General features: G+C 47.9%; 2 protein-coding genes and 1 pseudogene across 2 annotated transcripts; 2 read left to right on the plus strand and 1 right to left on the minus strand.

Annotated features, from left to right (window-relative positions):
* Positions 1 to 10,852: 10,852 nt before the first annotated feature.
* On the plus strand, positions 10,853 to 46,214 carry CKAP2L (cytoskeleton associated protein 2 like). The gene is made up of 9 exons (XM_075563125.1): positions 10,853 to 10,961; positions 13,684 to 13,750; positions 15,492 to 15,543; positions 26,298 to 27,538; positions 30,820 to 31,027; positions 34,395 to 34,550; positions 39,207 to 39,270; positions 41,117 to 41,276; positions 44,219 to 46,214. Exons 1-9 carry the CDS (start codon positions 10,922 to 10,924, stop codon positions 44,442 to 44,444), a joined length of 2,214 nt encoding a protein of 737 aa, XP_075419240.1. The 5' UTR covers positions 10,853 to 10,921; the 3' UTR covers positions 44,445 to 46,214.
* A 5,386-nt stretch (positions 46,215 to 51,600) lies between these two features.
* On the minus strand, positions 51,601 to 62,377 carry NT5DC4 (5'-nucleotidase domain containing 4). Its single transcript, XM_075562665.1, has 17 exons — positions 62,353 to 62,377; positions 61,546 to 61,668; positions 61,344 to 61,461; positions 61,157 to 61,252; positions 60,910 to 61,001; positions 60,782 to 60,839; positions 60,403 to 60,496; positions 59,619 to 59,672; positions 59,348 to 59,431; positions 59,026 to 59,058; positions 58,105 to 58,212; positions 57,771 to 57,837; positions 57,486 to 57,656; positions 56,667 to 56,718; positions 56,217 to 56,277; positions 53,098 to 53,175; positions 51,601 to 51,654 (listed from the first exon to the last, which is right to left on the minus strand). The coding sequence occupies exons 1-17, from the start codon at positions 62,375 to 62,377 to the stop codon at positions 51,601 to 51,603; spliced, it is 1,368 nt and encodes a 455-aa protein (XP_075418780.1).
* Positions 62,378 to 70,834: 8,457 nt separating this feature from the next.
* On the plus strand, positions 70,835 to 71,083 carry LOC142460962 (guanine nucleotide-binding protein G(I)/G(S)/G(O) subunit gamma-8 pseudogene; annotated as a pseudogene).
* Positions 71,084 to 71,189: the final 106 nt, after the last annotated feature.

Here is a 71,189-nt window from a genome sequence, read left to right on the forward strand (position 1 = left end):
AGTGTTTTAAATTTTATACCATTGGCTGGTTGGTGGTTACAAACTGCTGACCTTACGGCTAGCAGCCAAAGGCCAACCATTACATATTGCTAGCATCATTAGTTTAGCCAATGACCAACATTTATACACAATCGAGAAAAACTGAAGGCATTCTTCTTGCTAACAAGAACCAAATAAGAATGTCCCTTTTCCAAGGGAACAACAAGGGATCTAAAATTGATGGTGAGAAGGGCATAGAATGCCTAGTGGGGTTGGATCAAGTACAACATAACCAACAGGAATTACTGAGAGCCAAATGAAGGTCAAACATGATAGCAGGACAGGAGGAAAGTAAAGGGAAATAGAGGAAAGAACTAGGAGGCAAAAGCCATTTATAGAGGTGTAAATATAGGAATGCATATATGTAAATATGTTACTATATAATGATAGGGATAGAGGTCTATATACATAAATTTGTATGATAAGTATTAGGTAGCAGACAGACATTGGATCTCTACTGAAGTCCTCCTTCAATGCAGGAACACTTTGTTCACAGAACTTGGCATTCTGTTATTCTTACCTTCCCAACACAATCATCAAAGACAAAATGGGCGCATAAGCAAATGTGGTGAAGAAAGCTGATGGTGCCTGCCTATTAAAAGATATTGCATCTGAGATCTTACAGGCTTAAAGTTAAACAAGTGGCCATCTAACAGGGAAGCAACAAAGCCCACATGGAGAAAAAAAAAACACACACCAATCCGTGTAATCATGAGTGTGGATGGGATCAGGTATCAGGCATCAGAAGACCCAAAACAAACATATTAATGCGAACAAGGGGAGTGGGAGTGGAGACCCAAAGCCCATCTGTAGACAATTGGACATCCCCTCACAGAAGGGTCACAAGGAAGGGATGAGCCAGCCAAGGTGCAGTAGAGCACCGACGAACACACAACATCCCCCTAGTTCTCTAATGTTCCTCCACTTCGGTTCTACCTTACAAATATGGCTAGACAGGAGTATGTACATTGGTAAAATAAGAGCTCTCAGCACACGGAATTCAGGACAGATAAATCCCTCAGGAACCGTAATGAGAGTAGTGATACCCATGCTAGGCGAAGTAAGTCAAGCACAAAAGGACAAGTACAACATGAGTCCACTGAGGTAAGCTTCTTAAAAAAAAAATGCAAAAAAGGGGCATAGGGAAAAAACTACTGTATACAAACATTCCTGGGGTGAGGACCAGGTAATATGGCAGGGACCAGATAAAATACAGGGATACACATGGTACACAACTAAAAAGGAGGAGAAGAAAGGGAAAAAAAATTTTTTAAAGAATGGGAGTAGTAGGGGCACCGGGCACTAACCCACCCAAGGGGAGGGTATTGTTTATATCTCCACAGGGAAAGAGGGACCAGACTTCAACCCAGTGCTCCAAAATGTGAATGCAACGTGCCGGCATGCATTAGGGAACCAGTGGAGAGGTCTGGGAGCCGGCCTCAACCCAACTACTAGGTGGACACCTGCCCCTCCCCAAAAAAGAATTTATTTCAAAAGACGGCATTGAATCTGCAACTCCAGGAGAGGGAAATATCTCATTGGAGCACACTGGTGCTGATGAAGGGGGAGTAGGAGAGAGTGGAGCACATCCTGGCCCACCAGGCCTTGAGGACGAGGACAATGACCCCCAATTAGAGCAGCCAGGCCACAGAGAGGAGGGCATGGCCAGCCCCACTATGAAACATGATGCCCCTCACTGACCCATAGCCCTACAGAAGACAACACCGGAGACACAGTGTGGGAATTGCACCCGATCTGATCCCGCCACACCAAGGCAAAACTCTAAGGGGGTTCGACAGAACAGCAAGGGAATGAAGCGGCGAGGTTCTCAGGGAATGCTGAAGGTGGACTTTGGGGCCAGGGCATGGTGACCCAACAGACTAGACTGGAAACACTCCTAAAGGTCAACAAATAATCCTTGAACTAACTACAACCTTTTCTTTCTTCTTGTGTTTTGTTTGTTTTGTGTGGCATTGGTTTGTTATTGTTGTTTTGTTGTATATTGTTGCTTGGTTTTGCTCTGTCTTGTCTTTGTGCATGTCATTATCTCCGCAGGTCTGTCTAAATAAGATAGGCTGGATGAACAATCTGGAGAAGAAAACAATGGGACCAACAGTTCGGGGGACATGGGAAAGGGGAAGGTGGAATGAAAGGAAGTGGTGTTAGCAAACTCAGGGACAAGGAAACAACAAGTGATCCAAACTGGTGGTGAAGAGGATGTGGGAGGCCTGGTAGGACATGATCAAGGGTAATGTAACAAAGAGGAATTGCTGAAACTCTGTTGGGGAAATAGAGGAAAGAACTAGGAGGCAAAAAGGGCATTTTTATTGAGGTCTAGATAAAGACATGTGTATATGCAAATATATTTATATATGATGGTGTGGAAAGAGACCTATGTGCATATATTTATAGGTTTAGTATTAAGGTAGCAGAAGGACATTGGACCTCCACTCAAGTATTCCCTCAATGCAAGAATACTTTCTTCTATTAAATTGGCATTCTATTATGCTCACCTTCCTGACACAACTGCTGAAGACAAAGCGGGTGCATAAGCAAATGTGGTGAAAAAAGCTGATGGTGCCTGGCTATCAAAAGATATAGCATCTGGGGTCTTAAAGGTTTGAAGGTAAACAAGTGGCCATCTAGCTCAGAAGCAACAAAGCCCATGTGGAAGAAGCACACCAGCCTGTGTGATCACAAGGTGCCAAAGGGATCAGTTATCAGGCATCAAAGAAAAAAACATCATATCACTGTGTGCTCACCTCTATGATACAATCACTGAAGACAAATGGGTGCATAAGCAAATGTGGCGAAGAAAGCTGATGGTGCCCAGCTATCAAAAAATAATAGCATCTGGGGTCTTAAAGGCAAACAAGCGGCCATCTAGCTCAGAAGCAACAAAGCCCACATGGAAGAAGCACACCAGCCTGTGTGATCACGAGGTGTTGAAGGGATCAGGTATCAGGCATCATCAGAACAAAAACTCATACCATAGTGAATGAGGGGGGGAGTGCGGAGTGGAGACCCAAAGGCCATTTGTAGGCCACTGGAGATCCCCTTGCAGAGGGGTCTCGGGAGGAGACTAGCCAGACAGGGTGCGATGTAGCAACAATGAAAAATACAACTTCCTCTAATTCCTAAATGCTTCCTTCTCCCCTGGCCCACTATCATTATTCCAATTCTCCCTTGTAAGTCTGGCTAGACCAGAGGATGGACCTTGGTGCAGATAGGAACCAGAAACACAGGGAATCCAGGGCGGATGATCCCTTCAGGACCAGGAGTGTGAGTGGCGATACTGGGAATGTAGAGGGAGGGTGGGTTAGAAAGGGGGACCCGATTACAAGGATCTACATGTGACCTCCTCCCTGGGGGATAGACAACAGAAAAGGGGGTGAATGGAGACGTCGGACAGGGCAAGATATGACAAAATAATAATTTTTAAATTGTCAAGGGTTCATGAGGGAGGGAGGAGAGAGGAGAAAACAATGAGGACCTGATGCCAGGGGCTTAGGTGGAGAGCAAATGTTTTGAGAATGATGAGGGCAATGAATGTACAAATATGCTTTACACAATTGATGTATGTATGGATTGGGATAAGATTTATATGAGCCCCTAATAAAACAATTTAAAGAGAGAGAGAGAGAGAGAAGTCATACCATGAAGTTAGAGGGAATGGGGGAGGAGAATGGGGAAAAGGGGGAACCAATCACAATGGTCAACGTACAACACACACACACACATCAGGGGGAAAATAACAGTAACATGGGTGAATAGAGACAGTCAGCAGTGCAAAATACAAAAATAATAGTAATATATCATTTATCAAGGATTTGGAAGGGTGGAGGGGAGGAAGAGAAAAAAGAGGAGCTGATACCAAGGACTCAAGTAGAAAGAAAATGTTTTGAGAATGATAACGGCAACATATGTACAAGTGTACCTGACACAATTGTTGTGTGAATTGTTATAAAAGCTGTAAGAGCACCCAATAAATTATTTTAAATGCACGTTATTGCCTCTCCTATCCAATACTCTGCTGGAAGTCTTAGCAAAAGCTACAAGGCAAGAAAGGGAAATTAAAGGTATCCAAATTGACAAAGAAAATATAAAGCTTGATTTGCATCTAACATAGAAAATCACAGACATTGCTAACTGAAAGATTCTGCAAATTGTCAGACAACAAATACAGAAACATCAGCTGGCTCCCTCTACGTTAATAAACAGAACTCAGAAAAGGAAACCAGAAACACAATACCATTTACAATAACCGTTAAAAGGTGAAAAAAAATAGGAATCAATGTAAGCAGAGACCGAAAGTGCTTATATAATGGAAACTACAAGACGGATGAGACTTTTTGTTCTATAAAATTTACAGCCTCAGAAACCCACAGAGGCCATTCTACTTTGTCCAACAAGGTTGATAAGAGTCTAAATCAATTTGACAACAGTCAGTTTGGTTTTTGGTTGGCCCCATTTGGAAGTACAATAATGACCATCAGGAGATGCCACTCATTTCATAAACTTGTGCATACTTGAGGGTAAGATGGGTGGTGCGCTGTCCAATTGAGAGGGGTTTATAAGATAAGGAAAACATGAATGGATTGTCCCTGAATGGTCTTCTCATCTCTTAGCACCCCAAAATTCAACATTGGCTTCTATCACAACAAGAAGCATTGCTTTTCAAAGGGACACTATATGTTCATCGTCACCAAGAAATTGAGTTAACTTTTCCCCACACATTTTCTTCTTAATATAGTCCATCTTTTCAGATTATTTGCTAAGCGCACAGATTGAGTAAATGTGGTGAAATGATACAATCATGCCACACACCTTCCTTGATTGTAAACTTTTCAGTATCCTCTTGCTATGTTAGAAAGACTGCCTTTGGTTCCTGTTCAGGTTCCACACGAGTACAGTGAAATGTTATGGAATCCCCATTCTTCTCGATGCTATCCAGAGTTTGTTATGATCCACGCCACTGAATGCCTTTGCACAGTCAGTAAAACTTAGGTAAATATCATCCTGGCATTCTCTGCTTTCAGCCAAGCTCCATGATACCTCTTATGCCATGTCTTCTTTTTGAATCTGTCTTGAAATTCTGGCAGCTGCCTGTTGATGCAACCATTGCTGAATGATCTCAACAAATTTATATTTGCATGTGACATTAATGATATTGTTTAATAGCTTCCTCATTCTGTTGGCCACCTTTCTTTGGAATGCACCAAAATACGGGTCTCTTCCAATCAATTGGCGAGGCAGCTGTCTTCCAAATTTCTTGGCACAGACGAGTGAGTGCGTCCAGCGCTCCATTCGCTTGTTGAAACTTATTGATTGGCATTCTGTCAGTTTCTGGAGCCTTGGTTTTCCCTCATGCCTTCAGTGCAGCTTTGACTAAGTACCATTGCTTCATCATCATATACTGTCTCCTGAAATGGCTGGATGTCCACTCGTTCTTGTTGGTGCTGTGACTCTGCAGTTCTTTGATGCTTCCGGCATCGGTCAATATTTTGCTCATAGAATGCTTCAATACTGCAGCGCTCGAGGCTTGATTGTTTTTCTTGAGTTCTTCCAGCTTGAGATATTCTTTTTAAAATGTTAACAGTGTTATTGACATATAATTCACACATCAAACAGTTCGACCGTTCAAGCGTCTTAAAAATGGTTGTGCGAGAAAGGGGGAATCGATCACAAGGATCAATTTAGAACCCCCTCCCAGGGGGATGAATAATGGAAAAGTGGGTGAGGGGTGACGGAGGACGATGTAAGATATGGAAAAAATAATCCATAACTTATCAAGGGTTTGGTGAGGGAGGATGGGCGGGGGAGGGGGAAGAAATGGGGAGCTGATTATCAGGGGTTCCAGTGAGACGAGAATGCTTTGAAAATGATGATGTCAGCATATGTGCAAATGTGCTTGACACGCTGGATGGATGTATGGATTGTGATAAAAGATGGAAGAGCCCCCAATAAAAGTATTTTTTAAAGAAAGAAAATAATAATAATTCCTAAATTATCAAGGGTTCACAAGAGTGAGAGGGTGGGAGAGGGAGGGAGGGGAAAAAAAGGAGCTGATACCAAGAGCTCAAGTAGAAAGGAAATGGCTTGAAAATGATGACAACCTATGTACAAATGTGCTTGATACAACTGATGGATGGATTGTTATAAGAGCTCCCAATAAAATGATTTATAATAAAAAAGGGTTGTGCGATCATCACGGCAATCAATTTTAGAACATTAGCTTCTTCCTTGTACTCATTATTATTAGCTCCCTAACCCTCTCCCCTGCCAGAACCCCAGGAAATTATTAATTCCGCTATTACCTCTATAGAGTTACCTATCCTTGGTTTCATATAGAGAAAAGCATACAAAAACAATAACAATGACAAAGTCAAACGTAGGAAAACCTGAGTTAAAAAGATAACAGAAAATAATAAAAACTAGAATAAATTTCAAATGGGTTCAAAGGGAAAACAAATGATGAGGTGTTAAGTTTTAACTGATTGACAGCTGCATTTGTCCACTTTCCAATGCACTCTGTCTGGCTCCATTTCTAGAAAATGTCCAGCACGAGCAGATCCGTGGAGACAAAGGCAGATTGCAGTTGGCAGCGGTTAGAGAAGAAGGAAATAAAGTAAATGGTGAAGAAGGATATGGTTTCCTTTGGGGCTGATGAGACAGTTATGGAATCAGATTATGGTGGGGGTGTCACAAGTGTGAATGTCCTTAACATCACTGGAGTCTGTGTTTCCAAACGGCAGCCTGGATGCGTGCTTTACTTACCACAATGACAACTTGATAAATGGCAGGCTATCGTAAATGTGGCTTTAATTTAGCAAGAGCCCTTGCTTCAATGTAACAACGCACCTTCATTCTTTTTCATGAAGCAACCTACATGCACATGAATAGGTGTAGACACATGTGTGCGTTTTCTAAAATTGAATTGTGCACTTTTATTTTTTTTAACAATTTATTGGGGCTCATACAATTCTTTTCACAGTTCATACATATACATACATCAATTGTATAAAGCACATCTGTACAATCTTTGCCCTAATCATTTTTTTCTCTTTTCTTCTTTTACATTTTATTAGGGACTCATACAACTCTTACTACAATCCATACATATACATACATCAATTGTATAAAGCACATCCATACATTCCCTGCCCCAATCACTCTCAAGGCATTTGCTCTCCACTTAAGCCCCTTGCATCAGGTCCTCTTTTTTTTCCCCCCATCCCCCCCTCCCTCATATGCCCTTGGTAATTTATACATCGTTATTTTGTCATATCTTGCCCTATCCGGAGTCTCCCTTCCCCCCTTCTCTGCTGTCCCTCTCCCAAGGAAGAGGTCACATGTGGATCCTTGTGCACTTTTAAGGGATGAAATTGTATATATGAATTATAGCTCAATAAAATGGCTGTATTTAAGAAGAGAGTTCACAAGGAGAACATAGGAGAGAGGTCAGTTTCCAAGAAGAATATGTAAATAGAAAGGAAGAAAACCAGTGTGAGTTCTTTGCAGTGAGCAAGGAAGAAGTGTAGCACTAGGTGGGAGATGGACAAAATGTCTTCTAAAACGGAAATCCAGCCAGCCACTGGAATTCTATGAAGGCTAATGAAATGCCTTTCAATTTTCTGAAGCAATACAAACCCCAAACCCACTGTCAGGAGCTGACTCCAACTCTGACACCCTGTGTAGGGTTTCCTAGGCTCTGAATCTTTACAGGAGCAGATAGCCTCGTGTTTCTTCGAAAAAATAGCTGCTGGGTTTGAACTGCCAATCCCGAAGTTAGCGGTACATTGCTACCAAGCTCCTGCATAAGTATATGCGTGCAGAAATCCCAGCAGAGCCCAACTGGTAAAGTGAACTGGGAAACCACAACCCACACACATCACCTCTCTTTACCCATCAGCATTCTGGTACTCAGGGGGAAATAAGTCACATGGAATACACGGGTCTTATGGATGGGGGCCTCGGGGGAAAAAAAACTATTAACCAAACATCTATCATCCATTACTTCAAATCAAGAAAATCCCTGGGAACAGAAGAAGGAGAATATTTTTAATGAGTAATAGTTTATGGGTGCATTTAATAGTAAGATGCCAAGAAGTCTTAGAGCATTGTCCAGACTTCTGGGCATTTGCTGAACAACAAGTTAAACAAATACGAGTCTATATAAACTAAAATCAAAATCACTGCCATCGAGTCAGTTCTGACACATAGCGACCCTATAGGACAGAGAGTTGCCCCTTTGCCATCCAATTGAGAAGTAACAAAACCCACATGGAAGAAGCACACCAGCCTGTGTGATCATGAGGTGTCAATGGGATCGGAGATCAGGCATCAAAGATCCAGAACAAACAATCCTATCAATGTGAATGAGGGGGAATGCGGAGTGGAGACCTAAAGTCCATCTGTAGACAATTGGACATCTCCTTACAAAAGGGTCACAAGGAAGAGACGAGCCAGTCAGGATGCAGTATAGCGCCAATGAAACAAACAACCTTCCTCTAGTTCTTTAATGCTTCCTCCCCCCATTCCTCACTATCATGACCTCAGTTCTACCTTACAAAACCAGCTAGACCAGAGCATGTACACTGGTACAGATAAGAGCTGGAAACACAGGGAATCCAGGATAGATAAACCCCTCAGGACCAATCACAAGAGTAGTGATACCAGGAGGGTAAGGGAAAGGTGGGGGGGGGGGGGGGAGAAAGGAGGAACCGATCACAATAATCTATATATAACCCCCTCTCAGGGGGACAAACAACAGTAAAGAGCATGAACGGAGGCAGAGGTCAGTGAAAGACATGAAAAAAATAATAATTTATACATTATCAAGGATTCACAAGAGTGAGAGGGTCAGGGAATGAGCTGATACCAAGGGCTCAAGTAAAAAGAAAATGTTTTGAAAATGATGGCAACACAGGTATGAATATGCTTGACACAACGGATGGATGGATAGATTGTGATACGAGCTGCAAGAGCCCCCAATTAAAAAAAGATGTGAGCTCCCCTAGCAAACCTTAAGTGAGGAACTTAACTCACACCATCTCCACCCACGACAGGACTGTGCAGTCCCTGCAAAGCCCAGCCCAGAGGCCAACACAAGTGGCTAGTCAATAATGCTGGGTGAACCAAATAGGAGGGATGGGCAGTGTGTGGGAGTTCAGGATAACTGGGCCTGCCCTCTAACATCCCTTCCGTGGTTAGGAGTGCACCAGGCTGTTGAGGATAAGTCAAACATTTGCATTAAGAATGAGACACCCTGTTCTTGAAAAGCTTGCAAGCTCTTTTGTAACAATGGTCCATTTGCTCTCTACTGGCCTGTAGCACAGGAGTCAGGAATGGCGGTAGAAAATATCAAAACTCACTGTGATCAAGTCCATGTCAACTTATAGTGACCCTTATAGGGCAGGGTGGACCTGACGCCCTTGTGAGTTTCCGAATGTAACTCTTTATGGGAGTAGAAAGCCCTGTCTTCCTTCCAGAGCAGCTAGTGGTTTCCAACTGCTGATCATGGGCTTAGGAGTCTAACACACAAACACTATGCCAGCAAGGCTCCTTAGGAAACACCAGGGCTTCAAAAGGTTCGTGGGAACACTCCGTTACCTTTTTATTCATGTCTCCACAAACTCTTTGAAGTCTCCTCATAGTGCCTCTACTAACAATGATCTCCTTTGCCATGAGACCAGAACTCAATGGTGCCCACTACCACTACTGGAGGTTTTGATCAAAGATTCTACAGAAGATCTGGGATCAAAGGCAAAAGCAATGGGAAACAGAATTGCAACTTTTCATGAAACTATATGTTCTGGAATCACTGGAGGCTAGAGGTACCACTGAAAATATTGCCCTGAAATCTTTTTAAACCCAACAATTGCTTAGCTTATTTAAGCAAAAACTGTATTCCTTGGGCACGGCTCTTTCAAAGGATCGTTTATGGAATCAAATTGACAACTGCTATTCCATAGGTTCCAGGAAGCTTCTAACCCGACCTGCCATTGAGTCGATTCTCACTCACAGTGACCCTACAGGACAAAGTAGAGCCGCCCTGGTGGGTTTAGAAAGTCTCCTCTTTCTCCCCTGAGCAGCTGATGGTTCCGAACTACAAAACTTGAGGTTAGCAGCCCGTCGTGAGCCCTGGGATCCGGGTAGGACAGTGGATTTATGTTAACGGTGTAGAACACTTAGCAAAAGGAGCCTGAGAATGGTTGAATGACTTGGGAGAATATCATGTCACTGAATTGAACGTGCAGAACTCGCTGCACAGGTGTGTGCTTTACTGTGTACATCATATACATATAATACTGTGTACATCATATATAATGTGTGATATATATTACATATATATATATATATATATATAATTTTAAGTACTAAGAACTGTGAGTTTCATCAGATCCCCCTCAATGGAACATTCAGGTTGTATTACGTTGAGGGGGCACCTAACTCATCCGCTTTATCTTATTCTTTCCCAGCTGCTGGGAAGCCGGAGAGCAGATGGAAGCGGAGGTCCTGAAAGTCCCGGGGGAAGGCCCTAGCCAGTTCTGCGGGTTCCCGCCGGCCCTGAAGGGTGCCACAGCCAGTCGGCACACCCCCACCTAGACGTTAGGGTCCCCCTCTCCCGGGGTCTCCGCCTGGGCGCCCTCCGCTCCACTGGACGCTACCTTCCGCTGCACGCTCTTCCAATCAAAGGTCCTCAGGGGCGGGCTTAACGAGCCAACGTCAACGTCAGGGCGTGTTGGCCCTTAGTCCCTCCCCTCCATGCTTCTAATAGGTCGGTTTCAAACCCGCGGGAGCCAATCGGAGCGCACGAACGCGCGGCACGCCGCGTTCGGTCTCCGCGCGACCTTTGAATTGAAACTGTCGCCGAGGGATCATGGTGGGCCCCGCGCCGGGTGCCGCCGCCGCGGCCGTCGGTGAGTGCCACCCGAGCCCTTGTCTCTGGCAGACGTTGAAACGGGTGGGAAAGAGGCTGGTGGGTGCGTCTTACCCGGGGAAGGCTGTCCGTCCGGCAGCTCGTGGTCCTTCCTTCTGGATGTGAGCGGTCTAAGACCCAAGCCCCGCACTCGGGGCCGACTGTCCTGGGCCGCGGCCGGGGACTGCCCTTCTCCGGGCGCTGTCTGGGCTGCGGGCGTCCAGCCCCCGGGAATGGGGCAAACGCCCTGCGGGGAGACGCCTCCCGCACCTTCCCAGGCAGTCCCTCAGCAGCCTTGCAGAGAGATGGTCACTTGGCACCGTGTTTTTAAAGAAATAGAGGCGCGCCAGCTTGCCTGGAGTCACACAGCCAAACGAAGCAAAGCACACCTTCCCTATGATTTGGTTCCAGGCAGCGCGCCAGGGCACCAACCTCCAGCTCTGACAGGTGCCCAGGGGTGGGGCTGGCTGCCTCTTGCAAGCTGAACTCTGCACCTCCCCAGGCTGCTGCAGACTGCACCCACAGCCAAGACTTTGGGTGCCCTGGCCTCTGGGATGTGCCTGAAGCCCTTCTCTGCTCTCAAAATCCGCCTGCTCAGATGCACGCCTGTTCATCATTTCACTAAGAATGGGTACTGGGCGCTATACGTAACAGCCCAGGAAAGCAAGCATTTCTGTTCCTGTTTTATAGGCTCCGTGACAGCAAGACTTCCTAATCTATTAGAAGTCACAGAGCTGAGAATCCCACCTGGGACTGTCAGACTTCCCGGCCCTGTTCTCTACACTGCCTTGCTTGGACCTAAAATGCCACATTTCTTCTTAATGCCTTCTGATGCATGGGGACGCTCTGAGTCAGATGCCAAAATATAGGGCAGGTTGAGATCAAGAGTAGTTTCCCACCCCTGTACTTGTTGTTTTAACCATTATTTCATATAACCTTTTCCAACAACCTCTTCCTTTCACCCAGGCCCCACCTCTGAACTTCCATGATGCTTTCTTTGTCCCTCTCTTAAGGCACCTAGATTTTGCCTCATGATTAGTTATGTCTTATATAAGAGGTCACCATCTAAATGTTTACATGAGCCCTCTGACCTGTACAAGTTTGTCCTTAGTCCCAAAGGAAACTACTTAAAAGTTTGTGGATAAAAATCATTCCTGTTGGAAAAGGAATGCATAAAATAAAACCCAACATCTTAAATAGAGCAGTAGAAGAATTTCTTCATGCAAAGCATAATATGTACTAGCTGAGACCATTAGCTGTTAAGAGTTGGACAAAACCAATTTAACATCTTAGCTTTGCCACATACGAGCTGGGGAGTGCTGGGCAAATGATTTACTCCACCAAGTTTCAGACTGTAAACTAGTCGATGGAATTGTTGGGAGGTTTCGACAAAGTAACACTCATGGGAAGGGCTAAGCAGGGGACCTGGGTGTTGATGTTGCTGATGTTGATATTCACTTGAAGGTGTTACAGGATTAGAGGACTTGGTGGTATCATAGTTCAAAGCCAAAATTATTGAAGAAAAGTATCATGTTTAAAAATAGCAATGACCATCTGCTACCTTAAACTTAACCTATAAATATATGTACATAGGCCTATATCCCTATTGTTATACATTTACATATGTATATGCCTATATTTATACCTCTATCAATGTCTTTTGCCTCCTAGTTCTTTCCTCTATTTCCTTTTACTTTCCTCCTGCCCCACTATCATGTTCGATGGACATTGGGCCTCTACGTAAGTCCTCCTCAACGCAAGAACACTGTGTGCTAATAACCTGGCATTCTGTGGTGCCTTTCCAACACTCTCGCGGAAGATAAAATGGGCGCACAAACTCAGGTGGTGAAGAAAGCTGATGGTGCCCAGCTATTGCAAGATACAGCATCTGGGGTCTTAAAGGCTTGAAGTTAAATAAGCGGCCATCTAGCAGGGAATCAACAAAGTCCACATGAGAGAAACACACCTACCTGTGTGATCACAAGATGTAGTTAGGATCAGGCATCAGAAGACCAAAAAACAAGCAACCATTTTGATGCGAATGAGGGGAGTCTGAGTGGAGACCCAAAGCTCATCTGTAGACAATTGGACATCTTCTCACAGAAGGGTCACAGGGAAGGGATGAGCCAGCCAAAGTTCAGTATAGCATGAAGGAATCATACCACATTCTTCTGGTTCTTTAATGCATCCTCCCATCCTCCCCACCCACATCATGACCCCAATTCTATCTTACAAATCTGGCTAGACTAGAGCATGTACACTAGTACAGATAAGAGCTGGAGACACAGAATCCAGGACCTATAAACCCCTAGGGACCAATAATGAGAAGAGGGGAGAAAGGAGGAACCAATCACAATGATCAACGTAGAAACCCCCCACTCCCACCCCAGGGGATGAACAGTAGAAAGGTGGGTAAAAGAGAGAGGATAGCGTAAAATATGAAAATTTAAATATTTTCTAAATTATGATGGTGAGGGAGGGAGGAGAAAAAAGAGAAGGTGATATCAAGGCCTCAAGTAGAAAGAAAAAGAAAATGTTTTTGAAATGATGATGTCAGTATATGTACAAATGCGGATACATTTTGATGTATGGCTTGTTAGAAGAGCTGTAAGAGCCCCCAATAAAATGATTTATTAAAATATAAAAAGCAGAAAAAGAGTTAAAAAGAGACTATGGAGGAGCTGGGCACAATCTCAGGCTGAAGTGCTGTGTTGTGCTTGCAGAGGAGCGACAGAGAAAGCTGCAGGAGTACCTCGCCGCCAAGGGAAAGCTGAAGAGCCAGAACCCCAAGTAAGTCTACCCAGTCATGCAGGCTTTGTTGCCCTGGTTACTCATCACACCTTTAAGCTTTTCAAAACATCCTTCTTTTGCTTTGCTTTTCGTCAGCTCGGGCTGCAGTGGGCTCCTGTGATAAAAAGGGCCTTTCAGTCCAGTCATGGCAAAAAAGCCCGGGACAGTGCCAATCTAGGGACAAGAGCCTTGGATGTGGTGCTGGGCTCCGAAGGAAGGAGGGATGGGAGATCCTCCCGTGCTTCCTTTTTCACCCTTGCGGGGGGGGGGGGGGGGGAGTTGGACCGAGGAGCTGAATGGCCCCGCTTCCACTGCTTGTCCTCAGTTGCCATCCATCCTCAGTAGCAACCTGTCAGCGTCCTTCAACTGGTGGTGCTCTCCATTCCAGCCCTCAGCACTCCCTCTTAAGGTGGACAAAACGTGACCGCTTGTTTCTCTCGTTAATATTGGCATCTTATCTGTGTTACTTGTCTCCCTTGCTTAGTGCTGAGGTAAGTTTTCTCTCCATTTGAGTTGCAAGAGTTTTATTTGGGAATCATTTTCATAATATGAACGTTCCACCTTTATTTTAGTTTCTTTTTCTCCTGGGATTTTACTCATCTCTGTTGCTCTGATTCAATTGAAACAATTCCTGCTTTAAAATAAAGACTCAGTTAGTGTCTACAGGAGGGGCCCTGGAAGCTCCATGGTTAAGCACTGGGCTGCTAACCCAAAGATGGGTGGTTCAAATCCCCAGCTGCCCCACGCGAAAGAGATGAGGCTCTCTGTTTCCATACAGATGTAATATGTCTTGGGAACCTCGGGGCAGTTGTACTGTTGCTAGGAGCTGGAATTTGAGGGCACACAGCAATAGCCTCTGATGTATCAGTCACTCGTGATGCTGTAGATATGATGATTAACAAGACCAAGAGAGTCCCACCCTTCCAGGGCTTGCATCCTAGATGGGAGAGACAAACATCTGACAGGGTCTTTCCAGAGTCCCCGTCACTCTGGCGGTTGTTTGGGATCCACAGAGGTGGAATCTTTTCATACGTTTCTCTACATGTTTTTTAAGCCCGTTTTTACATTTTTGTCTCACTGACTGGCTTTCATAGGTATCTTTGGGTTGGTAAGGTCCCCTGGTGGCACAGAGGGTGGAGTGTTGTTGGGCTACTAACCGAGAGGTAGACAGTTCAAACCCACCCGTCACTTGGCCGGAGGAAGATGAGGCCCTCTGCTTCCTTAAAGCTTCCCAGCCTCACTCAGAAACCCCAGCGAGCACCTCCTTAAAGGGCACGATGCCCTTGGCTTTTAATTATATCATTTTCCCCCAGAAAGTTTGCTGTTTGAAGATATAGATACCAACGAATTTCTTTTTTAATAAACAGTTAACTATTTTATTAAGCATTGTGCCCGATTCCAGGGTTGATGACTGAATCAATAAAACCATGCAAATATGATTAAAACATTTCACAAATATTTTTAGAATGCTGTATCTATGCTTAGGATATATCTGGAAGGATCTCGCACACACACACCCCAAAAAGGATGGCTATTAGCAGCTGTGGTCTCTGAGGAAGGAACTAACAGGGCCAAGAGAGATGATAAGGAGACGTTTGAGTAAATATAGTTCTGAAATATGTTATCCTATGCAGACATTCTAATAATTTAAAATTATAATTATAATCATTTTAATCACCATACTTCCCAAGCCTTGTTGGGTCTTCTGTTCTAAGGATTAATTTTACTTTTTCTTTTGTAGGCCTTATCTAAAAGCCAACAATATTTGCCCAAAACCTGCACCTTCTATATCCGTGAGTAAAACCGTTTTTACAAAATACCCATTTTGGAAATAATGAAGATGTTAGCCACTTAAAGAATATGTATTGCAAAGAGAGTTCTCATAAATATAAACAATAGTTGTGTTTAATAAAGGAATCCTTTTTGAAAAGTATAACATATGATATACGGTTGCTGTTGGGAGCTACGGAGTCATTCCTGATTCGTGGCGATCTGGTGCTCAACATCCTAGAATAGCATAGTGTGGTTCACTTTAAGAGAATCTGAGGGGGAGGAGGAGAGAGCGGAGCACAGCCTGGCCCACCAGGCCCTGAGGACGATGACCCCAATTAGAGCAGCCGAGCCACAGAGAGGACCACAGGGCCAGCCCCACTATGAGACTTGACGCCCCTCACTGACCCATAGCCCTACAGAGGACAACACCGGAGACACAGTGCGGGAATTGCACCCGATCTGATCTCGCCACACCAAGGCAAAACACTAAAGGGGGTGCAACAGAACAGCAAGGGAATGGAGCGGCGATGTCCTCAAGGAATACTGAAGGTGGACTTTGGGGCCAGGGCATGGTGCCCCAAGAGACTGGACTGGAAAACACTCCTAAAGGCCAACAAACAGTCCTTGAACTAACTACAAGCTTTTCTTTCTTGTTGTGTTTGGTTTTTTTGTGTGTGCCATTGGTTTGTTGTTGTTGTTTTATTGTATATTGTTGCTTGGTTTTGCTCTGTCTTGTTTTTGTGCATGTTATTATTTCCACAGGTCTGTCTAAATAAGATAGTCTGGATGAACAATCTGGAGGAGAAAACAATGGGACCGACAGTTCCATGGGGTCATGGAAGAGGGGGAGGTGGGTGGAAAGGCAGTGGTGTTAACAAACCCAGGGACAAGGAAAAAACAAGTGATCCAAATTGGTGGTGAAGAGGGTGTGGGAGGCCTGGTAGGGCATGATCAAGGGTAATGTAACCAAGAGGAATTGTTGAAACCCTGGTGGGGACTGAGCATGATAGTGGGACAGGAGGAAAGCCAAGAGAAATAGAGGAAAGATCTGGGAGACAAAGGGCATTTTTATAGAGGTCTAGATAAAGACATGTGTATATGCAAATATATTTATATATGAGGGTGTGGAAAGAGATCTATGTGCATATATTATAGGTTTAGTATTAAGGTAGCAGAAGGACATTGGGCCTCCACTCAAGTACTCCCTCAATGCAAGAATACTTTCTTCTATTAAATTGTCATTCTGTGATGCTCACCTTCCCGACACAACTGCTGAAGACAAAGCGGGTGCATAAGCAAAGGTGATGAAGAAAGCTGATGGTGTCCGGCTATCAAAAGATATAGCATCTAGGGTCTTAAAGGTTTGAAGGTAAACAAGTGGCCATCTAGCTCAGAAGCAACAAAGTCCACATGGAAGAAGCACACCAGCCTGTGCAATCACAAGGTGTTGAAGGGATCAGCTATCAGGCATCATCAGAACAAAAAATCTTATCATAGTGAATGAGGTGGGGAGTGCAGAGTGGAGCCCCAAAGCCGATTTGTAGGCCACTGGAGATTCCCCTTGCAGAGGGGTCTCTGGTAGGAGATGAGCCAGACATGGTGTGATGTAGCAATGATGAAAAATACAACTTTCCTCTAGGTCCTAAATGTTTCCTCCTCCCCTCACTATCATGATCCCAATTCTACCTTGCAAGTCTGGCTAGACCAGAGGATGTACACTGGTACAGATAGAAACCAGAAACACGGAATCTTCAGAACCAGTAGTGTGAGTGGCGATACTGGGAACGTGGAGGGAGGGTGGGTTGGAAAGGGGGACCTGATTGCAAGGATCTACATGTGACCTCCGTGCGGGGTGGACACCAGAAGGGTGGGTGAAGGGAGACGTCGGACAGGGCAAGATATGACAAAATAATAATTTATAAATGATCAAGGGTTCATGAAGGAGAGGGGAACCAGGGGGTGGGGGGGAAATGAGCTGATGCCAGGGGCTTAGGTGGAGAGCAAATGTTTTGAGAATGATGAGGGCAATGAATGTGCAAATGTGCTTTACACAATTATGTATGTATGGATTGTGATAAGAGTTGTATGAGCCCCTAATAAAACGATTTTTAAAAAGAAAGAAAGAAATTGGACTACACCTTGCTTCTCTTAATAGCTCACATCTATTGAAGACTCCCTACGTGCTTGACACCTTTTTGACGTGCATTAGCTCAGTGAGGTCTCTGAGTGAGACAGGTATCATTCATACCCCCGTTTTACAGATGAGGGACCTGAGTCAGGGAGGTTCTCAAAGTCGCATAGCTATGAAGTGACACAGCTGAGAGCCTGTGCTGGCAGCCATGCTGCTATTTTGCCGTGGCGTATAGCAATCACTAAAGGAGCACAACTATGTCGGATCTCCCAAACTGCAAGAGCATGCGTCCTGATCGATTCAGCCAGCGCGTGGAGAGAATAGAAACCCAAACCCTTTACCGCTGAGTTGATTCCAATCAGAGCCACACTGTGCAGCATAGTTTTTTTGGCCTACTGCCCCATCTTCAGTTTTTAAAAAAGTACTCAGCAGCCATACAGGAATCAAAACCTTTAGTACTACAGCCCATAATCCAGAATAAAATGTAGGTTTCTACTTTCCAGCCTCCCGATCAGTCCATGGGGAAGAAATGAGGCCTCCCACTCCATTAAAGAGTTACAAACTCCAAAATGCGCCGGGGCAGTTCTGTACTGTCCTATAGGGTCACTGTGGGTCCAGTTGGGTGCAATAGCAGTGAGTTTTGGGGTTGGTTTTGATCTCTTTAGCAACCCCCACTTTGAAAAACACTAGAGTTTCCTAGATTGTAAATCTTTATAGGAGCAGAGAGCCTCATCTCCCAAGGAGCTGCTGGTGGGTTTGAACGTATAGTGCTCCCCAAAATGAGTTATTAATACAAAGTTTAGTATATTTTCATGACTTAGTCATCATTGATACCATCTCAACATGTACAAGGAGGCTTCAAACAGGCTGTGGCAAAACTTCGGGATCTTCTCCTTCCATTGCTCCACGAATGTTTCAAAGCCCCCGTGTCATGGTGGCGGGTAGTATGGCTGGGAGCGCCAGTACCCGGGTGTGTGGCTGGGATGGGTCATGAGAGCGTCGTGAATCACTTTAAAAATTATGTGGTTGAACTGTACTGAAAAAAAGAGAAAAGGGGATGGTGTTAACATTTTCTGTTTTAAACAAGAGCTTGTTATATAGTTTGTTTTATTTATTTTTGATGTATTATCTTGGGTATCAAATTTCATTTTATCGTAAAATGCTTTTACTTTTAATGTGCCTGAAATTGCACCTTTTGCAACTCCCTAACAAACGATGAAAAAGGGTTAGGTGTTAACTTTTTTAAAGTATGGAAGAGTTGAGTTTGAACAAAGTGCTTGAAAACTCCTGATTAGGTAACTTCAACAAGCTCTTGTAGAACTAGTATATCATTGTATGACAGGTTCATGTGTCTTTATCTTTCCGACTAGAGCAGTGGGTCTCAACCTTCCTAATTCCGAGGCCCTTTAATACAGTTCCTCATGTTGTGTTGACCCCCTCCCCCCACCCAACCAAAAAATTATTTTTGTTGCTACTTCTTAACTGTCAATTTGCTACTGTTATGAATTGGGTGACCCCTGTGAAAGGGTCGTTCGACACCCCTCCCCCCCAAAAAAAGGGTCGGGACCCACAGGTTGAGAACCACTGCACTAGAACTTCTTAGGGTCAGATACCGTCATCTCCTGTAATTTGGGGGTTCCCTTTACAGTTTAGCACCGTGCTTATCTGTATATAGTTGGCCTTCAATAAATCTCCCTCAATAACAAAACCCTAGTTACGGCGCTTGTGAATTGTATCACTTCTCTAACTTCATGTGTCCCAGGTGAAGACACCAAATTCAGTTTAATCTCAGTTGTTTCTTCTTGTACATTCCATCTTTGTTTTGGTATCAAATTGATCCATCAATTATGAGGTGCATTAAAAGAGACCAGGGGTCTCGTTCCAACCCTGCCTGTAACTCCTTGCCTAGCCTTGGGCCACTGAGTTTCCCTCGCAAATGACATGGTTGAGGACCTCCAAACTCCCTTGAGCTCCAGTGTTCTGTGCTTGTATGTTGGTTAGACGCTGCTCTGCTCGTCTCCTGGCTCTTGTCTCTGTGGTTCTCTCTCCGTGCGGTGTTTAACCAGTTTTGCCACGTAGGACTTATTATTAAGGTCAGACCTAAAACAACGATTTTTCTTTTTCCGTTTTTTGTAATGAAAGAACAGAACAAAAACGACTCACATCAAGTCTATTTTGACTCATAGCAACCCTAGAGAGCAGGGCAGAACTGCCCCTGATTTTCCCAGACTCTTACTCTAGTGTAGCGGTTCTCAACCTGTGGGTCGTGAACCCTTTGGGGGTCAAATGCCCCTTTCACAGGGGTCGCCCAATTCCTAACAGTAGCAAAATGACAGTTATGAAGTAGCAACAAAAATAATTTTATGGCTGGGGGTCACCACAACATGAGGAACTGTTTGAAAGGGTCACGGCATTAGGAAGGTTGAAAACCACTGCTCTAGGGAATTAAAAAGCCCCATCTTTCTCCCTCAGAGCTGGCTGGTGGTTTCACACTGCTGACCTTGTGGTTAGCAGCCCAAAGCGTAACCACTACACCACCAGGGCTCCTTCAGGAAAGAAAATATTTGCAAATCATGTGTGATAAGAGTCAGCATCCGGAACATATGAGTAACTCTTCAACCCAGTTATTAGAAAGCAACTCACATTAACATGGGCAAAGCATGAGTGGCTGTTTCTCACAAAAAGATAGGCAGATGACCAATAGCCACGTGTAAAGAATGTTCAACATCGTTAGCCATCAGGGACACACAAATCAAAGTCGCAAATGCCACCCCGTATCCACTCATGCCGTTGCCATGGAGTGAATGGCGCACGGTGACTCCCTCCGCGTGTCAGAGCAGAACGGTGCCGTGGGGTTTTCTTGCCTTTGGTCTCCATGGGAGCAGATTGCTGTGCCAGGTCTTTCCTCCGCCGAAGCTGCCCCTGGTTTTCTGAGACTGTAACTCTGGGGGATTAAAGAGCTGACTGAGAGCTGGGTTCCAAACACCAATCTTTGGTTAGTCGTCAAGCACAGACCACCTGTAGCACACAGAGACCTTAGGGCTACTATCAAAAAGACAAGCAAGAACAAGTATTGGCAAGGAGGTGGAGAAACGAGACTCCGTCCGCATACACTGCTGGAGAGAACATGAAAGAGCAGCTGTTTAATTTAAATTTAAAAAAAGCAGTAGTTCTCTTAGTTTCTCAGGATAAACTATGACCCAGTCATTCGACTCGTAGCTCTATACCCAGGAGAATTGGAAAACATGTATTGGCATAAACATTGCACACAGATATTCAGAGCAGTGCTATTCATAATAGCCCCAAAGCGGAAACAGACCAGATGAAATGGCCAGCCCAATAGTGCATATCCATTCACTGAGATCTTAGTCATTTCTTTTAAAAAAGAAACGACGTTCTAATACAGTCTACAACATCGATGGATTCTGAAGATATTATGTCAAGTTAAATTGTACATATTATATGCTTGTATTCAGATGAAACAGGAAGTAAATTGGTGGGTGCCAGGGCCTGGGGAGAGAGGGAAATGGGGAGTTGTGTGGTCACGTGGGTCTTTGGGAGTGATTGAAAAGTTCTGGGGTTAGATGGTGGTGATGGTTGTACAGCCTGGTGACAAGACTAAAATCCATTGAAGTGGACATTCTACAACAGATACGTTTATGGTTTCTTCGGGGTTTATTTAAGTATACAAGAAAGGACAACTAAAGAGTGAGTGAGACACATTTGGAAGAGCCATCCTGCTTCTTCATGAATTAATGATGGAGAGATCAGAAGCAGAGGTGTAGGCTGGGGCTCATAGAAGCAACCAAGATATAACCATGTGGGTATATCTTTCCTCTCTGCATTCTACCATAAGGCCCTCCCCACCCCACTGACAATGCCCCCACACCCACACATACACTATTCCAAAAGAGCTCTTTGTCCTTAATACTCGATGGTTCTGGTTGCTTTACACACTGCAAGTGTGCATAGTGAATCCTAACCATATTATTCAATCAAAAATGGAGATTGGTCACTTCAATGAAAGATCTAGAATAGGCAAATAAAGAGTCCAGTGTTTATTCGTGGTTGCCAGGTAGGAGGGAGAGGGAAAGGGAAAAGTCTTGTTTAAGAGCATTGGTTTTTCTCTATGGTGATAGAAACGTTGGTGATGGTCATGCAATACGGTTAATGTGTTTAGTGTTGGTAAACTGTACACACGAACACTTACATTTTCATATTTTATAAATTATAAACCAAGTAGTCTAATGTTTCCTTAAAACTGCTATTTTCAAAAGTAGTTTGAAACCGTTATCTTCCCAGATGCAGGATTTCCCTTGGTTCTTCAATGATAAATTAAAGTGATGCAGAAAAAGAAAAGCATGTGATGTGAACAGTAACATCTATAAGGAATCTCCTGGAACAATCAATCACATGAGGCCCCAAAGGGCAGCATTTCCCCAAAACCAATCTCAGCAGGAACAGGGAAGAATGCGGAGAGTGCTGTCAGATTGCAGGGGTTGCAACTACTATCCCAAACAAGAAGTGTCTCCTGCTCTGAAACAGATTGTTCTGTAAACTTTCACCCAAACCCCAATGAACTTTCGAAATACATACACATGAAACATCTTGGCTTGGCAGTGGTGCTGTAGAGTTCTTCACAGCAGTAACCTAGTGTAGCCAGCCTCCCACCGCTAGTCATGGGTTCAATAAGCACAATTGTAGGGTTGAGATATATAAAGTCATCAAGAGCATGAGAGATATTACTATAATGCAGTCAGACACATCACATGGTAGCATGCTCACCTCAGCCCTGCTTGATGGTCCACGTGGAGAGGGGAGGAAGGGAAGGAGGACAAGGGCAAAGGGAAATGGGAGGAGAGGGAACGGAGGGTGGGGGGGACCAGAGAGAGGCCTCTATTGCTAACCCAGGCTTTGATACCTTTGGGAGTGTGCAAGCCCACTAATTATAGGTGAAGACATAGGTCACAGGAAGAGGTTGTGCTATAGGTAATACAGTAGTGGAAGGGGGTGACTTGGGAGAAATCCTATCAACAGGAAGAGGAGGGATTGGGGATATATATGTAACAGGGTGGGTGGATCCTAGATTTAGGATGTTGGGCTTAACTTTGACCTATTCTCTAGCTCTCCATAGGAACCATTTTCAGTAGGGTGCAAACCCCACTTACAGGAACCAAATAGATGGCTTCAGGCATCCATTGTAGTTAACAGCAGGGAGCAGGGCCCACTGCAGTCTGGCAACTGATCGCCCTCTGGGAGGATGCCTGTGAGCATCTGACCTCCCCCCACAACCTAGCACTCCCCTATCTTCCCCTGGAGTCAGCCTACTAACCTTGGCCAGCCAGGTTCTTCTCTCTGGAAAGTTCCTTTCACTGAGGATGCTCTGAAAACCTAGGTGTTATTGACTATGTTCATTTAACTTCCTTCCCTGGTTTTCTTGTTATTTAAATCATTTTTGGGGGGCCTTATCACAATCCATACATACATCCATTGTGTCAAGCACATTTGTACTTTTGTTGCCATCATCATTCCAAAAATTTGCTTTCTACTTGAGCCCTTGGTATCGGTTCATTTTTTTCTCCCTCCCTCATGAACCCCTGATAATTAAATAAATTATGATTTTTTTATGTCTTACACTGTTGTCCATCCCCCTCTGATGGGGTTATAGGTAGATCAATGTGATGGGTTCTCCCTATCTCCCCCACCTTCTCCTACCCCTCCTGGTATGGCTGGCTACTCTCAATATTGGTCCTGAGGGGTTTATCTGCCCTGGGTTCCCTGTGTTTCCAGCTCTTATCTGTACCCATGTACACGCTGTGATCTAGCCAGATATGTAAGGTAGAAGAATTAAGGTCATGATAGTCGAAAGGGGGGGCGGGGGGGAAGACATGAAAGAACTAGAGGAAAGTTGTATATTTTATCGGTGCTATACTGCACTCTGACTGGCTTGTCTCCTCCCCTCCACCCTTCTGTAATGGGATGTCCAGTTGCCTACAGATGTGCTTTGGGTCTCCACTCCGCCCTCCCCCTCATTCACAATGATATGATTTTTTTTGTTCTGGGTCTTTGATGATACCTGATACTATTGACACCTCGTGATCTCACAGGCTGGTGTGCTTCTTCCATGTGGGTTTTGTTGCTTCTCAGCTAGATGGCCACTTTATTTTGTTTTCAAGCCTTTAAGACCCCAGACACTATATCTTTTGATAGCCTGGCACCATCAGCTTTCTTCACCACCATTGCTTATGCACCCGCTTTGTCTTCAGCTATTGTGTTGGTGAAGGTGAGCATGATGGAATGCCAGTTTAATAGAACAAAGTGTGTTCTTGAATTGAGGATGAACTTGAGTAGAGGCCCGATGTCCATCTGCTACCTTAATACTAAGCCTATAAATATATGTATATGGATCTATTTCCCTATCACATATAAATATATTTACATATACATGTCTGTATTTAGACCTCTATAAATGTCCTTTGCCTCCTAGTTCTTTCCTCTGTTTCCTTTTATGTTTCTCTTGTCCCACTATCATGTTCAGCCTTCATTTGGATTTCAGTAATTCCTCTTGTTTATGTTGCCCTTGATGAAGCCCTATCAGGCCTCCTACACCCTCCTTGCCATTGATTTTAAGTTCATTTGTTGTTCCCTTGTCCCTGAGTTTGTTAACACCCATTTCCTCTCCCTCACCTCCCTGTCACCCATGTCCCTGCACCAGTGTTTCACCTCTGTGTGGTGGGGTCAGATCAGGCACAATTCCTGTGTCTCCAGTGTTGTACCCCATAGGGTTCTGGGTCAGTGAGGGATGTCGTGTCTCGTAGTAGGGACAGCCCTATGGTCCTCTCTGTGCATTGGCTGCTCTGAGCAGGAATATCGTCCTCAGGGCTTGGTGGGCCGGGATGTGCTCCATTCTCCCTCCCCCTTCATTTGCTCCTGTGTGCTCTGATTAGACATGTCCCTCTCCTTGAACTGTGGCTTTAGTGCTGTCCACATAGTTGGGATTGGGGCCGGCCCCTCAGAGACCTCTCTATTGGTTCCTTGCTTCATGCTGGTATGTTGTATTCACATCTTGGAGCACCGGGTTGAAGTCTGGTCCCTCTTTCCCTGTCCTTGCCTGGTTTTCAAAGCCCTCTGTGACCTAATCCTACCTTGCTTATCCAAAATTTTACCACATGACTTGTTAATGGCCTAGAATCAAACTTAGAAATTGCATCATTCCAAAGTTGAAGCACATGAAGCAGTTATTGTACAATTGGTACCACACTCCGTTTCCAATACTCTCGTTCTTCTGGAGCTCCTTGATGTCAGGTCCCTTTACCCCCCCACCCCCAGGGACCCCCACCCCCCAGGGACCCCCCATCCCCCAGGGACCCCCCACCCCCAGGGACCCCCCACCCCCCAGGGACCCCCCATCCCCCAGGGACCCCCCACCCCCCAGGGACCCCCCACCCCCCAGGCACCCCCCATCCCCCAGGGACCCCCCATCCCCCAGGGACCCCCCACCCCCCAGGGACCCCCATCCCCCAGGGACCCCCCCATCCCCCAGGGACCCCCCACCCCCCAGGGACCCCCCATCCCCCAGGGACCCCCCACCCCCCAGGGACCCCCATCCCCCAGGGACCCCCCATCCCCCAGGGACCCCCCACCCCCCAGGGACCCCCCATCCCCAGGGACCCCCCACCCCCCAGGGACCCCCCATCCCCCAGGGACCCCCCATCCCCCAGGGACCCCCCACCCCCCAGGGACCCTTATCCTACTCGATGTCTTGCTGTCTCTATAGGCTCATCATTCCTGGGTTCTCGCATACCAAAAATAAACCCCCAGTGATTTCCCTCTATCCATAATGGAGGGATGGGAATAAACTGGATATAAAACAGTGCATGAAAGAGATGACTGTAGGAGATCAAAGTGATAATCCTGACATGAACAGTTGAAACCTTGTTAATTGATTACCCCTGTACACATTGGGTCTGATGTGGTTTTCGACATTTCCTGGTACGGGCTTTTCCAACGTGTCCCAGCCCTCACAGTCTTATCTACCACTTACCGGTCTTCATAACAGCGATCTCTGGGGTTGAGGCACAGCGCCCTGGGCACCCTGACTTTTACAAAGGCAGTGGTGATTTTAATGTAGTTTATACATAGGACAGCAGCACAAGACAATGGGAGACATTTGTAGGGCAGGACCCTAGCCTATTTGTTTATCTCTTCAGAGTCCCTAAACGGACACATGCTAGGACATAATGGGCATTCGCCAAAGATTTGTTCAATTGAGGCAAATTCTAACTTGTAAACAAGAATCCTTGTGTAGTCACTGCGTCTCTGAATAATTCTATCGAGCTAAACAATCCTGAAAATATTTCTGACCAGCAGTCAAGTTGTGAAAATCAATTATTTGTTAAATATCTCTCAAAAGTAAGATGATTTGTTAGATATCCACTATAATTTTGTAATGGTCTGTTATTAATGAGCCTTATGTTACTGTCTCAGTATTGAGCTTTCTTAAATAAAATTTCAACTAAAATACCTAAGGGTGTTTGGGGTTTGTTTTTTTTCTAATGTGTTTACATAGGATTTTTATCATTTTTTTTAAGTAAGATAGTATTATGAATTTACTTTTTGTATTTTTTTTCCTTATCGTTACAGACTGTTAGACCCAAAAAGGATGTGACCGACCATGTTGCTTTGCCTATCAAAACTACCAGGCCCATCAGCCTTAGACTGCAGCCTAGACCCACCAATGTTACAGGGGCCCAGAAACCAAACTTGAATCCACCAAAGCCTCTGGGCAAACGAAGGCTAACTGCCGCATGTGTGTCTTCCGGCCTAACCTGTAAGCCTTCCAGCAGTACTCAACAGCACCTGAAAAGTGCATCATCCGCTACAAGGAAAGCAGCCAGAGACTCCGTGGAGTCACTTCTCAGTCAGAAACCGAAAACTGCGAAGCCACGGGTAACAAATCATGGCACAGGTGAACGTATGGACTCCAAGGACAGCGCCCCTACTGAAAACGAGTCTTCCGGTCACTTTCTGAAGGAGCGGGACAAAGAGAACTTGCCCCAACCCTTCTCCGACGCGGACAGGAACCCAGCTCCTCAGTGCTGTTCTCCCAGGAAGCCAAAAACAAATTCTCATGGTCCAGCCCACAGCCGGGCGGCCCCGAAAGAAGCTTTGGGCAAAGGTTTAGTGAATAAGGCCATTCTGAAAGACAGAGGTAATAAACAGTTTGTTGGGAAAACGCAAGTCAGGAGTGGCCCCGTGAAATCACAGCCGGTGTCTCGAGGAGCGACGCTTACAAGACCAGGGGGAAAGCCCCCAAGGACAGTGCCCTGTCACTCGGTGAAGCCCCTTAGCAGGACTCTGGCATCAAAGAAACCAGTGGCCAAGGATCAGGACATACAGGTCAATGGGGCTAAGCATGAAAGGCCAAATGAAACTAAGTTACAGTCTTGCCCTGTTAATGAACAAAAAGCAAGACATACCAAACCCCGGACTGACACCAGTTTGTTTCAGGGGGGAATGAGCAGCAGGCATCTGAGCAGGAAGCCAGAGCAGAAGTTTGTCCAGCCCTGGTTCAGACCCCGGACGCCATGTGTGCTGCCAACTGCCAGAGGCCCCAGCCAGAGGCCTCCTTTGACCACTGGCCGCTCTAATGCCATAATTCCAAGCACTCCTCAAGTAAGAGCAAATGGGAGTCAATGCAACAATAACTTTCAGCAAAAAGCACAGACTGTAAATACCAAGTTGAAAAGGGCTCTTCCCCAGAGCCAAGTTTTGAGCAAGACAGCTCCCAAGATGCAGGCTGATTGCACAGTGAGAATTAAAAGAGGAGTTGCCAACGGGAGCCAAACAAACCCCAATATGAAGAAGGCAACAGAGGATCGAAGGTACTGTGCTCTGATTCTACTTTTTTTTATATTGTAAAATTATTTTGCAACTTAAAATGATGGTTCCTAAGTCATTTGTAGCTGTGGCCCCAAAAAGGAAGGGAAAAAGAAAACGAAGCAAATATGAGAAAAATTAAGATGTGGCAGAGCTTAATTGTTCATACATATATTCTAAGTACTTCTCTGTAGCATTCCGTGTGTTGGAAATCATTTATTAGGGTGAAAAAGAAAGAAAAGTTGGACCGAGCTGGTAAGTACCGTGCAGTGGGTGCGCGGTAGGACAGGGCAGGTTCGGAGGAGCCAGAATAGTGAGTTCACAGAACGAGAAGGTGGGGAGATAGTGGCCATTAGTCCAGAAGGCCAGGAGGTTCAGTCCAGAAACAGGATCTGGAAGGAAAAAGAAAAGGAACAGGAAGCTTGGAGCGGTCTGAGCGGGCCACATTTCGGGAAGTATGCTAAGACAGAGCACAGCAATCCATCGAAAACCAGAGCTCGGCCAGATGACAGAGAGGGGACCTCCGTTTTCTGGAGGTTAATGTTACGTAATATGTGAAACTGAGCCACATGCTTGTGCACCATTTCTGCATCGGGGCCAGACCCAGCCTCCAGGTGGTACACCTCCCGGTGGAAGCGCTGTGCACACCTGGCTGGAAACGAAAAGAAGCAGAAAGAGCTCAATGTGCCGGTGTTGGGAAGGACCTGAACATGAGACTGCTCTGAGGTGAACACAAGATTATGCTCTGGCCAGAGCCCTGGCCAACACGCCCTGCCTCCTGGAGAGAGCGGACATAGCAACAGAGTGGGGATGCCGTGAGAGAGGGGCCTAGGACGGCTTCCGTGAATAGAAGGACCCCAAGAGATACTCTCCAAGCCGGTGACGGTGACATCTAAGCCGAGATCTAAGGTTAAGGGAAAGCTAATGACGAAGCAAGCTGTGTGCAGAGACTGAGCTGGGGAATGAGGAAGTCAGGCAGGGTCTCTGTCCGCAAGTTCACAATCTAGATTAGACAACCGTCGATCATGAGACAGGGTGCTGCATGCTGAGCGTGTCGGAGTGCAAAATCGAGGACATTTATCATACCTTCTTTGCGTGTTCGCTCACCAGCAATGGGCCAGACAATCACAATCTGTAACCTGTTGTCTGGGGTGCCTTGTCAGAGTCTAGAAAAATAAAATTAGGCCAATAAGGTCCTGGTAATAAGTTGGCTTCCCAGAAGGAAAACCCTTCATGTATGACTAGGAGACAGGTGAAAGGAGATAGGAAGAGAACCAGCAACACAGGAAACCAGTGCCTGAGGTCTCAACTGTCCTGTTGTGAAAACAGAGAGGGTGAGCCGGGAGCAGCTGCAGCTGAAATAACCCCTGTGTGAATCGTGCTCTGGAGTCCAGGAGAGAGAAACAAGAGCGTTGATTCAGTCATTCAGAAGTAGCGAGGGGCATTTTAATGTTGAACACGCTCACACACGCACACACACGAGTGATTACCAGGAGAGCTGGAGATGAGGGCAGGGTTGACTACCAAGGACTGCGAAAGAAGCCTGGTGAGTGTGGTAACTGTTTCATATCTTGTCGAGGTTCCTTGACTTCCTGAGTTTGTCAAAAAATCTCACAGCTGCACACTAAAAGCGTGGGTTGTATGACATGTTCCTGAACACGTGCGTGTGCCAGACACCGCTGGGCACTGAGCACCCAGGGAGACGGCACGGCCTCCTGGAGCTTGCAGCTACCGCCGAGGCTGCGCTCTCCCACACATGCCCAACATTCTTTGCTCCGCAGATAAGTTGAAGTTGCATGGTGAGAAGATACAACGCTGACACGTGTCTTTCCTGTTTTCTAAACCACACAGTCTCCTCTTCTGTTTGCACAACTGCCTCTTGGCCTGTGTGCAGGTTCCAGAAGAGCGCCATTAAGTGTTCTTGAATTCCCATTCTTTAGCTGGTCACGATCCGCACAATCGGATGCCTTAATAAGGTCAGCAAAACAGGAGTAAACCCACTTCTGATATTCTCTGCTTTCCACCAAGATCCACCTGACCAATGATAGAAGTAGCATTGGAGCCAAGAACTGAACCCTGAAAATGGCAGGCCCTAGGGCAGGAATGAACTTGGGTCAGGGTCTGAAGAGTAGGGAAAGAGGACACGGAGGGCCGTGGTATGACCATGAGACTGGAGGGGTGAGCAGGCGCCAATTACCCTGGGCCTTTGGGGGAACATTTTGAGTTTTATTCCAAGAATGGCGGGAAGTCCCTGGCAGCGGCACGATCTGGTTGACGTTTGAAAGCTCACTCGCTGCTGTGCAAAGCGCGGACTTGATGAAGGTTGGAGTATTGGCTACGAGGCATGTCAGGCAGATGGCGGCGACTTGGACTAGGATGCTGGCAGTAGAAGGCAAAGCGATACTCCACAGTGATGTGGCAGGGGGTGGGGTGGGGGTGACCGCTCAGACAGCTTTGAGCCTGGAGCCCTACCAACCTAGTGAACCAGGTGCTGTTGACCAAGGTAGGGAAGACTTTGGGACTGGAATGGATCTGAAGGGGAAAGTCGCGTGGTTTTGTATTTTGGCAGTGCCAAATTGGAGATGTGTAGCAGATGGCAAATTAAAGCTGTCAGCTAGACACTGGCCTCTCTCCTGGCTTCAGGTGTATATTGGAAAGTCATCTGTAGTTGGTCACTAAAAGAAGTCAGGAAGCTCCTCCAGCTGCAGCTCCTTGGCTCTACGTGTCTTGGTGCCCCTTCAGCATCAGCCCGTAGGCCTCTGGGAAGCAGGAGTGGAAGCCGTGAGCAGCAGAGATTTAGGGTTCACACTGGGGACCAGTTGCTCATGAGCCCGCACAGGAACGGGGGGGGGGGGTGAATGAGTCCCTTTGAGTGCGGGGAGAAGGCAGGCAGAGATTGCGACTTGGCATTTTTCTCTTTCTTTCGCTAATTAATGCAACAGGCTGGGTTGGTCTGCGTGGGCAACAGATGGCAGGCTAAGGTGGGAGAGAGGAGTTGTGAGTGGAGGATGGAGCCTGCCTTGAGCAGATGTCAGAGATAGCATACAGGTGCGATGAAAAGACTGAGGAGCAGAACCATCTGAAGAAGGAAAAGCTGGCCGCCATGGCCGTGCCTCGGGAAGGGTGGGGCAGCCCAGTACGGTCATGACCCATTTGTAAACTGTAGTTTCTGGCTTTGCCTGTGGCTGAAGGTCTTTAGTCATCCTCCAGCTCTGCATATCCCACAGGTGAGCAGCCTGACGGTGTATCAGCTAATCACCTGCTCCACCCTCTCATTGCCTCACAGGAAACAGCTGGAAGAGTGGCAGAAGTCTAAGGGGAAAATCTATAAACGACCCCCAATGGAACTAAAAGCCAAAAGAAGGGTGATAGAGGAAATGAACATCTCCTTCTGGAAGAGCATGGAAGAGGAAGAGAAAGAGAAGAAAGCCCAGTGTGCGCTGTCGAGTAAAATTAGCAGCGCGCTGACAGAATGCCTGCAGCTCGTCGAAGGGGTGAGTGGGGAGGAGCAGTCCCAGAGCTTTGCCACAGGCCCGGGAGTCTAGGAAGCATTTCTTCAATTCAATGTAGGGGAGTTACCGATTCCAGATGTCAGGTAGAAATGTGGCTATTTTTCCTAGGGAAGCCGAGTAACACTAAAAACAACAGAGTACACTTACACAGTGGCCCTTGTGTGCCAGGCACTGCTGTCCACCCTTGACCTATATCACCTCTTAACTGCCGTATCAACTGCCCCCATTCTGCAAATGAAATGGAGACACCGAGCAGTCTAGTTCCAGGTCCGAAAGGAACTGCCTTCTCAGAGTACCAACGCCCAAGGAGTGGGCATTTAACATCAGGGTAGCTCAGGTCAAAAGCAAGGTCAGGTGTAAATACGGCACATTCTCAGTGCTCTGGGTAACATGGGGTCTTCATTAGATGGTAGCTTCTGCAGGTAAAAGTGGGGATAGGCAAAGGGGATGAGCCTTCAGAGATTCCTTGAAGGAAGCATAATTTTAAATGATGGAATAGACTTCTATACGAAGGCTCTTTCCTGAAGCCAGCCGCATTATGTTGGAGAAGACCGGCAGCCAAGAGGAATGCCTCAGCTTAGGTCAGCTCTAGGCCGTGCCTGTCCCCCACCTCCAGCCCCACCTTTCCCCTAGTCAGCTGAACATGAACGATTTCCCTGTGTGGGATTAAACTTTGGTCTTTTTGTTTTCATTCCTCTTCCTGTTACAGCTTAGTTACTTGAGGGTTTGGGTTTTGCTTGTGTTGTTTTCCTTGTTTGTTTTTTTTCCCCATGCTTACATGTAAGCAGCCTCACTTCTCCCTCAGGTGGGCACTACTGCCGGCCACTCTTCCATGAGAATACATGTTAATCGTGGGTCAGTGGCCCTAGCTGTGTGTGTGTGGTTTCTGAGGCCGTGAATCTTCACAGGAGCATAGAGCTTCATCTTCCTCCTGCACAACCACCCTGGCTTTGCAGTGAGTGCCGCCTCCTCCCCAAACCTGACAGTGCCACAAAGGCTCCCCATAGAGAATATAATGAATTAAATATTCTAGGAGCTGCAGTTCATTTGTCCCTGGTTTTTACATATGTTCTTAGGTTGTGCTTTGTGTTTTCCTGTGACCAGTGTGAAAGCTGGTTTTGTCTATCAGTTGAGTATCTTTTTCATGTACTCTAAAAGTAATTTAGCCACAAGAATGTAGTTCTTTAAAGTCTGGCAGAACGTGCCCATATAATTATATGCATTTTGCTTCTTTGGGAATAGTTTTGTGTTTATCTTTTCAATTTCAGTTTCTTCTGTTTGTTATTTTTTGCTTCGTTTGTTTTCAAGTTTTCTATTCTTACACTACTTTAGAACATTTATTTTCATTAGATTTTGGGGTATATAATTCATATATAATTCAGTAGTTCAATACATCAAGAAGAGTGGTACGGGCATCATCATAATCCATTTGGGAACATTTTCTTCATTCTTGTACTCTTTGTTATTAGTTCCCCTCCTCCCCTGCCAGACCGCCAAGTTACCATCCCTGTACATCAGGGGAAGCCAGCCCCTAACACATCATTACGGGTCTGGTAGGCACAATTGTACAGTGATAATAAGTAAAGATCATAGTAAAGTTATAGAGAGCATGAGAGAAAGGCATTAAGCATTGAAATAAATGGAGTCAGACCCAAATCATGGTAGCATGCTCACCTCAGCCCCGCTTGGTGGTCCACGTGGAGGGAGAGAGAGATTTAATGCTGACCAAGGCTTTTATCTTCTCTGGGGACATGCAAGCCCCCTAATTACAGGTGGGGACCCACGTCACAGGAAGGGGCTGGGCTATAGGTTATAGAGCAATGAGAGGGGGTGGTCTAGGGAAATATATGTAACAGGAAGAGGAGGGATTGGGGGTACACATGTGACAAGATGGGCGGATCCTAGATTCAGGATGGTGGCTTAACCTTGACCTGTTCTTTGGATCTCCATAGGAACCATTCTCAGTAGGGTGTAAACCCCACCTACAGGAACCAGGCTAATGGTCACAAGCTTCAGGCAGAAGTAATCCATTGTCTCCAGCAGCAGCAGGGAGCAGACCCATGCCTGTGATGTGGGCAGACAGCAGTCTGGCAGGGACTGCCTTCAGGGAAGATGTCTGTGAGCATCTGACCCCCCCACACCTATGTTTACCTGTCCTGGATTTCATATACAGAAAACTGTTTTAAAAAAGAATAACAGAGGAAATCAGTAAAATAACACAATAAAAACCTCAATAGGAAAGAAAGAAATATTTCTAACTAGAACAAATTAAATGGATCATAAAGGAGAACACACGGTAGGGTGCTAAACTTTAACCTCCTTCCATCTGCAATAACCCACTTTCCGTGCTGCACACTGCACGCACGTCAGCAGGGCTGATCACAGCCCTACCCATGGTGGGGGCGGGGGGTGGGGGGGGCTCACCAGGGGCTCAGTAGGTCATTTGTTTATCTTTGTTTTTTTTGGTTAGGCTTGCCAAAAATTTCTCTCATGTTTTCAAAGGCTCATCTTTTGATTTGTATTGATTATTTTTTCCTCCTGTATTAAATCTGTACCTATTTTTATATATATTCTTTTTCATGATTTTTTTCATTGAAAGTTTAGGTTATTTGTGTCAGACTTTATTATATATACACACACCTAACTTTTATAAATCTGTTTCTAAATTTTGCTTTGGTCATATATCTCAGATTTGAATAGGTAGTGTTTTTTATCAGTAAAGGTCAATTTGGAAAAAAAACAGGAACCCTACTTGCATACCTGATGTTTCATTGAGAAGAATATCATGTAGGATTTGGTTGCATACTACTTCCTGCAGAAAGCAGAGCCCTGAGGCAGGGATTAGTGTGAAAGTAATTGATTAGAGATTCCCAGGGAAATGGGTAGGGGCATGCTGGGGATACAGAAGCAGCGAGGATGGGAAGGCAAGCAGAGTGACTTTGGCTCATTCCCATGGCAGAGCTCTGAAGACAGGGGCATAGGCCTGTCCCGGAAAGGGAGTCTGGAGCATTAGTATACCCACAGGCAGCGGGGACCGGCTGCCGTACCCAGAATTACTGCTGTGTAGTCAGTCCTAACTCAGCAACCCTGCAACGCAGCCCGGGTCAGTGCAACGATATCGCAGTTTCTCTTTGTGTCTAGATGATTCCTCTAGGCTCTGGGGAGTTGGTTGTTTTTATACAAATAAAACTATAGCGCATATCCCTTTACCTTCAGCTATGATGTGTTTGGTAAGTTCAAAAAAATTTAGCCATCAGACTGATTTCTGCGTGCCTGCCAGGATAAACTTGGGGAGATGTGAGAGTAACAATGCGTGCCAATACTTCCTCTGGGCATTTTCATTTTCCAGGGTGTGTTTTCTGATGAAGTGCTTACCATACTGTCCAGTATTCCTGAGGCTGAAAAGTTTGCCAAATTCTGGATCTGCAAAGCAAAGTTGTTGGCGCAGAAAGGCAACTTTGATGTTATTGGGCTCTACGAAGAGGCCATTCGCCACGGGGCCACAGTGAGTACCTGTCTGGAGTGAGCGACCTGGGGCTCTGGCATGTGGGCGCGCTAGTAGTTTCAATGTGACAGCTCCACAGTGTGCTGTGAGATATCTAGGTACCATTTCATAAAGCGATGTATAGAATATAAAGTGACATGCAGAATATGGAGGTCCTTCAGGACCATTTGAGAAGAGGATACCGGTTTTGTAGAAAGTAGTGTTACATGTAAACCAGTAGATTCCATCGCATTGGTTTGCTGCCGGGCTGCAGGGCTGCGGCAGAGAGAACCAGCAGCCGACCCTTAGCACGGGAGCCTTCACGTGTCCCCATCTGCAACAGGCACAGGGTAAGGATACTCGGCCTTGGAGGGCCCATCCCCAGTTTACTGCTGGGATGAACTTGAGGGAAGGGGGTCTCACACAGCCTCTGGACGCCAGGGAGTTCTGGTGTGAAGACCGTGCTTGGAGGGCTTTTTGAACAGATGCTCAGGAGTTGTGATTTTAGTCTAATAACTCATTGCTGGGCCTTTGTGGGACCAATGATCTGAGTTAGGTGGTTTCTTAGCCACAAAGCCAGCTTAAAATTGGACCCTCTCAAATCAGTTACCACCTCCTTTTGCATTCCAGCTTCCAAAATCTCACTGTTATTTCTTCTCGCCACTCTGTATAGATTGTTGCTTTATTTCATTTGTTTGTTTGTTTTAATCATTTTACTAGAGACTCGTAAATCTCTTATCACAATCCTTCCATCCATCCATCGTGTCAAGCACATTTGTACATTTGTTGCCATCATCATTTTCAAGACATTTTCTTTCTTCTTGAGCCCTTGGTATCAGCTCCTCATTTTTGCTGTTGTTGTTGTTGTGCCTTTATTTAAAACCCCTTTATTTATTATCGTCTCAGTAGAGCTTCAAGAGGGACTAGAATTAATGGGGAGTCAATACACCATCTTTGTCCACCACATAACCCACACCCATGGCCATTGAGTCAGTTCTGACTTTCCAAGACTGTATATTTTCTCCCATGTCACAATCTCTATCCAGAAATCTACAAGAGGGTTCAATATGCTTGATACTTGTTATATGGCCTCTTTCCAAATGCATCCCACCGATACCCATTTTTGCCACATTGTCACCTTTTATCTAACATTTACGACTACAAGTCAGGAAAACTCGTCTCTAAATAAATTGTGTGAAAGTATAACTTTCTTTCATGAGGCTATGATTCGTGGAATGGGCCAAATCATTTTTAAGAGTGAATTATCTTAGGTAGTTTCATCAGAAAATTACTTTTCGATAAAGGATTTTTGAGACCTTGTCTGCCTATTACAAGGTAAGTTGCTGTGCTGCCATTCCAAAGGAAAAAGGAAAGGAGGAGTTGCTCAAACTGAGTAAAAAGTTGGGTGTGGGCGATGAAACTGTGCATGGATCTTTTTCTGCAGCTTAACCAGTTTTTTGGTAAGGAAGTGTGTGACTTCTACACTAAGACTAAACTAAACTAAGCTGCCCCGACCCCAGTGCCGCTTCCCAGTTCACACTAGACTGGAGCGTGTGCACGGGAACTCAAAGGGATGGGAGATCACGACACGCAGGATCCAGGAGTGGGAGGGGTGCTGCTGGAAGGGCAGGGGAGAGGGAGGGAGCCGATCAGGTGGTCGACACATGGCCATGCACCCCTCTACAGGGGGAAGGGCAACAGAGGACACGGGGAGGGGAGACCGCGGTCAGTGAGAGAGATGCAAATAATAACAGTGTACCGTCGATCGGGGCTGTGAGGGTGGGGGGAGGAGGGAGAGAAATAAAAAGAGCTGGTACTGAGAGCTGAGTAGAAAGTGACGTCTAGAAGAGAATGAGGGCAACAGACGTACAAACATGCCTGATTGGACTGATGTGTGGATTGTGATGGGAGTTGTGCGAGCCCCCAGTAAAATGATTTCATAAATAAATAAAAACCTAAAGTGTGTTTTCCATGTGGCTAGCCTTTCTTTCATGGTTGGCCGAGCCTTTCCGTGGGAGCACATCATCAATGGAATCGTGCAGCTCTCCAAGAAAAGAAGAGTTTGATTTGGAAAAGGTTTATCAGCAATAGATTTCCACTAAAGTCGTGTGCCTACATTTAACCAACATTTCTTCTGTTCCTTCGTTTTGCCCGTAAAGTTATAAATCTGAGATGTTTACATAACATTTAAAAAAAAGGAAGCCATTTTTTAGAAAAAGAAGTTCTTTAATGTCTAAAGTCCTTTAGCTCATTTTCTTTTTTATTTTTTTAAACAATTTATTAGGGGCTCATACAACTCTTATCACAGTCCATACTTATACATACATCAATTGTATAAAGCACATCTGTACATTCTTTGCCCTAATCATTTTCTTTTTTTTTTCTCCTCTTTTCTTTTTTTACATTTTATTAGGGGCTCATACAACTCTTACCACAATCCATACATATACATACATCAATTGTATAAAGCACACCCATACATTCCCTGCCCCAATCATTCTCAAAGCATTTGCTCTCTACTTAAGCCCTTTCCATCAGGTCCTCTTTTTTTTCCCCTCCCCCCCCTGCTTCCCCCCTCCCTCATGTGCCCTTGGTAATTTATACCTCGTTATTTTGTCATATCTTGCCCTATCCGGAGTCTCCCTTCCCCCCCTTCTCTGCCGTCCCTCTCCCAGGGAGGAGGTCACATGTGGATCCTTGTAATCAGTTCCCCCTTTCCAACCCACTCACCCTCCACTCTCCCAGCATCGTCCCTCACACCCTTGGTCCTGAAGGTATCATCCACCCTGGATTCCCTGTGCCTCCAGCCCTCATATGTACCAGTGTACCACCTCTGCCCTATCCAGCCCTGCAAGGAGAATTCGGATCATGGTAGTTGGGGGGAGGAAGCATCCAGGATCTGGGGGAAAGCTGTGTTCTTCATCGGTACTACCTCGCACCCTAATTAACCCATCTCCTCTCCTAAACCCCTCTATGAGGGGATCTCCATTGGCCGACACTTGGGCCTTGGGTCTCCACTCTGCACGTCCCCCTTCATTCAATATGGTATATACATATATATACACACACATATATATACATATACACACATATATCTTCTTTCTTTTTTTTTTTTTGCATGATGCCTATACCTGGTCCCTTTGGCACCACGTGATCGCACTGGCCGGTGTGCTTCTTCCATGTGGGCTTTTTTGCTTCTGAGCTAGATGGCCACTTGTTCACCTTCAAGCCTTTAAGACCCCAGACACTATCTCTTTTGATAGCCGGGCACCATCAGCTTTCTTCACCACATTTGCTTATGCACCCAATTGTCTTCAGCGATCCTATCATGGAGGTGTGCAGCCAATGATATGATTTTTTTTGTACTTTGATGCCTGATAACTGATCCCTTCGGGACCACGCAATCACACAGGCTGGTGTGTTCTTCCATGTGGGCTTTGTTGCTTCTGAGCTAGATGGTCGCTTGTTTATCTTCAAGCCTTTAAGACCCCAGTCACTATCTCTTTTGATAGCCGGGCACCATCAGCTTTCTTCACCACATTTACTTGTTCACCCACTTTGGCTCCAGCAGTTGTGTCGGGAGAGTGAGCATCATAGAGTTCCAATTTAATGAAAGAAAGAATTCATGCATTGAGGGAGTGTTTAAGTAGAGGCCCAAGGTCCTTCTGCCACCTTAATACTTAACCTATAAATATAGACACATAGATCTAGTTCCCCATCCTCCTATATATATTTGCATGTACATGTCTTTGTCTAGACCTCCATAAATGCCCTTTGACTCCCAGCTCCTTCCTCCCTCTCCCTTGACTTTCCTCCTGCCCTTCTACCATGCTTCGTCACCACCTGGGTTAGAGTATACCTCTTCTCTAAGCAACCTTACCCTTGATCATTTCCCACCAGGCCTGCCACTCCCCCTTCTCTACCATTCGGGGTCCCATGTTTTTCCCTTGTCCCTGTGTTTGTTAACACCACTTCCTTCCCCCTACTACCCCCCCACCCCAAGTCCCCCCGGAACTGTCGGTCCCGTTGTTTTTCCTCCAGATAGTTCATCCAGCCTGTCCTATTCAGACAAACCTGTGGAGACACTAACATGCACGAAAACAAGACAGAGGAAAACAAAGCAACAGTATACAACCAGACAACAAAACAACAAAAACAAACCACTGACAAAGAACAGAACAAAACAGTTCACAAGAGAAAAGCTTGTAGTTAGTTCAGGGATCGTTTGCTGGCCCTTAGGAGCGTTTTCCAGTCCAGTCTGTTGGGGCACCACGCCCTGACCCCAAAGTCCACTTTCAGCATTCCCTGGGGGCCTTGCCACTCCATTCCCTTGCTGTTCCGCTGCATTCCCCCAGTGCTTTGCCTCGGTGTGGTGGGATCAGGTCAGGTGCAATTCCCACACTGTGTCTCCGGTGCTGTCCCCTGTATCGCCCTTAGTCACTGATTGGTATCATTTCTCATAGTGGGGCCAGCCATGTCATTCTCTCTGTGGACTGGCTGCTCTACTCAGGAACATCATCCTCACGGCCTGGTGGGCCAGGCTGTGTTCCACTCTCTCCTTCTGCCCCTTCATCTGCTCCCGTGTGCTCTGATCAGATATGTCCATCTCCCGGATTAGCTCATTTTCTTAATTAATGTTTTTAATATTGTTTATGTTTGCCTCTTTCATCCCTCCAGCCAATACTAGAGTTGCGGGAAGTTATACTTAATATTCTGCAAGACCCAAAGAGAACCACAGAAGGTACTGCTTTCTTTGTATTTACATTTGTGCCCTCTAGCTGGTGAGGAAAAGTCAGTCAAGGAAAAAGGAAATATTCCTAAGTCCCCCAAATTCCTCTCTCGGTTCTTTGGCCTGGTCTTGCAGCCATGGTCATCAGCTGAGTTACTCTGTCGTTACAAGTCAATGGGATCGCCAGGACTGCGTTTCCCAATGAAAGATCCTTCTTCCAGATTCCAACATTCACAGAATTCTTTCTAAGAATTATCAACTTATTTTGGTGCACGTGTGATTGATTTCAAACTGTAGAAGCTGGTGAAAATCTGTCAGCTCTTCACTTTGGGCATTAGTGGCTTTGTGTAAGCTCCAATAACAGATGTACTAGCCTAGCAGGTGTTCCGTGTAGGCATCTGAGTGGGATCTTAGCACAGTGGGCTGGACTTTAGGATGGATCTTGAAATGTTCTGCTTAATGAGGAGGGATGCCATTGTCCTCAGCCTGTCATTCTCAACATCGTCCTATGATCTGACACTGTCTACGGCAGAACAAAGGAAGTGAACTTTAAAATAAATTATTTGGTCTTTCACCAGAGAAAACAAAGTACCGTATATACTCGTGCATAAGCCGAGTTTTTCCAGCACATTTTTTTTGCAGATTTTTTTTTTTTTTTGGTAAAATGAGGTGCCTCGGCTGATATTCAGGCCAGCTTATACCGAGATGTACGGTAAATGTAGCGCTCAGTGCAGGACATGGGCTGTTGGCTCTAGAGGAGCCTGGCCTACAGCATCCTGAGCATCCTAGAGGGGAAAAGACAAATGCCTTTCTCAAGAGACTGAGTGAGGCTGAATGGAGAAATACCTTGTTTACGTCACATGACGTTTAATCAGAACAAGCTTCAACCTGTGCTGCACATCTCAAGTTAGGTGCCTCGTTAAGAATAGCCATCTGGAGGCTCTTTGCTTAGTTAACTATTCCTGTCACTGGTCAGTGTTGAAGAATTTTCTTTAATATTTCGCCCAACACAGTAAATGGCTTATATTATAATTGCTTAAATTATTTGTTCTATGAATCGAAAGGGGCTAAAACAAGTTGTTTGAAAACAAAAAGATTCTTTTTATTATCTCACAACGTGACAACTCTTTAAGAGTAAATTAAACTTCGGGGTTCAATCGAGTCATTTGGAATACAACTTCATAGCACATTGCTTTTGGGACTAGGGCCATAGAGTTGTTCCTCTCAATGGCAGACTCGCCGGAAATAGTGCTACAATGCAGGTGTTTGATTATAACACCTGGTCGAGACCTTCGAAGGATAAAAACAGAGTCAGAATTCAGCCTTTACAACTCGTGGACCCTTGGCCTCTCTTTGGGTCTCAGCCTCTAGTCACAGTGCCAGCCTGCTTCTGTCTCATTCCTGCCTCTCTTTGTATTCATTGTTCGTTGTATTCATTAAAAATTGTGTCAGTGCGAGACTTTTTTCATCCACTGTCCAAGCTGTTAGCCACGAGGTTGTCCCTGGGAGAAGGGGCCAGGAGATCAAACCAGTGACCCCTGGGAGTCGAAGGTCCGGTGTCCAATTATTGATTCACAGGTAGTGACTAGTCCCTGAGGGAGTTCTCCTAAAGCTCAGAGAGGAGGAGAGAGCGGCGGCGCAGGGGCAGCAAGGCTCCCTCTGCAAGTGCTGGGGCGCTTGGGGAGCTCAGGGCATGGCGACAGCGCTGTGACGAAGAAAAACTAGCTCCGAGTCCCACTTACAGTCAGCCCCTCCTGGTTCTAGTAGACAGAGCCCAGGAGTATCACTAAACATCATGATATGCGGTATGCTTTCCTTGCATAAATATCAAGTTGCTAAGCCAGACTTGCATCCTCAGGCATTGCCTCTGACTCGCTACGAGCCGAAGACCTGATCAAGAAGGTGGAATCTGAAAAGGCTTGTCTTGCTTCAAGAGAGAGAGAGCCGGTTACAACAGCAACCACAGCCGGCGAGGACAAGCACCCTGGCATCAAGTTGCAGATCGCCCCGGTCCCTAAGTAAGCACACGCCATCATGCTTTGTGTTCGCAAGTTCCCCTCCACAGGCGCAGAGTAACAGCAGCATGGGTGCTGTCTGCCATCTCCGAGGGCCAGGCAGTCTAAGCCATCTCTGGAGCTGAGAGGGCGGGGTGGCCCGTGTCCGTGTTAGGCACACACACCATGCCCCCTCCCACCCCACGTGATGAGACTTGACTCTCGGGGAGGAGGGTACAGCCAGCATCCTGTGTGGATCCCCTCTCCCTCCTGGAGACAGCCCTCGCTCCCCACCCTCACTTGCCTGTACGTGCAGGGGCTGAGGACCCCGAAGTCCCAAGCGGGGCTGCCCCGTGGGTCCTGGACATTCACCGTGGGTCCTGGAGGAGAGAGTGGGAATTGGGGGGGTATAAGAGGCACGGAGAATGAGGACAAGACAATATCCTGATCAAGTCCTATTTATTGAGTGGAAAGTTATAGCTTATATAGGCCAGGGAAAGGGAAACAAGCCGCAGATGTTTCCCTGAGAACAATAGTGGGGGAATCAGGATGCAGATGTATATATATAATCATTACACACATGTTTACCCAAGGTTGGAGCAGAGTTCATACCGGGAAGAGTGACCGCAGAACAGAATCGTGCAGACAGATAGAGACTTCCCTATCTATGTCTGGCAAGATAAGTATGTTAAACACAGCTGCAGTGCTGTAGGCTGGCTCAGGCTAATGAATTCCAAGTAATGACCGTGCCTCACGGCTCCAGGCAAGTCCTAATAAATTCCAAGTAATGGCCGGGCCTCATGGCTCCGGACAGGTCCCCCTTTTATATATTATTCAAAGCCAAGAGAGATCCCCTCGGGAACTGCGCCTGTCTTAGGTTGTCAGGCATCAAGGGTTATCCTTACCCATCATTGATCAATGGAATGCCTTCATAAAATAAGAGCAAACCAGTGTCTGTCTTAGGTTGGTATGTCTTGTGCCGCTTTTACCCGTCAATGACTGCCAGTCCTTCAGGCTTTGCAGAGGGGGGTTACTCCACGAACTTGGTTCAACTCACGGCTGTTCAGATGAACTTGTGCAGTACCTCATGCTAGCATGGTTTGAGGACATTGCAGATAACAAGGCAATAAATTTCAAAAATTTTAAAATAATGATAACATTATATTCCTTATATTCATGCAGAAACCCAGTGTTAATTATCTCATTGCTAAACGAGCACAGTTGATACACATAGCAACTCTATCTTTTGCCAAGTTAGACATCCTTGAGAAAATTAAAACACCTGTTTTTCCAGACCTTGCATACTTTCTTGCTCTTGATAGAGTCACAGAAGAAATCAGCAAACACTGACACAAGTCATGAGAATTTTCAGCTGTTTTAAGGTTGTCTTAATGGCCTTTAACATCTTTCTTTCCCCCTTTTTAATTTACTGAAGACATTTTCACTCAAAACGCCAGCAGATGACTGTGTCTGGCTTAGGTCTTCGAGTCCTGAAATCTCCCTTACCCGTCATCAGTCATAGTCCTCCAGGCGACTATGACCTGTCTTAGGTTGAGGCCCCAGGCAAGTCCTAATAAATTCCAAATAATGGCCGGGCCTCATGGCTCCGGACAAGGGGCAGCCTGCTTTGTAGCTGTGAAAGAAGCCACCACCCGCCCCGCTGCCGTGGAGTCACGTCCGACTCCTAGTGACCCAACCAGACAGTAGAAGTGCTCCCCAGGGGTTCCAAGGCTGTAACTCTTTACCACAGTAGACGCCCCATCTTTCCCCCTTTGAAGGGTGGGTGGTTTTAAACTGCCAACGTGTCAGCAGTCCAGCACGTAATCCTCTGTGTCATTGAGAGCCACCCCGCACCCTCGGCTCCTTACACCTTTGTGTGTGATAGCAGGGAGGCCAGCTGAGTACATAGTCAAAGGCTGCTCCGAGTGTCAGAAGCATTTGGTGTTTGCACAAGCTTATGTGGAAGACAGACCCCACACTAATGAATAACCTTAGTATATCAGGATCCTTTTCTAAGATGCCCGTGTAACATCACGGCGCTCTGCTCATGATCTTGAGAGGGACATTCCAACAAGAGCATGGATACATTTGCATTTCCTGGAAAGCGCAGTGAGACCCCCACCCCAATCCTACACTCCTGTCCAGGCCCGGCCCCTCTCCAGTACACTCAGCTCCATTTTCAAATGGATGGAAGCAGGCTCCAGACCAAATAAGAAAGCTCTTCAGCAGATTGCTCGCTAATGTGCTCACCAAAACGCAAACCCGCTGCTGTTTGGAGACAGCGCCAACTCCTAGCGACCCTGTGGCACCGAGTAGAACAGGCTTTCCAAGACCACTCGTCTCTTCCCCCTGGGGAGGAGCTACTGTAGGATTTGAACTGCCAACCTTTTGCTTTGCAACCAAGCTCTTAACCACTGCACCACCAGGGGTCCTCTCAGTTTTGCTTAGATGAATATTACCTAGTTCTGTGACCAAAAAAAAGCCCTAATTCACTGCGTGAAAGGGTTTCTGCACCCTGCCCTCTAGGCTGCTTCTCTGTAGTAAAGAGTGTGAGGATGGAGCCGTATTGGTTCCCGTTGGAATCTGCCGCCTGGTGTCCACCATCTGAAAACTATATTTTCAATAACTTATTGTCAAAGCTAGAAAAAAGAATCTTAGAATTAATTAGTCCAGCCCCATTTGGTGATAGGCCCAGTTTGCTCAAGCCCTGTCAGCTCTTTGGGAAGCTTCTGGAGTAAACAAACCCTAACTGCCAAGTAGTCGGCTTCAAATAAAACCTGCTTTCACAACACGCAGGGAGTCCCTGTACTGCCACCATCACAGTGCTGCGGTGTCAGCCAGTCCCTCTAATGTGCCTGTCCGGTGTGAAAAATAAAATAGAATAAAATAAAATATATCTGATCGAGTTTCCCAAGAAATTATAAGATTCTGAATGAATCTCTCTTGTCTCCCACTCACTCTCTCAGACTAATTGGAATGCCAGACATGCAAGACATGAAGCTCATCACTCCTGTCCGGCGATCAACGAGGATCGAGCGAGCCGTGTCCCGCTACCCAGAAATGCTACAGGATCATGATCTGGTAGTGGCTTCCCTGGACGAACTGTTAGAAGTGGAGGACACAGAGTGTTTTATATTCCGCAGAAACGAGGCTTTGCCTGTCATCCTGGGGTTTGAGATCCTTGATGGATAATTTCTTGCTTCCTTGAGGGGAAGGCCCCTGGTGTGTCCAGTCCTCCCTGCGACAAGAACTGTCCTTGCCTGACATACATGGAGAGACGTGGCTAATGGACACCAGCTATGGACTCTGGGGACTTCACTGTGAGGTTTTGTATCCCGACAGAGAGATCTGGTGTGCTCATTTACGACTGAAGGTGACCACAGTTCTGCAGCAGGCATAAATGTCCGGCTATTGCGTCCTAACTAACTCCCACACGCACCGCGAAATGTGCACTTTATTCATCTACTTTAATCCCAACTTTTGTATCCGAGAGTTGGTGCCAAAATAAGAGTTTCCCCTTTTTTGTCCCTTGGCAAAGAGAGCGTGTTCTCTGACCACGTGGACAGTGGGAGCTTTGATGCTGGCTGGCCATGACTTGCCAAGCTGCATGGGACCTGGCACCCGTGCGGTCAAATCCCTTCACTGTGCAGATGAGTTGATGTGAAGCGGAGCTTGGCTGAGAGATGGCAAATGCCTGGGACGCCTGTGCTTTGACTTGCCCTCTCGGAATCCATGTCCCTGAGGAAGACTTGGCCGTGCTGTGCCAGGTTTCTTCCAATGAAGCAAAACCGCCAGTCAGAGCGCTTCACCCAAACCTAATGGAGAAGGGTCGACAGGTGGCCTGCAAACTTACTTCTGCCGTTGTTATTCAGACAGTCTTCAGATGGGGACAGGGGAGTGAGGGGAGATGCCTTGCTTCTCTTGCTCTGCTCAAGGGGGTTGCTGTCCTGAGAAGGAAATGAAAGCCCCTGAGACCACTATATACCATATATACTCAAGTATAAGCCGACCCAAATATCAGCCGAGGCACCTAATTTTACTGTAAAAATGTGCTAAAAACTAGGTTTATACACGAGTATATGCGGTAGGTTAATAGTTGTTCTTCCCGGTCAACTGTTCTTGGGAGGGTAGAGTCCAAGACATTTTGTAAATACAATGTACAGAAAAACCGTGGTCTGCTTTTTTATTTTAGTTTTCTTATTTAAATATTATTTTTTTAAATGAATTTTTCTTAGTGTTAAAAGTTTCTGCTTATTAATGTGTCTTATAGAAAACAGTGATGATAGCTTATGTGGGGACAAGACGTAGGAGCTTATCTGTGAAAATACCAAGAAGTGATTTCCCAAGAGGCCTGACGGGGAGCACTGATGTCCCAGGAGAAGGTCCCTACCTCCCCCGGGCACGGGGCTTTGTGGAAGTGAGGAAGACACCCTAGCAGAAATCGTAATGCAAACTGAGGTTAACAAAAAGATAATGTCCTCCCTCCAACTATCATGACCCCAATTCTACCTTGCAAACCTGGTTAGGCCAGATGATGCACAGCGGTGCAGTTGGGATCTGGAAACACAGGGAATCTAGGACAGATAACCCCTCAGGACCAGCGGTGAGAGTGGCGATACCGGGAGGAAAGGGAGTGTAGAAAGGGGGAACTGATCTTGGGGATCTACATATAACCTCTCTGGGGGATGGGCAACAGAAAAGTGGGTGAAGGGAGACGCCAGGCAGTGTAAGATAAGATAAAATAATAATTTGTAAATTATTAAGGGTTCATGAGGGAGGCGGGAAGGGGAGGGAAAAGAAAATGAGCTGATTCCAGGAACCCAAGTGGAAGGTGAATTTTGAGAATGATGAGGGCAACGAATGTATAAGTGCTTTACTCAATTGATGTATGTATGGATTGTGATGAGAGTTGTATGAGCCCCGATAAAATGATTTAAAAAGAAAGATAATGTCAATAAACTAACTGAGTAAGACACAGAATGGACCACAACTAAAGTGTCTTCGCTTCACCCAGAGAACGCCATCTATCCTCGAGCCTGTGCCTTCTCTCTAGAGAAGCCTTTGGAGAGGAGGCAAGTTTTAAAGGGAGCTAAGCCAGGCGCTACTGCCATCATCGTGCGGAATGGCCAGGAGCCAGGAGAGCAGAAAGAGAGGGGAAAGAGTTTACATCGATCCGAGTTTATTATGTGCCCACCCTCCACTTAATCTTGTACATGCTAGAGAGGACAGTACCGCACCTGTCTCCTGAAGTGTCCTTTACATCACCACACCTGGCCAGTGGGAGTCTCCTGCCGGAGGGATTATAAGGAGGATGAGTCACGTCGTCTCAGAACCTGTCAGAGTCCATTTCTGGAACGCTTGTTAGGAGAAAAGACTCGAGTAGAGTTGCTGAAAAGCTAGGATGGAAATCTTATAAGCATGGAAGGAAACCTCCCGAGATTGGCACCAGCACGGCAGAAGCAAGCTCCTGAGCCAGAAGCAGTGAAGTCCGGGGCTCTGACATCATTCGATGGCCTGGCTGGACCCCATCTTCCCCTGCATTTGTCCGTTGCAGCATCTTCCCTTGTTTCCCAAGCCACTTGCATTACGATTTCTGTCAGTTGCTATTGAAAAATATCTGACTGGTGTGCGCACACACATACCCACCCACACACAAACTGGAGTAAGATTACAGGAAACTCCAACTCTTCCCGTCTACCGAACAGCCACCCCTGTGACAGCCAAAGGGAAGCTGTAGATTCTGTAAGGGAACTGTGGCCAGGTCACATTTTCACTGCAAGATCTCTGTCCCAGGTGCATGGCTACTGTGTCTCCCCTTTATCTCCTGACCTCTTGGGACGAGGTGCTGAAATGAGGACAGCCGTTCAGCTGCTATCACTAGACCCAAACGAAAATGTGTCCCTATCGCAGCAGCAGTTTGCATCAAACAGTGCAGTTAATCACTGGGTCAGCCTGGGCCCGTCTGTCTTGTGACTCTGCCATGCCTGAGGAGCAGCCTCACCCACATGACCCAGGATGACTCCCAACCAACTCCACATTCCAAAGAGCCACAAGAAGACTCATCTCTCCTTTTAAGGTCACGACCCGGAAGTTAGACACACTACTTCTGCTTGGCATGGAGGCATCAGAGTTTGGCTCAAGTGTTTTCACTCAGATTCAGAGAAGGTTGAAATCTCTGTGGGGCGGCCAAGTGCCCAACCAAAAACGTCACCAGAAATGAAGAATGCCCGTGAGCGTCAGGAGGAAGGGAGGACACCCCTAACAGTGGGTAGGCAGACTAGAGTGTAGCTGTAACATCGAGTTGTTTAAAGTCGCTGGCTGCATCAAACTAGCAGCCGGGCAGAAGAAGTGTCTACCCAATCCCACCCTCCCCAGCCACTGCCCTAAGAGTTTAGGAGAGTGCGATCCAAAGCTTCATTCTCTGCAGTTCCCCTTCTCACAAGGCACTCACTGCATCCATTCCGGCGCCTAGCGGCCCTCTAGAACAGGGCAGAGTGGCCCCTGTGGGCTTCTGGGACTGTAACTCTTGTGTGTTCTTTTTATAATTTTTAGTGTGTGTGTGAGTGTGTGTGTATGTGTGTGTAACAACAGCCATTAACATAACACTTCACATTCCCATGGGTGAGGAAATTCCTGCCTTTTCCCCTGGGCAAGGGGGTTGGGGGGAGCCCGGATAGTACCATATACTGAAATCCACAAACCCCAGAGGCCTGAAGACAGCCCCCAGGTTCAGGGGAGAAGACAAGTGTCCCAGGAGACGGACACACAGGACACAGGAGGACAACAAGCCAGGAAAACAAGGGCTTGCAACACCACTGAGCAGAATACAAAATAGGCTTCCCATCCTCTGGCATCCATCACTACCACCCGAGAGGGTGATCTTTGGTCTATGATCTGGCTTAGTTTTCCAATGACACAAAAAGGGCTTTGAGGGGAGGTGCAATGAGAAAAATTCAAGGATGAATAAAAGTCACACTGGGAAGAAGCCATAGTGAACAAGAAACCCCAAAGAGTCAAAAGTTTTCTACTTCAAGTGTCTCCAGTGGGCCCAACAGAGCATCTGACAAACACTTGAGGGTTTAAACAAGCAGACGCACAACCCACTAGGGTGGTCTGACCACTGCCCCTCCCCATGTGGCCTGCCAGCTGGTCTCTCCCCAGGAGCTTCTGGTGCAAGTGAGCTTAGGGAAGCATCTCAGAAAGAAAGCAGCATTCCCGCTGGGATGGCTCCACCGGCAGACCTACGCATCCAGTGGTGTTACTTTGCTGACAGGATGATGATCAGTTTAGGCTCCGAAGCAACAGAGACAGACCCCAGGACTGTCAACAGTCAAGAGTGCTTCCTTCTAAACCAGCTGGCTTGTAACTGCCTCTCGTCCTGGTCCAGAAGGACCCCACCTCGCTGCAGCTGTGTATTGCCTTACGTTTGAAATGCGAAGGCAAAGGCTGAGGTGCCTGGACGGAGCAACCCAGAGAGGGCAGGCAGGGCATCTGGAAGTACACTAGTCGGGAGTTGGCACACGCTGTGCTCCCATCCTGGGGCCAGTTTGCAACAGGTAGCCCCCTCACTATCCCACTGGGGCAGAGTGACAGAGTGAGGCCATTGGTATAGTCCCCCGCCACCCCCAGACTCTTATTCTACTTGCTGTCCCTATGGGCTCATCAACCCTGGGTTTTATATTACCAAGAAACAAAAAACAACACAACTTTAAGAGGGTGACCCCCCCCCCAATGACATAGCACCTCTGAGATACACCCTAATATGAGCAAACAAAAACACAGAAAATGGTGAAAACCAGATCAGGTCCAGCGTGCATCTGAGGGGGGATCAATGGACAAAGGTTTAACTGTTCACGTCAGATTTATGCCTCTGATCCTCTATTCTCTTCTGTTTAGTAACTGCTTTCCTCCCATCCCTCCATTGTGGAGAGAGGGATGGCTACGTATGTAGTTTCCACAAATCAATCTTGGCCCCCCACTGGCATCCATAAAACTCTGCAAACTTTCCGGTCTTTCGTTTCTCACACTAATCCCTCCTTTGACCTTGGATTATATGATTTACAATCCTTCGGTGACTGATGAAGGTGTGCTTCTTCCATGTGGACTCAGTTGACATCTCACTGAGATGGCTGCCTGTTTGGAGGCAAGGGCTGGGAATCTTTATGGGAGCGAAAAGCCTCATCTTTCTCCTTCAGAGTGGCAGGTGGATTTAAACTGTCTACCTTGCAGTTTACCCACAACACCGCCATGAATTCTCTGAACGTGTGCGGTGTCGCTCTTTTCTCACAGGACAGGGCAGCGCGGGGCTGTGGGTTCCTGAGACGAAGTCTTGGTGGCAGTAGCATCAAGCAGCAGCTGCTAGTTGCAAACAGAAGACAAAGTGAGTGAGCTGGATTGTCAGACACGGTCTTTCAAGGTTGTGCTTGGTCATTTGAAATAGGTAGATCTATTTGTTCGAAGCCAAAAGTAAATAAATAAATTGTCATCTAGTTGGTTCCAGTGCCTGGTGACCCCACGTGTTACAGCATAGACATGTTCCATGGGGGGTGGAGGGTGGTCAGAGATGCTGCTGTCATCTTTATGAAAATACATCCCCATGCCATTCCGGGGCACTGCTGATTGCCTTTGAACCAACCACCACCTTCAAGTTAGCAAGCAAAGGCAAACCCACTCAGGGTCCTATATTCATCTGAAACCTCCCTGTACTACCAGATAACACTAACACACAAAAAGTGACCTGTCAGAGTAGATGAAAATCAGTAACATAAAAAATGTGAGTGCCACAGCAAAGTGTGGTGAAGAAACCAGACGCCCCCACCCCAGGGGGACGAACAACAGAAATGTGGATGAAGGGAGAGAGTGGTTGGTATAAGCTATGAACATAATAAAACTGTATAATTTCTCAAGGGGTCATAGGGTGGGAAGAGGGGAAGGAAAAAAGAGGAACTGATACCAAGGGTTCAAATAGAAAATCAATGTTTAGAAAAGGACAACATGTGTATAAATATGCTTGATAAAATTGATGTATGGAATGTTATGAGCCCCCAATGAAAAATTGTTTTAAAACAATAAAAAAGAAACCAGGTGGTACCTGGCTATCAGAAAGAAGTGTCTGGAGTCTTAAAGGCTTGTCTTCAAACAAGCAGCCATCTCAGTGAGACGTCCACTAAACCCACATGGAAGAAGCACACGAGCCTGTGTAATAAAATCCAAGTCTGAAGGAAGGAACAATATCCGAACTTAGATTATGAACACCCCATTTGCAGAAGGCTGTGGACGACCGTGGAAGTTCAAAATCCATTTGCAGGGCCCTCACATGGATTCAGCCGCCCTCCAGTGGAATCCCAGGGACGTGAACAGCCTTGCTCTCAGACAGAGAGCCTCGTAAAGTCGATGATGGCAGAGGTGGTTCCATTGCAGCGTAGCACTTTATCATTGGATCTGCCTTTTGACCCGTTTTAAAGTTGTTTCCGTTTTTAATATTTTCTGCTTTTCTATTCCATTGAGGTTTTTCTCGGTTTCGTTTTGTCGCTGTCAGGTTTCATTTTTGTTTCTGTTTTGGGTTGGTTTGGTTGTTGCTGCAGTGCATGATTTTCTGCATGTGCAGTCCCGGACAGGTAAGGCTACACTAGACAATGACTGGATCAATAATTCCTTAGGGGCATCGCAGGGGAGGCTGGGGGGAAGAGGGGGGTTAACAACAATGACTTTGAGAGGAAAATGCTCTGAAGTTGATTGTGTTGACTGCCCGAGTCTTCTTGGTATAACTGAGAGATTAAACTGTATGATGGGTGGACTATATGCCCCCAAAACTACTTTTTAAAAAATCAGTGAAATCTATAAGAAGCAACTGCCAAACCATTCACATTTTTACCAGGAATATGATTCGTTGTGGGTTTTAGTGCATTGCTCTATCAAGTGCAAAGACTTTGAGGCTCTTCTTTTAATGTGTTCCACAGTAACAGCTAACTAAACGACAGTTGATAGAGAACAGCTCATCACATCACCTGTAGCCAATGAGGTAGTACCATTCAAACCAGTAATCTAATTTTTAAAAGCACAGAAATACTATGTTTAAAAAGAAATGTCTAGAAACGAAAGGGGAGATAAAGTGGGTGCAGCTCATGCACACATTTCCAACTGACTCGAAGGCCACGGGGTGCCTGCGAGAATGAGGGTGATAATCCTTCGTCCTGAGGAAATGTTCTTGGGCTCCAAATCGGGTACATTCATTCGGGAGACTTCCCTTTGGTTGGGTCCCCCACACCCCGGCCCTCTTCCCTACTGTTCCTCTTATTGAAGTGGGTCTCAAGCGGAAGACGACCCCGGTGCCGGCCCGCATCCAGGTTCAGTCAGCGTCCATGCAGCCCTCCTGGTCCTCATCTCGCTCTGTGCCCTTGGCCTTCAAGAAACGAAGAAGCTGGTTATCGAAACTCTCTTCCCCAGCTCACAGAGTGATGCCCAACCAGGAAGAAAGCAGACCAAGACACCCCAGAGCGAAGCTGGGTGAGGACGAGGGAAAGGAGAGGGGTTCAAACCGCGCATCCCTGAGAACCACACCGACATAAGCACCTGTCTAACTCTCCAGTGCACCGGGAAGGGGGATTAGCTGCAAACCGCTGGCTAAACATGATGAGAACACCTGAATGCTGAGCTTCTCCCAAGCCAGAGTGAAAGAATTCCGTTTCCTGCCTTGCTAAGCATACAGGAAGCACTGTATAAACACTGGCTGGAAGATGGCAGGCCACCCACCTGAAAGGAACCTCTACACTGAATATGCTCAAAAGCCAGCCCCAGGAGAGCCGAGGTGGCGACAGAAAGCTTCACACAGGGTTTGGGGACACAGGAGCAAGCTGTAATTGGAGTGTCAGCTCAACGGAGTCCAGGCAGCGCCAAGGGGCCTCTGTCACTAGTGTTTCTGAAGGGGTGGCCTTGGCTTGGGAGAGCGTGTATTTCACAACTACTCCCAGGGAGAACTTAAACGGATTGTAATATGGATTGGCCACCAGGGTGCAGGGCACCGAGTCAGCCAGCCAACCCGAGGTGAGCAGGTGAGTCTGGACTCATGTCCAGTGGTTCTTGGCATTTTCAATGCAAATATTTCCATTGTCCCGTTCCTATGCTGGATGGAACCTTAGAGTTAAACCCCTGAATCTAACATAAAAAGATTCAACCCCATCGGCTGTCATCCAGTGGAGGACGCCACATGCTACCAAACACGACTGCCCCACGGGACTGTCAAAGCTGTGCCCTCTAGGAAGCAGATCACTGAGTGGGTTAGAGATGCCAACCTTGGTTCGACGTGCAGTGCTTAACCATCCGTGCTGCCTAGGCCCTCCAGATAGAACATAATGATAAAAAAAATTTTTAAATAAATTTTAAAACCTCACTGCCATCTATTCAGTGCTGACTCAACAGCGACCCCTGTGGGTTTCCGAGACCGTAACCATGTCTGGGAATAAAAAACCCAGTCTTTGTCCCAAGGAGCAGCTGGTGGTTACCAACTGCCAATCACGCAGCTCGCAGCCCAGCAGGTACCCAACCCCTGCACCTCCAGGGCTCCTACATATGTCACTCAAGAGAGAAACAGTGATTTAAATATGGGTGGATGATTTCTACTTAAATAGCTGGCCACACTTGCAGACACGGGACCCAGAAGGACCCAGCTCACTTTGACTCAGCAACTCTGTAAGACAGTAGAACTGCCCAATGGGTTCTGTCTCCCTGCAGGTTGGTCTCTCCTCCTTAGGAACCACACACAGTCTGAGCCCCAAGGTGCCTGTGCCTAGTGTGGTCAAGGCTCCATCTAGTGGCTCCGAGAGCGCCATCTCTCCCCACAACTCACCTTCTGGCTGCGAGGCAGGAGGCCTGAGCTGGGTCCACGACTGGCCAGGTCCTGCTCCACAAGGCACTCATGCGGCATCTGCAGGGACAAAGGCAAAAGGTGATGGAGGGGGTGGTGGTGTCAATCTGCCAGGAATAAGCCCTCTGGGATTCCTCGGTTATGCAGAGAACCCTCACACACACACACACACACACACACACACACACACACACACACACACACACACACACCCCAAATTCCTGTCCAGTGAGACTGTAGAAGGAGGAGTCCTTCTTGCAGCTGGTAACATTTCTTCTTGTCCTTAGTGACGTGGCTGGCTGCCACCAAGTCGGCCTTGACTTATGGTAACCCTCTACACAGGGCACTAAATGTTCCCCAGTCCTGTGCCAGCCCCATGGTCAGTCACGGGTCAGGGCTTGCAGTCCATAGAAGTTCCACTCACTGATTTCCAGACGAGATCACCGGGCCTTCTTCCTAGTCCATTTTAATCTGGAAGCCCCTCCGAAGCCTTTACACCCATGCGGGGCACCTATACCTGAGAGGCATTGGCTGGGCCTCGAACCAAACCCCCAAACCAAACTTATTGCTATCCAGTCAACTCCAGCTCGCAGTGACCCTGCAGGACCTGTGCCTTTGGGTTTCTGGGGCTATAAATCTTTACAGGAGCAGCCAGCATGGCCTTTCTCCCAGGGAGCAGCTTATGGATTCGAACTACCGACCTTGAAGTGAGCAACCCAACCTAAAACCCACTATGACATCAGGGCTCCTGACGAATGTCCCCAGGGCCTTTAACCCCTAGATTCTGATAAAATCCGGTCCCTGGATTCGACCACACATTCCCGGAAGCCTCCAGTACTGTTTCCCCCAGGACTCCATAGAGAGATAAGAAGCGTTCACGTCAAGGTTGAGGGTAGGAAAGGCCAGAGAGGTTTGGCGGGGACCCACCAGCTCTGGGGCGGCCCGAAACAGCGAGCTCAGCGGGTAATGCAGGAAGTTGAGGCAGGTGGCCGTGTAGAGGTCGGCGTAGCGCATCAGCTGGCTGGCGAAGAGCGTCTGGCGGAAGCCGCAGCGGAAGAGGCTCCCCATGGTGCTGTAGCACAGGTCCAGCTCCCGGGTGACGCTCTGGACAGGTGGGGAGCACGCTGACCCTAGATGGCCCCCGCCCCTCCCACGGCACGCAGCACCCACCACGAGAGCGAGCCCGTCCTGCGGGGGGCACAGCCAGCTCTGCCCGCACCTGAACGGGTCGCTGGCACCTGAAGACACTGAGGCCCTGCAGCGCGGAACGAGCTGCCCTCTTTAAACACAGGGGCCGCGCACCTGTGCTGCTGGGCTTGGGAGGGCTTCAGGGACTACAGCCACCCTCCCTCCCAGTTACCTGCCTGCCCCTGCAGAATGAACACAAGTCCTACGCCCCCAAAGGCCCACACTGTGGCACCACCCCCACCTGCCCTCTCCCCCCAGGAAGCTCCACCCCACCACTAGGCCCAGCTTTAAGATCCTGGAGAACCAGTCAGTATCTTTATTCCTTTGACCCAGATTTGCTACCTCTGCACACCCCCCCCCCCGCACCACCCCCCCAGTCTCAGGGCCCTCATCTGTAAGACAAGGGGGAGCCCAGCCTACCTCACAGAGCTGGGGGAGGACCAAGGGCTGTGTAGCCTGCCAACCAAACCCAAACCCAACCTCTATTCATAATGACGCTATCAGGCAGAGTCGAACGGCTCCTTTGAGCTGGTTGGGCTGCAAATCTTTACAGGAGCAGCAAGCCCTTTCTTAGAAGCCCTGGCAGCAAAATGGGTTACACACTGAGCTGCTAACCATAAGGTCAACAGTTCGAAACCACCAGCCATTCTCCAGACGTGTGATGAGGCTTTCTACTCCCATAAAGAGTGGAGATCTCAGAAACCCACAGGGACAGTTCGGCTCTGTGCCATGGCGTCACCATGAATCAGAGTGGACTCGAAGGCAGTGAGAAGCCTCATTTTCCTCCCTCCAAGGGACTGTTTGAACCGCTGGCCTTGTGATAAGCAGCCAGCTCCTAACACATGATGCCGACAGGTGTCTTCATGACCTGCAAACTCACTCACTGCCGTCCAGTCAATTCTGACTCACAACGACACTAGGGGACAGTGTAGAACTGCCCCCCATGGGTTTCCGAGACCGAAGCTCTTCCTGGAGCAGAAAGTGCTCTGCAAAACTCCTGTGTGTGATGGCTCCCACCTGGGCCTAGGAGCGCCAAGCTGCCTGAAGCCCCTGGAGCCCTGCCTGTGGGAATCTCCCGGCTTTAGTGACTCATCAATAATGCTCAGGGGGATTTTTTTTTCTCACTTCTCATTTCCCAGGAGCCAACAGTGCCCTGGAACCCTGGTGGCACCATGGTTCGTAGCCACAAAGCTGGTCCCACGGGAGAGAGGTGTGGCAGTCTGCGTCTGTACAGAGTTCACACTTGGAAGCCTGCAGTCATGAGAGCAGTCTTGCTCTGTGCCGGAGGGTCACCATGAGTTGGAATCACCTCAATGGCAGCGGGTTGGGTTTGGCTTAAACATCAACTCATTCCCTTGAAATCCCATCTTCTTGGGCCTCTTGGAGTGGGCTGGCCCTAGATCTAATCATAGCTGGCTCACAGAAGGACCCAGCCAGGCAGCCAGCCAATTTTCAAGGAATCTGACTGGTGGAGACTGTGGGGCAAGGGCCGCGTCCCACAAAGTCCAACTCAAACTCAAACTCCCTGCCTTCAAGTCCATTCCAATTAGGAGCGTCCCTACGGGACAGAGCAGAACTGTCCCTGTGGCTTTCTGATGCTGTCAACACTTCCAAGAGAAGAGAGCCTCATCGTTCTTCTTCTGAGTGTCTGGTGAAATAGAACTGCTGACCTTGGGGTTGGCAGCCCAATGCATAACCCTCTATGCCACCAGAACTTCCACACGAGTACAGTGCTGTTATGTGTAACTAGGGTCAGCAGGGGGCACTGGTTGACAAGGACAGACAGAATTCAGCCAGGTTGTGCAAAATCAGTTAAGGAGAGGGGGTGGTGGGTAGGCGGGCTAGGAGCAGGCAGGGTTGGGCTGGTCGGGTACTTGATCCTGTCTGCTCCCCACTTGCCCCCTGGTCGTTACCCAAATGTCTTTCTTGGTGGAGTTGATGGCTTGCAGACCACAATTGCTTCTGTCCATGTGCCTGGAAAGAAAATAGTCACATGACCCAAAAAGAGAAGAGCCAGGCCTCCAAGACCCAGAAACAGCTTCCCAAGATCCCATGACAGAGGGGACGCTTCGTGACTTCCAGTGGGGAAGCAGGCGGGCTAACAGGACACGGTGGGTGTGCACACGTGTGGGCGACAGTAGGCACCCTGAGTCCGTGCATGGTGGGTGAGGTCAGAGAGTGAGTAGTCCCCAGAGGGGTAACAGGTGCAAGTCCAATTTACTAAGACAGCCCACAGCCCACCCCACCCCCCCACCTCGAAGCAGATCTTGGTGGTTTCTGGACAACCTTGGTCAGGCCCTCGATGGCAGGCCTAGATGTGGGCCCCGCCGCCATCCCTCTCCCTCCCCGCGCAAGGCTCTCACTGGTACAGGTCAGCCAGGTGCATGTCCAACCTCTGCAGCTCCTCCAACCGCTCTGAAAAACCCACAAAGCCATTCAGGGGTGAGAGCCGGCCGGACTCCCCACTGGCCTGCCCCACCTGTGCCAGCCCTAGACCTCTGTGTGCCCACATGAAGAAGGGACCATCTACACCCATTTAGGGAGGAGGAAGCCATTCTGGGGGTCCAGTGGCCTCCCCTTGCTCACAGGGCCATGACTCAAACCAGCTGATTCAAACCCTGAATTGCTAGGCTGCAGCAAGCACTGGTCCTGAGGACACCATCAAGTCATCCCTGGTGTGGTGGGGGGGGGGGGCTAATGGAGGGAGGGCAGAGGCTTAAGATGAAGGGGAGGGGCGGAGAGTGAGTGTGGTAAGATGAGAATGGAGGGTCCTCGGAAATCAGACCTGTGCACAGAAACACCCCCCAAAGACACCATACTCACTGCCACTGAGTTGCTCTCAGCTCACAGCGACCCTGTGGCCTAGACTGTGAGTGTCCGAGACTGGCAGTCTCCACAGGAGTGGGAAGCCTCGCCTGTGTCCCACGGAGCAGGTAGCCGCCCATCCTGTAGCCGCCCAACCTGTATCCCACGATGCACACGGCTCCACAGAGACATCGTGCGCTCTGCAGCCATGAGTCTGGGATTTGAATTCCAGCTTTTCCCTCCCTCATGGGGTGACATGGTTTCAAAAACCAGAGTGGATGGGCTTGCCATGGTCACTCAGCCCCGGACAAGATACGAGAAGGGGAAGGTGGGGCCTAGATCTGCACTGGTGACCATGTTGCCCCTCCACCACTCACCCTTCTCCTGGGCCCAGAGGCCCAGCTCCCGGGACAGCTCAGGAACCACCAGGCAAGTCCACCAGCCCTGCCGCTTCTTGGATTTGAGGATGTCCCCAAAGATGTGGTCCCCGATGTATAAGATGTCCTTCCCTTGCACCCCAAGCAACTCGCACACCAAGTCCGATGAACCTGCCTCCAGAAAGGAGAGATGTTTGCTTCCAGTTCCCTGCTCCCCCGTCCTGGCTGGGAAAGTGAGGGGCTGGGCTTCCTAGTGGAGGGTGCTGTGTGGGCAGAAGCTGGTACCTCCAGAGTAGACTGCACAGTGCTGGTGGGGCCCGGTGTAGGTGCCCACTCGAAGCTTCCCTGAGTCCTGAGGGGCAGAAGGGTTCCCTGGAGTCAGGAGAGCCTAGGCTTCTACCCCTTGTGAGGCAGGAGGTGGCGGGGGGGGGGGGGGGCCTGGGTACAGCAAGGGTAGCCACAGGGGCAAGGGAGGAAGGAGGTGGCCGAGGACCCAGAGGAACCCCCTCTTCTGTCCCCTGCCTCCAGGGTGACAGGCAAGCAGAGCAGGTGGCTGCCAAGTGCTGTCACGTTAAAGGAGCCGCCCAGCCGTCAAGATGGATGGGGCCGGAGTCATTACCGTGTTGACCTGTCTCAGCACCGTTCCCTCTGCAAAGAACCGGGGCTTCTGTGTATCCACCACAATCAAGTCAAAGTAGGACCTCCAGGGCCGGACCGTGGCACCCGCCTATGGAGCAGGGTGCAGGAGGGTGTACACGGCACGTGTACTCAACCTGAAACTTCTGACTCGGCTACCAGCTCACACCGCCTCAGCCAAGTCACCCCACCATGCCCCCTGACTAAGCCACCAGTCCAAATTCCAGCTTGTCAGTCCTGGGTACCCCCCCTCCCATATGCCCTGCTACAGCAGCCCAGTCGATGAGACCCCTCAGGACCACGAACCAGGATGTCCCACCCCCAGCACCCCCAGCCAGCTGTGTGCTGGAAGGGTGCTTGCGGAGATGGGTTGGGCATTGGAAATGCCTGCTGTCAGCCTCCCAGGGCACGCGCAGTTGCGACCAGAAGGCCCAAGGACACAGGGAGTAGTCACGACATGCCCAGTGATGCCTGGTCACCCCTGGTGCCACTGGGCCTATCACACACTGCGCTCCTCCCTGGCCTGAGCTGTCCTGGTCCTCTTTCCTCCCCTCACCCTCGTGACACCTTCTCCCAGCCCCTCCCCACAGCTCTCTCCACAGGATGCCTGGCTTTTGGTGAGGCCACAGCACCTATTCCTCCCCCAGGCTCCTCCCTGAAGGGGTGGCCACACTACGCCTCCTGGGCAGGTCGCTAGGCCATCCAGGGCGCGCGCGCGCGCGCGCGCACACACACACACACACACACACACACAACAAACCCTCTCACACACTTGTTCTTCCTCAAGGGGAGGGCTAAGCATGGGAGAAGCAAGAACAGACAGGTGGCCCCTGCCCCCTCAGCCCGCCCTGCCCTCTGACAGTCTGAGGGGCTGCCGTACTGGCCCCACCTCACCGGCACTCACCTCACCAACACCAAACAGGTAGGACATAATGGCCTGGCAGAAACAGGGCAGGGGGCAGGGCATCAGGCTGGGGCTGGGTCAGGCTGGGGGCCACTGCCTGCCTCTGCCCCTCTCCCCGCATCCCCCCACGCTCAGGACCCCAGGAGCACAATGATGGGAAAGTTGCTCCTTCCACTGAGCCCTGAAGAGGCCAAGCAATAGACCCAGATGCCAGGCAGGGGAGAGGGTAGGAGGGTCCCCCAACCTCTACCACCTCACCACCCCAACAGTGCCTCCTTTCCTAGGCACAGAAGCTGAGGCCCTGCTGTCCACACACGCTCACGTCAGTGTAGTTGTAACTGCTGTTGGTGGCTAGAAACACTTTCCCCACTTCCTTCATCTTGCCCAGCAGGAGGGGGATTCGAACCTGGGACAGGGAGCAGAGTGGCTTCTGAGGGTGGACTTCCCAGAGTTACCAGGGGACCCTCCCTCCCAGTGTCGGCTTCCAGAAGACCAGCAGGCCACAGTCTCTGGGAGCAGCTGGGCCCCAGGCCACCAGGCAGCCTGAGCCACTCGGGAAGGTACAGCTGCGCCCCTGGTCTGCCCGCACTCACATCCTTCTCCACGTAGCTCTCCAACTCGGCCAGGGTCCTCTCCTTCAGACAGCCCTGCAGCTCAGAGAGGCGGCGGGTGGAGCGTGTGTGCGGAGGGGGTTGTGCTATGTGTAGGTGTGTGTGGCATGTGTGTGCTGTGGTGTGTGTACTGTGTGCAGTGTGTGTATGAGCTGTGCGTATGTATGGCGTGTGTATGTGATGAATAGTGTGTGTGTGGTATGTGTGTGTGACTGTGTGTGGGGTGTGTGTATATGGTATGTGTGGTTGTGTTGGCGTGTGTATGTGTGGTATGTGATGTGTGTGTTTGTGGCGTGTGGTTGTGTGTGGGGTGTGTGGGCAGGTATATGTATGTGGCGTGTGTATGTGGTGCCTGTGTGTATGTGTGTGTGGTGTGTTTGGCTGTGTGTGGGGTGTGTGTGTATATGGTATGTGTGGTTGTGTTGGCGTGTGTATGTGTGTGGTATGTGATGTGTGTTTGTGGTGTGTGGTTGTGTGTGGGGTGTGTGGGCAGGTGTATGTATGTGGCGTGTGTATGTGGTGCCTGTGTGTACGTGTGTGTGCTGTGTGTGTTTGTGTGTGGTGTGTGCATGTATGGGGGTGTTGTGTGTATGTGTGTGGTGCGGCTATATGTGGTGTGCGTGGTCTGTGCATGTGTGTGGTTGGGCGTGGTGTGTGTACGTGTGTGTGTCCGCGTGCAGGGTGACCAGGAGGGCGGCGCGCAGGCTGAGCAGTGGGTGCTCCAGGGCGGGCAGGCGGCCACGGTCTGCGGCCCTCAACCACTCACCGACTCGTGGACATTATTCATGGCATCGGTCACATCCTGGAAGAGGCTTCGGAAGGACATGAAGAGGTTCCCGTGCTGGTAGCCAGTGTCACAGCTGGGCCACCAAGAAAGAGAGCACAAGAAGGCGCACCAGGACGACAGGGTGACCACCCGCGCTGACACCCTCCAGTCCCCAGGCCCGAGGAAGGGTCCCGCACTGTGTGTGCGGGTGCGGGGTGGCGTGGGGGGCTGTCACCCCTAGGGCAGCTCTGGTTTCCGGTCAGACAGTCCCCTGCCCCCGGGGAGCCCCTCAGACCCCTCAGGGGGAGCCCGCCCCGGTGTTGCCCCCACGGCGGGTGCCACGTGCTGGCAGGGCGGGCAAGCACTGGACGGGACGCACTTGGTGTAGCGCGAGCAGCTGGAGAAGAAGTCCACCAGGCAGGCGTACAGGTAGGTTTCTGAGCAGAGAGAAGCGTCAGCGGTGGGCCTGCACACTCCCAGGACCCCTGCCCAGCCCACGTCCCTCACCGGGCAGGTTGAAGAGCGTGTTGAGGAAGTGGAAGCGCCGCAGGTCGTCTCTCTGGATGAACTCACTGGGGTACATGCTCCAGATCTCGGCCCTGAGAAGCGAGCGCGCGCCGGCTGGGTGCCCATGAGGACCTTCCCAACACCTCCCAGAGCCCCTCCAGCCACTGGCGTCCAGCCCCCTGGCCCCTTTCCTCGGGCTGGTTCTGCCCTCTACCTCTCCTCCCCGCTCCACCCACCCCCACCTTACTCAGAGAGGAGGGTGAATCCATGGGTACCCAGCAGAACGTTCCCGTGGGCGTCCACCTTCAGCAGGTTCCCATAGAGGGCATCAAATACCAGCCCCCTGGGGACAGAGCACAGAGGCTGTAGAGGAAGCCCGCAGGGCCAGCGGAAGCTCCCCCACTCCCAACGCCAGCCAGCCAGCCAGCGGGCACCTGGTGGGGAAGGTGGGGTCGTAGGTGTAGCACAGGATCTCGTGCGGGTACCCGATGCACACCAACTGCTCCAGCAGCAACTCGAAGGCCAGCGCTTCGTAGGCTGGGGACTTGTAGGCTAAGGGGAAGCGCAGGAGATGGAAGGCCAGCTAGGGCCTGGCTGCCCACTCCTGTCCCCTTGGCTCTTCTAGAGCCTGCCTACCTGCCAGGGTGTAGTCCATGTCAAAGCCAAAACACCGGATGTTCCCCAGCGCCAAGCTGTGATTTGCAAAAATCCTGAGAGGAAGGGTGATGTTGGGATGATGCCAACCTGCCCCACCCCCCACTGTGAAATCCAAGACCCAAGGAGGACCCAGGCTGACCCACTTCCACTGAGCCCGTTCCGACTCACAGCGACCCTATAGGACGGAGCAGCACAGCCCCTGTGGGTTCTCAAGGCTGTAAGTCTTTGCAGGGCTGAGTCTCGTCTTTCTCCCTCGGAGAGGGCCATGGGATCCAAGGACTGACTTAGCAGTTGGAACTTAAACATCAACAACAGTTAGCAGCCCACCTTAGTACTCACCAGTCACCCAGACTCCTTCTGAGAAGGATAGGGGCTTGGGGAGCCCCCAAAGCAGGTAGATTAACCCTCTGCCTGTCTCTTCAGCATCTGCAGGCAGGTCAGGCTGAGCCAAGGCCTTGTCTGCCTAAGTGTGTCTGAGTGCTTGTGTGGAAGCGTTTTCCTGGGGGGGGGGGGGTGTCCGTGTGTGCCTGAGTGAGTGCATGTGAGCATGCATGAGCATGTGTGCACCATGGGTTCATATGGGTGAGCATGTGAACATCAGGTTTGTGAGTCAACATTTATGAATGTGACTATGTACATGAGAACATGTGTGTATGCGCATGTGAGTGAGCATGTGTGAAGAGTGGCCTTGAACCAGATACTCGCTGTCTCATCCTGTGGGAGTGTGTGGTGAGCAAACCTCCAAGTGTCCGTGTAAGAGGTTGCCACCTTCTAAGGTGGACTCACTCTGTCCAAGTTCGGGATGAGGCATGTGCCTATTTGGGAAGCACATGTCTCTGGGTCGGCAAGTGGGTCAGGAGAAGAGGTCTTTGTGGGAGGCAGGAAGAGCCTCTGTGCCCATGCATTTCAGCAGAGATTCCAGCTGAGCGGTCACCACCGACCTATACAAGGGTGTCCCTTTGTGCGTGCAGGTGTTTGTCTCTAAAGTGGTTGCCACCACATATTTAGGGAGTCACTCACAGTGCTGCTGTGTCGGCTGGTGCATGCAGGAGATGGGGTGTTTACAGGCTCAAGAACCTCGCCCCCCCCCCCCAAGTATCCATCTCACCTCTGGTGCCAATCCTGCTCTAGGCCTTGGGAGGCGACCAGGCCCTTGGGCTCCCACGGCTCTCCCCCGACCATACTGTCCATCTCCACTAGCAGTGAGGCAAGAGACGATGAATGGTCTCTCCCCAGCCACCTACCCACTATCAGTGGGGACCAGCCGTTCCTCACCTCACAAAACTTCGGACAGAAGTGTCCCAAATAACCCCACCCTGAGGCCCCATCAGCCAGCCAGGCATCCCCTCCCTCTTTAAGCCAGAAAGCAGTAACAATTTTAGGAAAACAATTTTTTTTCTTTTTTTTTAGGAAAACAATTCTACAGTTCTACTCTATGCTGCTTCCACGTCCAGGGTTTATGGATTCAGGGAGATCGGTGGACTGAAATGTAGCAGAGAACCCAGAATGAAGCTGTTAAAAAAATACTGTGTGCTTTAAAAATGAAAGAGGCGCCTTTGATAAATTCACAAGGAAATTGGGACTCTTGCTTTTACACACAACTCCAACACACATGGTTATCAACTTTCCAGGCCAAAGCCATTTAAAGAAGTGCTTGCTAGAAGCCTGCTAAAAGCTATATGGAAGGCCGAGGATGTCAGAATAAGATAAAAGTATGTTTCAAAAGCCAGTATCAGAAAGCAGAGCACTCGCTGCTTATCCAATTCAATACATGGGAGTCTGTTCCTTGTTTTGCAAGTGTAGGGGTATCGTTTCAGGGGATATTCTGATTAACTAACGTCCTGAGTGCTTCAGTTCTGCTTCCTAGTTTCTCATCATGTCAGGGGTCTGAAAAGCTTGCAAGTGATCGTTAAAGGCTGTGCACTGCGGGCAGATGACCTCCAAGAACACCTGTGATGAGCCAGGAGGACCGAATGGAGCCACGACCACCAGAGGTTTGATATGTCGTTTAACGTGTTGAATATAAACATGATGATCTGAAATGTGAACCCCCACCTGATTCACAATAAAAAGAAGAAGATCAAAGGGGGTGGGGGATGCAGAACAAAATGTCAAATACGCATAGACTGCTAAGTGTCTAGAGCCCTGGAGGGTAGATGAAACTATTGCCCTGAGATGGCCTTTAAACTGAGGACACTCCCTAAAGTCTTAAGACCAAGCAAGCATTTAGTTGAGCTAATCAAGAATGTCTGTCTTGGGCATTGGGATCTTGTAAGAACTGTGTAGGATCAACGTGACAACTGCAGGTCCAAAGCTTAGACGTCTTTGAGAGAAAGCTCAGGAGCCCGTGAGCTTATGTTAATGGAGGAGAATCCATTAAGAAGTGGAAAATTAGAATGTCTTCACAACTCACAAAGGAAAACCACGTCATTGCCTTTGATGTGTAGAAACCATGCATTGGTATACGTTTTGCCATGTGGGTCCTCCACAACCAAATAGATTCAATTTGCAAGGGAAAAAGCAGAGTCCTCGAGGCCAGTGAATGTAAACTGCAAGACAGTGCCTGAAGACCACCCCACAGACGGCTCATCCAGACCCGGATCTCTCTTCAGTTTTACACTGAACCAAACTCCAGTAGAAGCTTCTGTGTGTATAGTCAAGCTACGTAACAGCCCTGTGAGGTAGGCCTACTGTTGTTCTGATTTCATAGAGGGTGAAACGGGGGACACAGAAGAGTCAAGTCTCTTGTCAATGATTGCTGTAAGGGCTTGAACCCAGGCAGCCCGGCGCCCATGCCTACACTTTAAACCACCAGGTAAACCCACCTCTTCCCACAGTCCCTTGTGAAAGTTCCATGACTTTCAACTTCATTGAAGACAGAGAAAGAATGAGGAAGTGGCCCAGGCAAAAAGACATGACAACTGAGTGCAATAGCGCAGCTTATACTAAATCCAGTTCTGGAAACAGCTATGAAGGCCAACAAATGAAATTGGGATGTGTGCATTACATGAAAGAATTGTATATCAATCTCCACTTGTTTGTTAGCCAGACTGTGGTGGCTTGTGTGTTGTTGTGATGCTGGAAGTCATGTCATCAGTGTTTCCAATATGAGCAGGATCAACCGTGGTGAACCGGTTTCAGCAGAGCATCCAGACTAAACACAGAAGGAATAGTCGATCCACTTCTGAGGGAAGAGCCACTGAAAACCATCTCCTTTTTTTGTCACAGTTGGATTGGTACATAAGCCACAAATCATACAATTCAATAGTTCAAGCATATCAAGAAAAATTGAAAAAGCATTACTCCAATCAATTGTAGAAGGTTTGTTCCCATGGTTAAGTCACTTTTAAAATGAGTTGTGTGGTCACCATCGTCCTAGTGCTCCCTCCTGCATACTTTGTTTGCTCCCCAGCCCCTCCCCTCCCTATCTCTCACCCCCATCCCCCCTCCCCTATAAACCCTTGCCTCAGTTATCATCTCTATGCATCTACTCCTGTGCTTCACAGACTCATGAACCCAACAGAAACAATAAGAAACAGAAACAAAATCAAGTATTAAGGATAAAATAATAATAATAAAGATAAAAATACAAATAATGGGCAAGAAAGGAAAGAATGCCATTAAGATGTTAAAAGTCCAGGGCAGAAATTTTTGTCTTGGAACAAGCAAGAAATACTTACACCTAGAACAATGTCAGGTTGGGTCAAGAGGGAGGTCAACTGGCCACGTATCAAGTTCAATCTAGCATAATCATGATTACAATGATCTCTATCTGATAAGAAAGCTGGTTGAGACCCTTGCCTGTGGCGACAGGGGATCTGCCGGGGGCTTAGTCGGATTAGATGTTCCGCAGATCAGTTTGGGGGCTCCCACGGTCCTCCACAGCCTTGTAGAAATGAGCTGTGCACAATTGAGGCTCTGATGTTTTTCCCTTCGTCATGTTTGAATTTTGTTATTGTCATCTTTGGATCACACAAGCTGTTCTTCTTCCATGTGGACTTGGTTGACTCCTCACTGAGATGGACTACAAGCCTTTAAGACACCAGACATTTTTCTGATGTGTAGAAGGGCACCATCTGCTGGCTTCACCACATTTTTCTGTAGCTCCCTTATCTTCAGTCATCATTTTGTCCAGGTGAGTACAGAGCAGGACCAAGTTATCAGAACTAATTGTTCTTGCATTGGGGCCAGCGTTGAGTGGGGCGCCACTGAAAATTTTCTGAATAGCAATGAGACATTGTCAAACATAGTTCCAGAGGATGAGAAGGTTCTCAAAATACAACTGGGCAAGAGCTACCTCTTCAAAGGAGAGTTGACCTCCATTGCATGACTAGAACTATTCTTTTGGAGCCTTCCCTTGCTGGTTGGGCATGATGCAAAATTAGAATAACTAGTAGCAAACACCCATTCATAATTGGACTATGACATGTACAAAGTATGCGTCTATCCTCTCGCCTTACTTATTCACTCTATACGCTGAGCAAATAATCAGAGAAGCTGGATTATATGAAGAATGTGGTATCAGGATTGGAGGGTAGCTGATTAGCAACCTGTGCTGTGCAGACAACACCACCTTGTTGAAAGTGAAGAGGACTTGAAGCACTCGCCGACAAAGATCAAGGATTGCAGCCTTCAGAATCGATTGCAGTTCAATGCAAAGAAGACAAAATTCCTCAGAGCTAGACCAATAGGCAACAAACATCCTGGTGAACAGGGAAAAGGTTGAAGTTGTCAAGGGTTTTATCTTGCTTGGCTCCACAATCAATGCTTATGGAAGCAGCAGTCAAGAGATTAAACTAAACCCTGCATTGGGTAAATATGTTACACAAAACCTCTTTAAAAGTGTTGAAAAGCAAGGACTAAGGTGCAGCTGATGCAAACCATAGTATTTTCGATTGCCTCACATGCATGTGAAAGTTGGACATTGAATAAAGAAGCCCAAAGAAGAATCGATGCCTTTTGAATTCTGATCCTAGGAAAGAATATGGAAAGTCCCACGGACTTCCAAAAGAACAAACAAGTCTGTCTTGGAAGAAGTGCAGCCAGAATGTCCCTTCGAAGCAAGCGTGGCAACGACTTCCATCTCAAATATTTTGGATATGCTGTCAGGAGAGACCAGGCTTGGAGAAGGAAGTTATGCTTGGTAAAGTAGAAGGGCAGTGAAAAATAAGAGGACCGGCAACAAGATTGATTGGCACTGTGACTTCAAAAATCGGCCCACACATCAGAACTATTATGAGGATGGCAGAGGGCCAGGCAGTGTTTCCTTCCATTGCACTGAGGGTCTCTGTGAGTCAGAACTGACTCTGCAGCACCTAACAAGCACAGCGTGAATCTAGGAAGGCTGTCAGTAGTCGAAAATGAAATGGAAAGCATAAGGCTCAGTAGCCTAGGTAAAGTAGGCTGAAGTGAACTGGTATGAGCCATTTTTAAATCAGGCGATCATACAAACTTTACTAGGCCAGGAAAAGAACATTTCACTATTTATCTTGAAGTGCAATGCAGAGATAGGTTGACATCTTTATGGCTACAAGGAAGACCAAGGAAAACAACTATTACTCAAATGTACACACCAACCACTAAAATCAGTCATGAAAAGGTTAAAGAATTCTACCAGCTTCCTCAGCTGAAATGGATCAAACATGCAATCGTGATGCTAAAATTGGAAACAAAGAGCATCCGTAGTTGGAAACTATGACCTTGGTGTTAGAAAGGAAGGTGGCGAATGCATGGTAGCATTTTGCATGAGCAAACACCTTTTATCAAACACATCAACAGCGGCCACACATACAGACCTCGCCAGATGAGGCATTCACTGTCAACAAGTCAACGCTGACTCTCAGTCTCCCTTTGGGTTTCTGAGACGTTAAATCCTTATGTGATCAGACAGCCTCTTCTTTCCCCACAGAGCGGCTGGTGCCTTTCAAGGCTGCTCTTGTGATTCGCAGCTCAAAGCATAGCCCACTGTACCACTCTGTCATATAGCTAGATGGTGTCTGTGTACATATGCCCGGTGTCTCTGCTTAGTCTCATTAAAGGCAAGAGTAGAACCGCTCATGACCTTAGGAGAGAGGCCTGGCTGGAGGAACATAGGGAGTTCAGATCCCCAGTCCCAGACCCTAGAGCTAGCTGTGTTTCAGAATTCCATTTCTTTTTTCTGAGTTTCAGAAGGGAAAGACACAATCTATTGTGGGATGTGTGAACAACCAACACCCTTAGGGGAAATCTGGGGCAGTGGCCCATAATAAAACGCACAGACATTTCTGCAGGCAGCATCTGAATATCCATGCACACAAAATAGGTACCTGAAGACAGTGAATAATCTCACGTCAGGCCAGCTCGAAGTTTTACATCAAATGAATTCAGGAAATGCTCTTGATTCTTGCAGCTAATTATAGAGGATGAGGGATGTTGCACTATGTGTACGGCAGGTAAAGATCAGCAGAAGGGCCCTTTGGGATATAACGGAGCAGAAGAGAGCTGAGGCCAGAGCCCCGGGGAAAGGGGAGGTTGGGTAGAGATAGGGGAGAGATCCAGGCGAGGAGGCTGGAGAGGGAGTAGGAGAGAAGTAGAAAGGGGATATCCCAGCAGCTAAGGAGGAGAGTGGAAACTGGGGACAAGTGCTGCAAAAAGGCCAAGTAGGAGATGGTCCGATGTCTCCCAAGTTTGCTAACACATAGGTCATAGAAGGCCTTGGCCAATTCCTCCTTGGCTGGATAGACGAGAGCGGGGCAGGAGCAGGAGGTGGGTAAATAGGAGTAGCCCCAGAAAAGTCCCTCTTTGTAAAGAGTCTTGACAAGACTGAAAAGAGATTGATGGCAACCAGACTGATGAGCAGGAAAATGTGGTGGGCCTGTAGGGCCAGGAGTCTGAATGAATGATTCCCCTGGGATTGGGGAAAGAACAAGAGTGGAAGAAGGAATTAAGGTTAAGAAGAATGGTGTATGTTCACTGAAAGGCATGTATAAAGAGATTTCTAGAACTACATATAGGTTTGACAGAGAATCTTAATACAAGAGCATTTATTTACTTTTGCTGCAAATATCTCCATGAGTCCATTGGTACATACAGGAGACAGAACTATGAAAACTTAGGCATAACTAAACACTTTAAGGGAATGTGTGACTGGGCCTGCGGGCTCAGAACCATAACCTTGGGGGACACCAAGCTCCACTGGCACACATAGTCCACAAAGACAACATTTTATATCCTGGTTTGGTTAGTAGCTGCCCGCCAGCATCTTAAAAGCTCGTGAGCCCTTCCCGACACAACCACTGAAGACAATGCAGGTGCATAAGCAAATGTGGTAAAGAAAGCTGATGGTGCCCAGCTATCAAAAGATAAAGCGTCTGGGATCTTAAAGGCTAGAAGGTAAACAAGCGGCCATCTAGCTCAGAAGCAACAAAGCCCACATGGAAGACGCACAACAGCCTGTGTGATCACGAGGTGCTGAAGGGATCAGTTATCAGACATCAAAGAACAAAAAATCATATCATTGTGTGCTCACCTCCCTGTATCATCGCTGAAGACAAATGGGTACATAAGTAAATGTGGCAAAGAATGCTGATGGTGCCCGGCTATCAAAAGATATAGTGTCTGGGGTCTTAAAGGCTTGAAGGTAAACAAGCGGCCATCTAGCTCAGAAGCAACAAAGCCTACATGGAAGAAGTACATCAGTCTGTGTAATCACGAGGTGTCTAAGGGATCAGGTATCAGGCATCATCAGTACCAAAAAAAGCATATCATTGTGAATGATGGGGAGTGTAGAGTAGACACCTAAAGCCCATCTGTAGGCAATTGGACATCCCCTTACAGAAGGGTCTCGGGGAGAAGACAAGCCAGTAAGGGTGCAGTGTAGCAACAATGAAACATACAACTTTCCTCTAGTTTCTAAATGCTATCACGATCCCAAATATACCTTACAAATCCAGCTAGAGCAGAGGATGTACACTGTACAGATAGGAAGTGGAAACACAAGGAATCCGGGGGGAATGATCCCTTCAGGACCAGTGGTGAGAGAGGCGATACCGGGAGGGTGGCGAGAGTGTGGGGTAGAAAGGGGGAACCGATTACAAAGAGCTACATATAACCTCCTCCCTGGGGGACAGACAACAGAAAAGTGGATGAAGGGAGATGTCGGACAGTGTAAGATACGACAAAAATAATAGTTTCTAAATTATCAAGGTTTATGGGAGAGCGGGGAGGAAGGGGGAAAAATGAGGAGCTGATGCCAGGGGCTTAAGTGGAGAGCAAATGCTTCAAGAATGATGAGGGCAACAAATGTACAAATGTGCTTTACACATTTAATGTATGTATGGATTGTGATAAGAGTTGTATGAATACTTAATCAAATGATTTTTTTTAAAAGCTTGTGAGCAGCCGTCTAAGGTGTGACTATTGGTCTCTCTCCATGCAGAGGAGAGAAGAGCAATGACAATCCAAGACGTGTGCAAACCATTTGTCCAATGAACTCATGACCCATGTGAATGTCAGCCTCCAAGTTTCCGAGACCAGAGGCCTAGATGGGGCCTGACTACCACTGTCGGTTATTCTGAATGGGATCACTTCAGAAGGTCCTGAGTAGAGGGGAAAGAAAAGGTTGAACAAAACTCAAAATCATCAGAGACCAGGCTTATTGGTCAGATGGAGACTGGTGGGCCGCCTGAGGCTTTGGTCCTTAGTCACCCTTCCATTTTGGAACCTGTGGTAGTTACATAATTTCGTGTCAACTCAAAGATATAAACATGTAGGGGTGAAGGCTAGGCTATCAATCAGGTCACAGCCTGATGGTGCCTCCTTGTGGGCGTGACCTTCTCAAAATGAGGGTCCTGGGAACCTGCCCCTCTCTCTCTGCCTTCTCCTTCCTGCCGATGAGCCACCCTGAGCCCTGCTCGAGCCCTGGGAGGCGGCCACTGCCACTGGATCCATGCAACCCTGCCCCCACCAGCCTGGATCCTTCCTGCACTCTGTACCCCTGCATGTGGCTGCGTGAGGCTGAAGAGGGATGCAGGGACTAGTGTCAGACTTACGGGATTGATCTGGACTGGGCTGGGATGTTTGCTTGATACATAATTACTTCTTATGGCAACAAATGTAAAAATGTGCTTGACACGGATGGATGGATGGATGGATGGATGGATGGATGGATGGATGGATGGATGGATGGATGGATGGTGATAAGAGTTGTATGAGCAACATCCCAGCTGGAGGATCAACAGGAGTCCCCTCTCCCAGTCCCTGGGCTCTTAACCCCTTCCTCGCCGCAGCCATGTCCAACAACATGGCTAAGATCGCTGAAGCCCGAAAGACGGTGGAACAGTTGAAGCTGGAGGTGAACCTCGACCGCATGAAGGTGTTGCAGGTGGCAGCCGAGCTCCTGGCCTTCTGCGAGGCTCATGCCAAAGATGACCCGCTAGTGACGCCAGTGCCAGCTGCTGAGAACCCCTTCCGCGAAAAGCGCCTTTTTTTGCATCCTGCTCTGAGCTTTCTTGGAAGCTTACTCCCACCTCAAGTCTGAATCCAATAAATGTGATGATTGTGGGGGGGGAGGGGGAAGAGTTGTATGAGCCCCCAATAAAATAATTTTTTAAATAATAATTACTTCTTGATATAAAGCTCCCTCT

This window comes from Tenrec ecaudatus, chromosome 11 (genome assembly GCF_050624435.1).
Source record: "Tenrec ecaudatus isolate mTenEca1 chromosome 11, mTenEca1.hap1, whole genome shotgun sequence".
Taxonomy (NCBI): domain Eukaryota; kingdom Metazoa; phylum Chordata; class Mammalia; order Afrosoricida; family Tenrecidae; genus Tenrec; species Tenrec ecaudatus.

Coding starts and splice junctions, on each gene's coding strand:
- CKAP2L (XM_075563125.1), top strand. CDS start 10,922: ATGGTGGGCCCCGCGCCGGGTGCCGCCGCCGCGGCCGTCG. Junction 15,544..26,297: donor AACCTGCACCTTCTATATCC/GTGAGTAAAACC, acceptor TTATCGTTACAG/ACTGTTAGACCCAAAAAGGA. Junction 31,028..34,394: donor GCCTGCAGCTCGTCGAAGGG/GTGAGTGGGGAG, acceptor TTCATTTTCCAG/GGTGTGTTTTCTGATGAAGT.
- NT5DC4 (XM_075562665.1), bottom strand. CDS start 62,377: ATGCCTCATCCCGAACTTGGACAGA. Junction 61,253..61,343: donor GACCCCACCTTCCCCACCAG/GTGCCCGCTGGC, acceptor CTCTGTCCCCAG/GGGGCTGGTATTTGATGCCC. Junction 59,059..59,347: donor GCAGTTACAACTACACTGAC/GTGAGCGTGTGT, acceptor TGTTTCTGCCAG/GCCATTATGTCCTACCTGTT.